Raw genomic sequence first — 66,753 nt, forward strand, 5'->3', positions numbered from 1 at the left:
AGTGAAGCAGTGAAATAGAAAATCCTTCATCTGTCATGGAAATATTAGGTCTGTTCTCCTTTACTAAGAATCTGCCCCAAAGTTAAAATAATTTAAAAAATGGTTTCATATTGGGTCAAGGATTTTTCCCACTTGGACTCTAATCACAACAAATCATGGCTATTCAAATCATAATTAAGGACATAGGATAGCTTATATTTCCTTGACTGCTTTTATTTCCCATCTGTTCAGCACTCCATACTGTATGTTTATTCCAAAGTCTTCTCCATGGTGCAGCACTCACTTTCTGAGCAGTGGCTCGGTGTTTTGTCAAGAATCATTCTGGTTTAGCAGCTTTTTAAAAAGTATTGTTTATAATCTGACTCAGTTCAACCCACACACTGACTCAATTCAACTTGCAGCGGCAAAGTACAAGATGTCTTTTGAGCTGTTGGTATGTCCCAGTTGGAGTTCTGGCATAAAATAGTGTTTAGAATTTATGTGGTTGGCCATGCAGGGCTGCTATCTGCTTCCAAGATGTCCTTTTTATAATATGCAAAGATGTTTTCTCCTCGTTTTACAGGGAATTGAAAATAAAGCTGATACTGTATCTATTTCATAGTATGCAGTCATCACAAGAGCTAAGTCACATAAAATAATTAGGCATGAGTAACTTAAGTAGCCTCAATATTTCATGGTGTAGTATTCTAGTTCATGCCTACCTGCTCCTTCTGCAATAAAAGCTTCATTATTTTGAATGGGATTTATTTCTAAGTATTCAGTCATAGGGGCTGCAACACTGAAACCTAGTCTTCCCACAATTTTCCTCCTGTTCTGAGAAATATTTGACTTCTAATACCACTTGAATTTATTTCTGTGAAAGTATACTTTTTACTCACAGTCCTCATGCATGTTGTGGGAGTTGGTGTGCAAAGGAGGTTCCTATATTAAACTAGTGATAAATTACAACGTCGCATCCCAACGGATGAATCACATCATTTTTCATTGAAAGAAGATCATACAAAGCTGCCTTGATACTGACCTTTCCTGCTAGGATGCACTTAGAATGCCATACAGGTCTTTTGCTCACAGAAATTCTTTGGTCAAAATTTTCCACAGTGTTTCTAATAGAGCCTACATCTGACCGGAATGCTAAATTTCAAGCTGCTATGAGAAGGCTGGGATAGCTGTTCTAGTTTCCTTGTTATTATTTGGGTGCGTGTTCTGAATGTCTATGGATATTATGAAGTGAGACTTGATTTCTGGCCCGCCGCTTAAACAAATGGAGCTTCACATGCACCTGTCGTCACTTGTGCAAGTGGTGCTGTGCATGAAAATGCATGTTCACCCACTGCTTGTGTGGGCCTGTTCTGAATGGGCCGCAGCCCGGTACCAGCCCCCAGTCGGGGGTTGGGGACCCTTGTATTAGAGTGCATACAGGGATTTTAGACTGAGGAAGGCTGGTTCATTTCCAATATCATCATGGCAATTGCATTTAGTAACAATGGTAGCCTCAGTGAATTTATTTTAAGGCTTAGGTCACTAAACGTTATTGTGTGCACTAAAAAAATATAATGTGTTTTAAGCAGAAACATTGCACTAGCATATTTTACACGGTGTCTTATTTTTGCAGTTCTTTGTTAAATATACACAACTGTAACTCCAGGCCTATGAATAATATATGGAAAGATTCTATCCAGAGACTCTAAAACTTTCCTAAACAGAATGATAAGGATTATTCACTGGTCACAACTGCTAAAAAGTTCAATGTGTGGAGCTTACATAACACCAGTAATATATATTTCTACCTCAGCTGTGTATTCCCATAAAGTAGCCCTTCTCCCATTTTGGAGCTATTTGATGAAGTCAAGTTAAGTCCGTTCATCACTAGCCAGCATGGCCTGAACTTCCAAGAGCTGAAATACCAAGCGCCCAAAGGATGTAACTTTGACATCAGTTGCCTAAATATAATGCCAGTAGAGTCTGGAGTCAGCTTGTATAGACTACACTGAGCATAAATCCAAAGGGAGAAACTTCATTGCAGAAAGCACATTCTTTAGAAGGTAAATGAACAGCTGTCCTGACAGAGAAGCAGAATGAGATTTGACATGGAAGATGATTTAAGAGTGGGAGACCTATTAACCTGTGAGCAAGAGTAATTGCATTACTTTGTCCATTGCCCTTGATATCCAAACCCAGAAGTTTTCGGAATAGAAAGAGGCACAGTATTCCTTTCCTATAAAAATGAATTATCTGCAATCAATCAGTCATAATCAGTGCCATTTAATTCAGCAATACTGAAAAACCTATCTGCTTTGGTTTCCCACAGCAATTGGCATTTAGTTAACAATTTTCTTAATAAAGTAAGAAAAAGAAAAGAAAAATAAAGAAATCAAAGAGAAAGCTAATAATGGAAGAAAGGGAAAAAAAGAAAAATGCAAAAGAAAGAAAAAAGATACAAAGAAATGGCTTCTGATCTTCTTTGCAACACTTATAAGTACAATTATACATTTACTTCTTAGTCTATGATTACAACATGACTCTCCTCTTTCGACAATCTATCCTATCTAATCATCAAAACCATAAATCAAAAGTTTGGTTTTTTTCTGTTTTACCAGAAAGTCCATAAGAGGTTTCTAGTTGGCAATAAACATAGATATTAATCTTTCCCTGATCGAAGAAATCAATTTTGAGAATGAAAATTAAAATAAAAAACAATATACAAACATTCACAAAACCTAGGTAGGTGAAAGTACCACCATATTCCATCTTCATGAACCCATTAAAACTACAGGGGAGTGCTATGTGAGAAAATGTATGTGTTAACTTTTGGAGGAATATTTGTGATACGGATCCCTGTCTTTAAATACCATAAACATTGTGACATAAAACATCCTTTCTCCAACTTGGTCCACAATACCCACCTGGCAAGACTATGATGTCTGGGCATTATGGGAATTGAAACCCAACATATCTTAACTTCACCACTTAGAGAAAGAAAAATAAAGTCTCTTTCAAGTAAAGTTCACCTCTTGGTGACTTCATAGACACATCCATGTTATGGATAACAATTTGTCTGAAATGGTATAGGGCAGGGGTAGGCAACCTTGGCTGGCTGGCTCAGGAATTCTGGGAGCTGAAGTCCACGAGTCATAAAAGAGCCAGGGTTGCCTACCCCTGGTATAGGGTGGTATTATTATTATTATTATTATTATTATTACTATTATTATTATTATTATTATTATTATTATTATTATAAAACTTTTATTCATAAAACATGAAACTCAGTCAACTGAACACTCAAATTGACTGGCACTAATGGTTGACACGGGTTGCTGCCAGCATCCTAGGTATCAACCAGGTATCTCCTTAAAATGTAAGATGTTCCGAGTAGCTTTGCTGGAGTTATTGCAGGAAGCTGCAATTTCTTGATGTATTTTGCAAAGTTTTTAGACATAGTTCCCAGTGCCCCGATGACAATGGATATCACTGTTACACGTTTCATCCATAATCGCGCAGTTTCGATGGCCAGGTCGCGATATTTTGTAATTTTTTTCAGTTCTTTTTCTTCGACTCTGGCATCTCCTGGTACAGCAATATCAATCAACTGTACGCTTCAGTTCTCTATGACTGCAATATCTGGCATGTTGTGTTCCAAATGGTGATCTGTCTGTATTTGGAAGTCCCACAAGATCTTCATCCTCTCATTCTCAACAACTTTTTCCACCCTATGTTCCCACAGGCAAGTTGTATTTTCGGACACAGGCAAGTCGTATTTTTTACACAATGCCCAGTGGATTAGTTTAGCAACTCGGTCATGTCTAGCTTTGTAATCAGTTTGGGCGATTTTGCTGCACTCACATATTAAATGTGAAACAGTTTCAACTTTGTTGTTGCAAAGTCAGCAATTTGGATTGTCAGTAGATTTTTGTATCTTTGCTTTCATGGCATTAGTTTGTAGTGCTTGTTCTTGAGCAGCCAGTATTAAGCCTTCTGTTTCTTTCTTGATGGTTCCTATCTTAAGCCATGCACATGTCAAGTTGTTATCACATTTTCCTTCAATGTTTTTCAAATGCTGTCCATGCAAAGCTTTGGTTTTCCATCTATTTAATCTGTCATCCAGCCATTTTTCCTTATATTCTGCCTTTGTTTCTGTTATTTTATAATGCTCGTTGTTTTCACAGTCTGCAGCAATTTTTCTGTACTTTGATTTACATAGTCATTCAAACTTCATCTTTCTTTTTCTACAGTTTGGTGGATTTGCAGTAGCCCTCTGCCCCCTATTCTTCTTGGCAGTTACAACCTGTCGATGTCACTTCGTGGATGTAGAGTGTGGTGCATATTCAAAAGTTTACGTGTTTTTCAGTCTAGGTGTTCCAATTCAGCCAAAGTCCAGTTGATAATTTCAGCTGGGTAGTGTATCACTGGGACTGCCCATGTATTAATGGCTTTAATTATATTTCCAGCATTCAGCTTTGATTTTAGTATTTTGCGGACTCTCCTGATGTATTCCTTTTGTGTTGACTCTTTGACTTTTTCATTCAAGATGTTATCTGCTTCCAATATGCCTAGGTATTTGTAACCATCATCCTTTGCTAGTGCTTTCATAATACTTTGGTTTCCCAGTTCTGTTCCTTCTATTTTTCCCAATTTTCCTCACTGCATGGATAATATAGCACATTTTCCAAGTCCAAAGTCCATTCTGATGTCACTGCTAAACAGTTGAACTGCACTGAGTATTAATTCAAGTTCAGTGTGATTTTTCACATACAGTTTTAAGTCATCCGTGTATAGTAGATGTTTTATCTTGCCATGCTAGCTTGAGATGTGGTATCCCAGTTTTGTGTTTCATAATATTATTGTCAATGGAATTAATGTGATGTTGAACAGTAGTGGTGAAAGTGAGTCCCCTTGGAAGAGTCCCCATCTGATGTTGATTTCACCAGTGTTCTCCCCATTTGCTGTTAGAACTGTTTTTCATTTTTGCATATTTGCTTTCAAAAATGTACAGATGTTTTTCCTGATTCCAAAGTTTTCAAAACATGTATTAATCCAACTGTGGGGTAATGAGTCAAATGCTTTCTTGTAATCAATCCACGCCATATTTACATTTGTTTTTTGTCATTTTGCATTTTTAAGTACCATTTTGTCAATGAGCAACTGATCTTTTGTTCCTCTTGATTTTTTATAATTTCCTTTTTGTTCTGCGGGATACAAATTGTTTTCCATCAGATGATTGAATACTGAATTTGCCAGTATTGTAAAAAGTTTGAACATTGTTGGCAGGCAAGTAATAGGGCGGTAGTTCCTTGGTTCTGTGCTCTTTTCAGGGTCTTTCATTATCAAGTATGTTCGACCAGCTGTTAACGATTCTTCACTTGTGGCATTTTGAAGCATTTCATCAAACTGAGTGGCCATGCGGTGATGGAGGCTGGTGAGGTGTTTATTTTTATTATTATTATTATTATTATTATTATTATTATTATTATTATTATTATTATTATTATTATTATTATTATTATTATTTTCTTGGCAACAACTTGTGCCAAGGATGTTTTTAGTTCTTAGTTTAGCCATGGTGGTCTCCCTTCCAATTTTTGCAACTCATTCTGAAATTAGATGAGATTGACTGGTGGGTATCATAAAGCTTTCTACCCAAATATATTAAAAGAAGAGGCAGAAAGGTGTAGGACACTGGTTGGGGGCAGCCTGGTTCTTGCTTCCTCCTTTTCCTTTTAAGGAGCATTATGTGGGATTAAATATAATAGCTGTCAGCAGGTCTGATATCTGGATAAATAAATAAATGTGCAGAATTGCTTCCTTCTGGCAATTTTTACACCAGGAAAGCACAGAGTTGATTAAATATAAAGGAATAATAAGCCTGCATATATCAACAAGTACTTTTGTCTTCCCAGATAAAAAATAGCTTGCTCAGAAGAGTAAAATTGCAATTTTTCAAAGAGTCCTAAAAATGCTTCAATCAGATGGGAAATCTACAAATGGTTTTTAATATAGATAATTTTAATGAAATGTTTATGCCTTTGTTACCTATTCTGAAATATTGAGACAGAGTGAGCTACACTTCTGAAATCATTAATTGGGCAATTACTTCAGTAGGGCCCGCTTTCTCTTTCCAGAGGATATTTAAACATCCCAAGAAAAAAGCTTTGAGTAGAAAATTATACAGTATTGCTTTTTTTTGTCAGATTGCTGTTTAACATTGTATTTTATTTTGTAGTGGTTCATTTCTATGTTATTATCGATGCCGTGAGCTGTCTAGAATGTCACAAAGTATAGGTGGAATGTAAATATATAAAATTTAAATATATAAATGAAATCAATGTAACAAAAAGATGTTCAAAAATGGGGAAAAATTCACTTGGGAAAGTCATGCTGTTTCCCACAGCTAACATCTAGAGAATTTCCAATGCAATTTCTTGAGTCTGGCATCTCTAGATGAGTTGGCCAGAATTTTCTAAGACTTGACTCTGGCCTGCTTCCGCCCTCTTGCTTTTTTCACTGCCCTTCACAATTACCATTAATACCTTCCTCTTTTGGGTGTATAGAAACCAGCTTCTGTTAAAATACATTTTATTGTCTAAACTTAAGATCTGTGAATATTCAATTGCTTCTCTGCCTCCAGCACTTCTTACTCTGCCCAAAACACGTTTCTTAGCTTCCTGCCAGCACTCAGGACCATCTTTCGGCCTCAATATTTGCCTCTTCCTCCTCCTCTTCCTCATTTTCCTTGGATTTCTTTACTGGCTCCTCAGTTTTATAGTGACTAATTTGAAAATGAGAAAAAACAGGATTAATAATAAAGTAATTTTGCTGAACTTTTCTGTCCCTATATATATAGGCTTGAAAATATTTATATTCCTAACACACAGTTATGGAGATCCATTGCCCTATATATTCAGTTTTGGGCCCATCAACACTAATTGTCAATAAGAACACAAACATCAGTACTTCTATGTAACACCCTTTCTCTTTTTTAAAAGTAAAAAAATATGTTTAATGTAATGGCATACAGCACTCACCTGTAGTCCACGTAGCCTGTTCTGTTGGGATCCAATTTGTGTACCAGATCTGCAACTTGCATTCGTTTCAGGGGAATCTTGGATTGCTTTAGATACAAGAATTTAATTATTGCATAGATCTTGGTTACCATTACAGTGGGCAGTAGCCCTTAGATGACATTGAGTGGACCACACACTGAAGCAAGATCAGATCTGGTTATGATGGGAACCATCATGAAAGACTACAATTGTAGGCTAGACTAAGAAGTTGAAAGTACAATCTGGAAAAAAGCAGTGGCCAACTACTTCATTTTCACTGCTAAAATTATATAGTCATGAGGAGCAGAGTTCCATTTGAGAAATCTCAGAAGGTGGAAACACATAACCAATCTTGGTTGATTTAAGTAAAGTGATGGTTGAAGTAAATGTGGCCTGATCTGAATAATACTCGGAGGGAGATCTAAGTACTATTTAAGAGATGTAAATTAGACTTGGAAATTGTAAAACTTCCCAGAAGAAAGCAAAGGCAACAAACATACGTACCTAATACTTCTTTCTACTCCTATTTTCCCCCACAATAACAACATCTTATATTGCTGGCAGTTTGGTATGGGAGTCTTCTCTTCCAGTAATATTTTTCCTCCAGACTACTTACAACAGAAGGCAGAAAGCCCAACCCTACTCATATTAGATCCTATATTTCCCTATCAGTGTCCATAATTGAATTGGCTGTACCATTTTAGCACTCAATCTCAGTTTTAGCCACTACCCAGTAATATGTTAGCACATCCCTCTTTGAGCGGTAGCTCCGTTTCTATTGGACTTTCTGAAAGTTCCCATAAATCCATCATTCCTGTAATGAAGTTGTTGGAACAGATTCTTCCTTACAGATCTCACTTCTTTCCTCACAACATTTTTTCTTTCCCGTGTAAACCATCAAGGGTTCCTTAGTAAGCTGAGCAGCCATAGAAATCAAATGAATGAATGAATGAATGAATGAATGAATGAATGAATGAATGAATGGATGGATGGATGGATGATTTTCTGTGTCATCAGCATAAGGAAGAAAAGTCTGTATTGACACTAAATATTGTGAAGGCAGTGTGTAAAATCTTAAATATACCATATATATATATATGTAAGAAATTTTTTTCATCTCAAACCTTATTGAAGTTGAAAATGTTTGTTGGTTGAAGGTATTTGGCTTTGACATTTATTGGCAAATATCAATATTTACTGAGTTTCAGATTTATCTTGGCACATTGTAGTGACTGAGGAAGATGTTCTTGACAGAGATATGCAAGTTTTGTTGTCAAGGCGTAAAACATTTGTAAAGCCCAGGATGTCCTGACAACATTTGGATTTGCAAGAATTTGTTATAATGGCTAAACTCAACAAAATTAGTTTTAGCCTTCCAGTGGAGTTGATTTCCTGGTCTAGTCTACCTCATGCAGCTGACACACATTTTTTCTTTGAGATCTATTTGGTCAATTGTGGCTACTCAATTAATGTACTGCTGAGAATCTTGGCACCCATATCGCCCATATCAGAAATGGGCAACACAAGGCAACTAAATCCTATATTTCCTTGAGTACTTTGCGGGGGGGGGGGGTACTCAAAATCTTTAAAATTCATGTCATCAACATCTGGCAAGTGTTGAATAAAAATAATGCATTTTTTTTCTTTCTCTCTGGGAAAGAACACAGCTGTGATAAAACTAAGGCAAGAAGCTTTGCTCAATTATTTCTTATAAATAAATAAATAAATAAAACCTTCCTCATTCCTCTCATGGAGAAAAGGACTAATCATTCCAGCTGTCTCCATAGTTATGTCATCTGCAGCCTCTGGCCCTTGGCCAACCAAAATTTTGGAGATGAGGAAGGGAGTGCAGATTCCAACCACAAAAACAATAAAATAGTTTTATGTCTATTTGTTTATTTAATTGGGTATCCCTGCCTGTATTATTATTAACACAAATAACTCAAGGTGGCAAATATATCCAACACACCTTCCTTCTCCTAGTTTCCCCCATAACAACAACCCTATGAGGTGGATTGGGCTGAGAGAGAGTGACTGGCCCAAAATCACTCAGCTGGCTTTCATGGTTAAAGTAGGACTTGAACTCAAGACCTCTCACTTTCTATCCGGATGCCTTAACCACTAGACCAAAGTATCTCTCTGCTTTGTGATTGTTTATCTGTCTCAGTTTTCAGATGCGGATGAGTTGGGAGTTGTAGTGGTAAAAAGCTGGAACACTCTAATGAACTTAAAATTCCCAGGGATCTTTTGGGATAACTGTAAAAGTCAGAAGAATTTTTCATTTTGAAACATTACCAGCATCATGGCTTTCCGAAACTCTGCCACGGGAATTTTCATATCACCATATTTATCCATACTCCTAAAAAAGTCCCAAGGCTTCAGCTTGTTGGCATCTAAATAGTTCTGGAGACAAAAAAAAAGAAAGAAAGAAGAGAATGAAATTGCAAGTTCAGTATTTTAATCCACTTCCCTCAGGATGGCATCAAATGTCTTTGGGCAAATCTGCCACAACATCTGCTTCTGCAGTTCTAACATGAAGGCTAAGCTTTCTATTGCTGAAACGCAACATGCATCCCCTAGATAGGGCTCTTTGATGAGGTGGTTGTGAATTTTTCTGCTTTTTAACTGTCAATACTTAAACAGTGATTAAACTTTCAATTTCAGAAAACATAACATTGCTTTGCCAAAACTATAATTTCCTCTTTATAACTGAATCACTTTCCTTAAGCCAAACTTATGATCTCCAAGCTTTCTCTTAGTTTTAATGCTTCTCAGCCCTGCCATTCTGAGCCTGCCAGCTGCAGGCTCAAAAAACTCATTACGCTGCTTAAGGAATGGGTCTCCTGAGGGATTACTTCAAATGGATATATCTCTTTTTGGTAGCACATTCATCAAATTTCTACTCTGATTGTGAATACCTTTCTATAGATCACAATGGGCAATAAATAGCCAAGGATTACTGAATTGTAACTTCCACCATCCATTAAAAGAAGCCATTTGGCTAGGATTAATGAGAACTGAAGCTCAACCACAGCTGGAAAGTCATGCTTTGTTTAGCCTTGTTTAGCAACTACAATTTGGACAGCAGCTTGGTCATTTATCAAAGCAATTGCTAAGTGAAACATCACAATTTTACAATCTTACTTTAGCTTCTCTTTGCTTTACATGCTTGGAAAGGCTGTAAGTTCAAAGACTTGTTGCAGTTTCTTTTTTCATCATTATAACTACAGTTGACTGTACAAGGCAAACACTAAATGAGTATCTGTACATCTATGTGCTGTATAGTCAATTACAGTACAAAGTGGGTAACATGATGCTGTGTCATTATGGCTTGGCAGTAGAACAATGGAAAGGTTTTCCTTCTATACTATCTTCCTAGGTGCAAGTGTAATTATTAGTTGATTGGAATAGTTATTTAAAGCTAAAGAAGTTTAACTTTCATAGCGCTAGGACTTTTGGTACATAATGCTTTTTTTCCAGAGAATTCTATCTGGGGGGAGTGGTCCTTGGTGCTCTCTGAGTTGGTTGTTTTCTTGCAGACCCCAAACTAGTCAACATTATTGGTGTACTGATGATGTTACCTAGTTAGGGTAATGAAATGTCTGCAAGAAAACAACCAAACTCAGAGAGCACCAGGGATCTCTCATTTCAATCCTGAGCTACAAATATTCTCCTTTATTGGTAATTCTATCTGGCCAACGCAGTTTCTGAGGGCATATCTGTTTCTATGAGTGTATCTGTGTGTACATATATGTGTCCTGTAGCTTTAAAATATGTTTGTTCAGCAGGCAATTGGGGAGCACATCAGAGGCATTGGGCAGGAGGAGGGCAAATAATGAAAGCAGTGTCACAACATCATGACATGTTTTGCCTTCTTTCATTTGTACAGTACACTGTGACATTCCACATGCTTATGGAAAGGGCAGAGTCTGCCTCATAAGAGAAATGCTGCTTTTAAAAAAATTAAAGATCCAGATCCCGCAGATACTTCTGGGACACATCCTGGTTATTCCATTAGGGGCTGTCTCCAGCTGTTCCATTTAAAAATAATACATTTTTGATTTTAATATAATACATTTTAGTTTGCTGGCTTGGGTAGTATAATTATGATGGGCTTTATTAATGCTGTAATGTCTGCTCTGCTATGGTTCTATAGATGAGGCTGGCAACCAGTCAACAAGGCTATCTAGTCTCTATAGAGAGGCTATCAAAGTAGTAGGAAGATGTTTCTCCAATCTATTAAAAACATAGTCAAATGGATTGCAAAAATTTAGAATAGAGTAGACCCTTTCATTTCAGTACTGATCCTTATGCCACCCAGGAATTAAGACCAGATAAAAGCATCTGGCTTTCACTAATATAGAGGGAGCTTAGGTACTTATGAAAAAAGTGTTCAGAGAAATTGAGATAAAGCTTAATATTCTCAGAAACCTGGCAAATTCTAACATAATTCTGAGGGCATATCTGTTTCTATGAGTGTATCTGTGTGTACATATATGTGTAAGGGAGCTAGTGTGGTATAATGGTTAAGAATCTTAAGCTGGTTAGGAGTGAGGAAATCCAGGTACATGTCTTCCCTTAAGCATGGAAGGCACCTGAGTGACCTTGGGCCAGTCACTCCCTATCAACATGGGAAATTGCAAAACAACTGTCTATCAACTCACACTGCACCTTCCTGATGATTATGATCCATAACCTTGAAGGAAGAGACCTTATCCTGCAGTAGTTGATTCAGGTTGTACTCAACACAAAATATCCACTAATTAATAAAGGGTGAACAGATTTTAAAAACTATGCATTTATTTTTAAAACTTGGTTCCAAATACTGGAGCAATTTGCAGCTAATCCACTGCTGTGTCTTTCATTGATGCAAGGTTTTTGAATGACAAAGCATTAATCCAGATGCATTGCAGGGGGAAAGGGGAATTGGCCATAACATCTTCTAAGCTTTGCATTATTGGAAGACATGAGAGCTCAGCACAGACCCGATATTCTGAGTAGAAACCTAAAATATATCTCAGGTAAGGGACTGACCATTACACTTACCTGAATCAGCTTCATAGCATCTACCGGATGCTCAGTGTTCCTCACAATATGGCCTCCAATTCCTCCATAGGCAACATCCAGTTCAGGTCGTATTTCACAGACATGATCTAACAGCTTAATAAAGCCTTCGTTTACAAGCACATTCTAAAGTAGAGCCAAGAACAGGATAACAGAGTCATTCTAGGTACAGTTGGACAGTTGTGTCACTGTGTTATTCTCCAGTCTGAGTCTGAAGAAAAGTATGCTGGCAACTCTCCCCACCCCCCAAATTCTGCCCAGGAATGAGGACAGCAAATAGTGATATGCTTAGAGCAGGGGTTCCCAACCGGGGGTGCTCGCACCCCCTGGGGATGCGAGATGATACTCCAGGGAGTGCAAAAACTTGGGTTTTCAAAATTATAGTGTATATGCATAATTTGTTGATGTTATTTTGAACTTTTGTAAGGGGTGCGAAAATATATCAGAAGCGTTCTAGGGTGTGGGGTACAGAAAAGGTTGGGAGCCACTGGCTTAGAGTATCAATAGAAAAAAAAGTAGATTCCCCACTTTCATTTTTCCGCACCAAGCATTCATCATCACTTCCTTTAAGATGTGGTCATGGTCATGCTTATATGACCTTGTCATGTGCACAGGGTCATATAAGCACAAGCAGGAGCCTGCTGGTTTGGGATAGCCACTTTTGAAGCTGCCCAAGTGACAGGTTGTACATGTAGAAGCAGAGCTCTGAACACAAGTCTAGTACTACATTTATGTCTTAAAATAGCCTGACTCACCAGCCACAAATAGGGAGAGAGGGCAGGAGGAAAACAAAAGGCACTCTCACCTCAACATGTGTCCTCCTGCCAGGCCTGTGATCCCCTGACTGGCTTCTTTTTGGACACAGGTTTTGGACACAAACAGGCAAAATGGCACTGCCTGCATCCCTTCATAATCAAAGCAATGAACATTAGGGCTACCCAAATCCCTTTGTTGGCATACACTGATGAAAACCTACAGTGCCCTCAGGGCCACAAGAACCAGCAACATAGATAGTAGAGCTTGGATCGCTTTAGATCAGACATGTCAAACACAAGGCCTGGGGGCCGGATCTGGCCCGCAAAGTGGTTTCATGTGGCCTGCGAAGGCATCCTGGAAACAGTGAGGGAAAGGCCCCCACTGCCTTGGCCCTGGCCCAGAGACCCTCCTTCTGCCAGAGACCCTCAGATCTGTCCCACTCCTGCCCAGGCCCTCATAGGCACCCTTGATGCGAACGATGTAGAGCTGGCCATGCCCACCCAGTAGGCCATATGCACTCTAGCCATGCCCACCCAGTAGGCCACGCCCACCCTGGCCATACCCCCCCGGCCCCCTGAGGGCAACCACAATGCTGATGTGGCCCTCAATGAAATTAAGTTTGACACCCCTGCTTTAGATGCTTCAGTGCAGAGTAGAGCTGCCTTCTCCTCAGAGAATACTAATCCTGTTTTCTAAATAGCAATATTTATACACCCAATGCTCTTTCAAAAAAGCACTCTATGCATGCACCTGTGGAGCCTGGGTAAGATCTGACAAGTGTTTCAGAAAGAGGCTGCTTCCTCTGTAGAAGCCAGGGGTCTGGTTAATCCTTCAGTCAAACCCAAAATGGCACCAATGGTCACAGGAGAAGGAGGCTATCCACAACAGAGGCCAATACTGACAGTAGAGATCCTGTTCCTAACTGCATTGTCAGTCAATTATCTATGAATCGTCCTTGATCAAGTAGATGGCATAAACTGTGTTAGAAGAGAGCACATCTTTCTTTAAAAGCTGAGGTCAATGTTGAGCTTAAAGATGAGCTTAGGGAAATTTATTTATTTTATTTATTTAGTTGCATTTATATACCGCCCTTTCCCTGAGGACTCAGGGCGGTTTACAGGGTATTAAAAAGCCAACATACAAAAGTTAAAAACCAGATTAAAAAACATTAAATTGACCCAGTACGCTTAAAAACCCCAATTAAAAATATCTCCTCAGCCTGGGCCCGAGAGCTCAAAGAGCCAGGTCTTCAAGCCCCGGCGGAATGATCGGAGGTCGGGGGCAGTTCTCAGCTCCACCGGCAGCTGGTTCCAGAGGGCAGGCGCTCCTACTGAGAAGGCCCTATCCCTGGGTGTCACCCGCCGGCAATCTCTCACCGGCGGAACCCTGAGCAGACCCTCCCTGTGGGAGCGCACTGGGCGAAGGGCGTTTGATGCCGGCAGCAGGTGTTCCCTCAAATAACCCGGACCCAGGCCATGTAGGGCTTTATAGGTAATAACCAGCACCTTGAATTTCACCCGGAGGGCAACCGGAAGCCAATGCAGCTCGCGGAGTAGAGGTGTTACATGGGAGTATCGGGAAACCCCCATTACAACTCACGCGGCCGCATTCTGCACCAGTTGAAGCCTCTGAGTGGTCTTCAAGGGCAGCCCCATGTAGAGAGTGTTACAGTAGTCCAAATGGGAGGTCACAAGCGCATGAGTAACTGTGCGTAGGGCGTCTCGGTCCAGATAGGGACGCAACTGGCGCACCAGGCGAACCTGTGCAAAAGCCCCCCTGGTCACGGCTCCTATATGGTCTTCAAAATTGAGCCATGAGTCCAGGAGGACGCCCAGGCTGCGAGCCCTATCAACGGTGGTTAACACCTCACCCCCCATCATTAAGGATGGAATAACTTGGTTAACCCGAGATGCCGATATGCACAGCCACTCAGTCTTGGCGGGATTGAGACGAAGCCTGTTTCTCCCCATCCAGACCTGAACCGCCTCCAGGCACCGGGACATCACGGAGAGGGCATCACTGGGTTGGTTCGGGGTGGAAAGAAAAAGTTGGGTATCATCAGCATACTGGTGATACCCCACCCCAAAACCACAAATGATCTCGCCCAGCGGCTTCATATAGATGTTGAACAGGAGAGGCGAGAGAACCGACCCCTGAGGAACTCCACAAATGAGAGACCTTGGGGCGGATCTCTGCCCTCCTGTCAACACCGACTGCGAGCGGCCCTGGAGGTAGGAGGAGAACCACCGTAGAACGGTGCCTCCCACTCCCAGCCCCCTGAGACGCCGCAGCAGGATACCATGGTCGATGGTATCGAACGCCGCTGAGAGATCTAATAGGACCAGGACAGAGGAACAACCCCTATCCCTAGCCCTCCAGAGATCATTCACCAGCGCGACCAATGCCGTCTCCGTGCTGTGTCCGGGCCTGAAGCCCGATTGGTACGGGTCCAGATAATCAGTTTCCTCCAGGAACAGAGGGAGCTGATGCGCCACCACACTCTCAACAACCTTCGCCAGAAAGCGAAGGTTGGAGACTGGACGATAGTTGTTTAAAACAGCCGGGTCCAAAGCAGGCTTCTTGAGAAGGGGTCTCACCACCGCCTCCTTCAAGGCGGCAGGAAAGACACCCTCCTTCAAGGAAGCAGTTATTACTGCATGGAACCAGCCTCGTGTTCCCTCCCGAGCCGCATAAGCTAGCCAGGAGGGGCACGGATCCAACAAACAAGTGGTGGTGCTCAGTCTCCCCATGATCCTGTCCACATCATCAGGGGAAACAGGGTCGAACTCAGTCCAGATAACGTGCTCAAGACCGCCTGATTCCTCCACATCAGACTCTGCCCAGTCAGAGTCCAAGCCGGTCCGGATCCGAGCGATTTTGTCCGCCAGATGATGACTAAACTCCTCGGCTCGTCCCTGCAAGGGATCCTCTCTCACCTCCTGGTTAAGGAGGGAGCGAGTCACCCTAAACAGGGCGGCCGGGCGATTATCTGCAGACGCGATAAGGGCGGCAAAGTAGTTAGACTTCGCCGCCCTTATCGCCGCAAGATAAGACCTTATAAAGGTTCTTAACTGCAATCGGTCGGATTCGGACCGGCTGGATCTCCAACCGCTCTCTAGACCTCGTCTCCGAAATATCAGAAAAACCAAACATATAAAAACAGTTACCAGAATCTGTTCTTGGTACTGACCGGGAAACTTTAAGATGAGCTCTTCTGACAGAAAAAGCATTTTCTGTTTTTCAAACTGTGCACCTGATACTTGGGGTTCTGTAATTTGCAAATCTACATATATGACATCAGTTTTCATAACTGATTCAGCCTCTTTTTCCTGTTTTGCACCAAGTATTCTGCTTTGCCAGTCACAGGGAGCTTTACTGGGTCTTTCATACAATACGCTTGCTAGCATATTCTTTTGAGCAAAATGGCATGCACTTCCAAACAAATATGCCTGAGATCATTACTCTCAAAAGTAAGGTTTTATGTCTCTCTTTTTGAAGTTCACTTGGTATGTATGCAGTGAACTGCTCTTTTAATACACAATCCATTTAAAGATGCACTTCAATTTTCTTCACTTAACTCAGGAAGCTCAAAAGCCATCAAGCTAATAGTCCTCTGGTTATTCATATATATGGGCTGTATTGGAAAAAGGAGCTAAAATTGTTCATGAAAGGCTTTAAGAAGATCAAATGTTAGGACTCTATTAGTATGACGGTGTGATTTGTTTGACAGGCATGATGCATTTTAGGTATGTTCTTAATAGTTGTGTGTGAGAGAGAGGGACAGAGGGAGGGAGAGAGGGAGGGAGGGAGGGAGGGAAGAGAGAGAGAGAACTTTTTGAAAAGGTTTGTTGGCCCTATGGGTTCCCCTAAAAATCTAACAAGAAAGAGGAATCTAATAGATGCTAATGCTGTGAAGAATCCCATCTAATGTTTAGCTTGCACAGAGAATACAATATTCTATCAATATTTTATGCTATAAGATATAATGCTGTAAATCTTTATTTCTCTTAGCAAAGTCCGGAGTATGTGGCAACCTTTCATTTACCAACAATTGGTTTTGTGCACATAGCAATATGTATTTATTAACTTTCCCTCTCCTAATTCATTCTTACTGAGATGTTGATTTCTTCCATTCTGGATTTTGAATTCTTCCTGACTGACATGAGAAGAGCAATAGCGCCTTCTACTGTGAGGAGATTCTGGGACATCTGCGAGGAAAATAAACTATCATTTCGATCCCGAAATAATACACCATAAATTGTTTTGTTCCTGGAACTTTAAAAAAAGCCTGCACCTAGATCTGCAGACATGATTCTATTCTAATTTTGACATAGGTTTGTTGCATGATTTATACAATGCATAAACTTATTGAGCAACATTCTTGATCTGTAAAATGGAAATAACAGTGATCAGTAGCTTTTAAAGAAGCACAATGCATTGCTCAGTCATTGCCTCGGATTGACAATCCAATCAGAGAAAAGGATTTTTAGCAAGGATATCTGGGAGGCCAGAGAAAAAGGAACAGGGTACAGCTGCCTGAAAGAACTGTTGATTTTGTTCAGCACAGTCAAATAACATCATTGTTCATTGTTTGTAACTTTGAACAGATTTCTATGATGCTGCATCAAAAGCAGCAATGGTTTCCTCTGCGCTCATTTCCTTTTTGACAACTTTTTTTTGGCAGTAACCACTTTTTTATAAGAATCTTTATTTATGATAAGATTTTGAAGCACTTTACATTTTTTTCTTAAATGTGCTAAATATATTACTATTTTACCATATGGCAGCAACTGGCCAAATTTAGCTGGGCTAGGAAGCTAACACAGGTCAAGGGGTGGTAGTAGTGCAAGCACTATAATAAGCATACACATTATGCCATAATATATGCTTACTTATGGAGGAATGCAACTGTTTATTACATTTCTACTGCTTATATTGCTGACATAAATCTCAAACAAGGAGTAGACAAATATTACAGATAGTCCTCATTTAGTGACCACAACTGGGATTAGCAACTTGGTCACTAAGTGATACAGTTGCTAATTGGATTGCTCCTGTGCTTACAATTTTACTTCAGCTTTTCTCTTTCCCCCACCCTACTCCTCTGCCCTTTGGAAGGCTCACCTTGACCAGTGCATAATAAGCAAGAAGGGTATTAAAATTTGTATTTACATTCACAGGATAGGAAAAGATTACAAGAGAGTAAGCAGGCACACAATGGGGAATACAAATGGAAAGAAATGCATGTATTCCTTTTGATTTGTATTCTCCATTGTGTACTTGCTTACTCTCTTGTTATCCCTTCTTCTCCAATCTCTCTGCTCTGCAGGGGGAAAAATGGTTAGGCACAGGAGAGATTACTTAAAGAGATCACTTGTTGGAGTGAAAGAAAAAAAGAATAAAAAACAGATGGCATCAATCAATGTGTACTAATTAACTGTAATGGCAAATATGTGACAGGAAGAGACACTGCAATGGTCATAAATCCCCACCATGATCACAAAGTTATTTTGACAGCAACATCATAACTTTGAATGGTTGTTACACAAGGCAGTCAGTAAGCAAGATCTACCTATAGTCAGGGATTTCTTTCTTTGCGTGATCAGTTGCAAACTAATCTCAGACAAAGGCTGTAAGAATAACCACTTTCAGCCCCTAAATTTATAAGCAAAATAGTATGGGAATGCCATGGTCACTCAAACATCTTCCTCTGATAGATCTTTCTTGCAGCTCTATGTTTCTTATCCTCTTTGCTATTTCAACTGATTTGAAGTCAATCTCTGCAGCCCTGAAGTCTAGAAACAGGAAAACATAAGAACAAAACTTGGGAACTTTTCTCAGATTCTAATCTACAGTGAACTGTGTAACTTTTTCAGTGCTGTGTACAGCTCACCCAGGGCCATAAAACTGGCAGCCTGAAAGATTATCTGACGGGTAGGCCAGCTCAGAAAATGGCATCCTACCTTTAAGATTCTAAGGCTCCCATTCATTTCTAATCCTTTGCATAGCTTTATTGCCCCTTCATTGTTGATATGGTTGTTGCTGATATCCAGTTCAGTGAGCACAGAGTTGACTTTGAGAGCTTCTCCAAGGGCAAAGGCTCCTTCATTCCCAAAGCCATTCCAGGAAAGGTTCAGTATCTTCAATGTTCCATTAGCCTCCAGGGAAAAAAAAGAAAGAGTAGAACCAATTTTTTATCTGTGACTCTATGTATATTTTTTTAAAAAATATTTTAATCTTTGAACTATTTTCAGCAGTTCTGGAATCAGAAATGGAATCAGAAACGCTGACCGTGTTTAACATCAATATAATGTGAAGGCCTTACTTTACCAACACTTTTTCTTTCACACAGAGACCAACTAGATAACTTTGGGGATCACAGTTGGCCTAAGACAGACATTTCAAACTCGTGACAACACGTGACGTCGTGCAATGTTTCGGGACGGTTTTGCCATTGCCGACAATGGGGTGGGCTCGGCTTCTGGATGACACGTCCAGCCCGCGGGCCGGCAGTTTGACACCCCTGGCTTAAGATGTGTAGAATCTCCTGCTAGTATTCCACCTGATATTGATAAACTGCATAGTAGCTGCAGTGATTCAAGTTTGAATCTGCCTCTTAAATTTCCCACAATGCTACCAAGTTCTTGATACTTCTGTTTTCAAATATTTAAGACTGTTTGTGAATAAGAGTCTCTGCTTGCTGCTATCTTGCCATAGGCTTTTGTCCTTGTTGCTTTGATATCATACTCAACCTAGCCTTGCTCAAGGCCTTCAACTCAAGACACCTAAAGTAGATAGTCCAGCAGATTCTCACCTTGAGACCAGCACTCAGGGCTGTAGCACCCTTCAGCCGCAGATGATTCCAGCTCAGATTCAGAATCTCCAGTGATTCATTGTTGGCTGAACAAAAGATGCACAGACACTTATATATGCTGTATGGGCATTTTTGCAAGATTTATTTATTATATGGTGCCCATATACATTTAATAAAGCAACTGTGGGTTTTGGATAGTTTCTAGATGTCTACATCTTGTGGAATATGACTACTACTCTGGAGTCCTGGATGATCTTGATATCTGACTCACTAATATTACCATCTGGCACATCTCCCCCCTTAAGTTGGGAAACAAAACTTACCTAGTACCTGTCCAAATAGCTCTCCAGCTTTCTCAGTAAACTCATTGTAACTGAGGTCCAGCTCTATCACTCTGTAATTAGCCTGTGGAAAGATTGGTGCAGAGACCTGTAGACTCAGTTGTTGTCTTCTCTTAAGCACTTGCCTTAAAACAAGGGTCCCTTTGCTCACAAATGTTTGTGATATGTGACATTCTACTTTTCCAAAGCATCAATAATAATGTTTCCAAGGTAGTGTCATATATGTATGTATCTATCTTAAAACATGTACGTGGAACACCATGTTGACCTAATACCATCTCAAATATGCTATTTCCTCTGCATCCCTACTGGTGGAAGGCTAGCATGTAATCTTGAAGTAGCAATTTAGTGTCTTCAGAATAAAACCATTCTGGTTTATTTTTCAAGAGACCTGATTGATAGAATACTACAGTATGCTGAAAACTACACTCGGTGGTAGAATATAGTTCAAACAAACAGTCAATTGCAGTGCATACCTCCTCCTTATTTTTGACTCTGATTAGGGCTTCCCTCAGAGAAGGTAAAGAGAAGTTCAAAGTTATTAAACAATGATTAAAAAAGAAATTTTTATTAAAGAGGTATGCATTTTTCTGTGAATACCTCAAATAGAGACTTGAAGAAAGTACAGCCCTTCTACCCAAGAGACCAAGTCTGATCAGAATTTGAGAGAAAAAAAGATCATTTACATGTTTCTTATTTTAGAGTATTTGTAAGCCTCTTCAATCCTCTGAGTATCATGTTTAAATTAAAATAAATATTAATCAAAATTGTAACAACAAAAAGTAAATCTGAATAATATCCAAACTACATAATCACATAAAACCCAAGCTTGGAATTTACAGTCATTCAGCTAGGACCAAAACCTCAGTAAAATAAAAAAAGATTTAAATCTATTTCCAGCACTTAGCAGGGCAGGGGCTATGTGTATGTCTGGAGGAGCAGTAATCCATAAAGTGATGACTGTTACCAAGAAGGCCTGCCATCTTACCCATGCCCTAGGAACCCCACAAAAGGAGGGAACTTTCCATGGCTGGAAGTGAATTGGACAGGCGGATTCAGTTTTACCAACATTTTGCCTGATGTACCCAAGTACTGCAGTGTTTAGAGCTTTAAAGTTAATAACCAGCACTTTAAATTGTGCACAGAAGTCTGCAATAACCAATGCAGATGATTTTATCCCCTTTAATGTTTACTATGAGGTTTTTACTGCCAGAATGCAATGCTATTACTTCAGAATTAGACCTTCCTGTACTGAATGAGCAACTGAGGGTGTTGCATGCAGAAGCTTGTTGCGCTTGTAGACAAGAGGTACTTCCCAAATATGGCCTTGTGCCATGATTGGGGATGACTGGAGTTGTAATTCGCCACATCTAAAGTTTGAGAAGCTTGCTTTAAAAGCTCCAGCTAGTTTGAGAAATTCTTTTTATTATTTTACTATTTTTATACTTAAATGCTTCGTTCTTTATTCCAGATGCCCAGTTGTCCCCTTTAACGAGTTACTCACAATTAAGGATTCAGAAAAATAAGGTGCTGCCTCGTCTCTAAAATCATTTCCTAAAGACAAAGAAAAAGAGCTGCTAAAAATTGGAGGGCTGTTTTGGGTAAGTCAATTGCTTAGTCAGTTTCTGCCATTTGCAAAGGCTTGTAAAATTCATACACAGTACACAGATCTCATATAATATGCCTATATGATGCGTAGAAAACTCAATTAATTTCATTTTTTTAAAAAATGGAAAAGGGCTTTATTTTGGAAAAGAAGAGCTTTTGACTTAATAATTCAAGAACTGGATATTATCTAAAATTAGGAAGCAATTCGTTCCAACAGGGCTTCAAACTGTTAGCCTGTAAAAATGAGAACTATCAAAGTAGATAGTGGGAATATATCAACAAAGCTTTTAAAAAGCTATATTACTTATAAAGAGATAAAAAATCTTTAACAATAATAAGAAAGCAGGTTATTCAGTAATCCCCTCATGGATTACTGCCTTGTCGTGGCGAAGGGACTTGCGTAATTCAATGAAGCTATAAGCTATGCCGTGCAGGGCCACCCAAGATGGACAGGTCATAGCAGAGAGAGTTCTGACAAAATGTGATCCACTGGAGAAGGAAATGGCAACCCACTCCAGTATCTTTGCCATGAAAACCCTATGGACAGTACCAAAAAGAAAAACGATATGACGCTGGAAGATGAGCCCCTCAGGTCGGAAGGTGTCCAGTATATTACTGGGGAAGAGCAGAGGGCTAGTACTAGTAGCGCCAGAAAGAATGAAGCAAAGCTGAAAGGACGCTCAGCTGTGGATGTATCTGGTGGTGAAAGGAAAGTCCGATGCTGTAAAGATTTTTTTCTCCATAGGAACCTGGAATGTAAGATCCTTGAATCAAGGAAAGCTGGACGTGGTCAAACAAGAGATGACAAGACTGAACATCGACCTCTTAGGAATCAGCAAACTAAAATGGACAGGAATGGGTGAATTTAATTCAGATGACCATCAGGTATACTGCTGCAGGCAAGAAGCCCTCAGAAGAAATGGAGTAGCCTTCATAGTCAATAAAAGAGTAGGAAAAGCAATACTGGGATACAATCCCCAAAATGACAGAATGATCTCAGTTCGAATCCAAGGCAAACCATTCAATATCACAGTAGTCCAAGTCTATGCCCCAACCACCGGTGCTGAAGAGGATGAAATTGACCATTTCTATGAAGCCCTACAGCACCTTATAGAACTAACACCAAAAAATGATGTCCTTATCATCATGGGGGATTGGAATGCTAAAGTAGGAAGCCAAAAGATAACCGGAATAACAGGCAAGTTTGGCCTTGGAGTACAAAATGAAGCAGGGCACAGGCTGATAGAATTTTGTCAAGAGAATACAATGGTCATAGCAAACACTCTTTTCCAACAACCCAAGAGACGGCTCTACACATGGACATCACCAGACAGTCAACACAGAAATCAGATTGACTATGTGCTCTGCAGCCAAAGATGGAGAAGCTCTATACAGTCAGTAAAAACAAGACCAGAAGCTGACTACGGCTCAGACCATGAGCTTCTCATTGCAAAGTTTAGGCTTAAACTGAAGAAAGTAGGGGAAAGCACTAGGCCATTCAGGTATGAATTAAATCATATCCCTGTTGAATATACAGTAGAGGTGACAAATAGATTTAAGGAATTAGATCTGATAGACAGAGTGCCTGAAAAACTATGGACAGAGATTCGCAACATTGTACAAGAGGTAGCAACTGAAACCATACCAAGGAAAAAGAAATGCAAGAAAGCAAAATGGCTGTCTGAGGAAGCTTTGCAAACAGCTGAGGAAAGGAGGGAAGCGAAAGACAAGGGAGAAAAAGAAAGATACACCCAATTGAATGCAGAATTCCAGAGAATAGGTAGGAGAGATAAGAATGCCTTCTTAAATGAACAGTGCAAAGAAATGGAAGAAAACAATAGAACAAGGAGGACCAGAGATGTCTTCAAGAAAATTGGAGAGATGAAGGGAACATTTCATGCAAAAATGGGCATGATAAAGGACCAAAATGGCAAGGATCTAACAGAGGCAGAAGAGATTAAAAAGAGGTGGCAAAATTACACAGAAGAACTATACAAGAACGAGCTTAACATCCCTGATAACCACGATGAGGTGGTCACTGACCTCAAGCCAGACATCCTAGAATGTGAAGTGAAGTGGGCCTTAGAAAAGCTGAGCAACAACAAAGCTAGTGGAGGTGACAGTATTCCAGCTGAGCTATTCAAAATCTTAAAAGACAATGCAGTAAAAGTGCTACACTGAATTTGCCAGCAAATTTGGAAAACTCAACAATGGCCACAGGATTGGAAAAGATCAGTTTACATTACAATTCTAAAGAAAGGCAGTGCCAAAGAATGTTCAAACTATCGCACCATAGCACTTATTTCACATGCTAGTAAAGTTATGCTGAAAATCCTACAAGCTAGACTCCAGCAGTATGTGGATCAAGAACTACCAGAAGTACAGGCAGGATTTGGAAGAGGCAGAGGAACTAGAGATCAAATTGCCAACATCCACTGGATCATAGAGAAAGCTAGGGAGTTCCAGAAAAACATCTACTTCTGCTTCATTGACTATGCTAAAGCATTTGATTGTGTGGATCACAACAAACTGTGGCTAGTTCTTAAAGAGATGGGAGTACCAGACCATCTTATTTGTCTCTTGAGAAACCTATATGTGGGTCAAGAAGCAACAGTGAGAACTGGACACGGAACCACTGATTGGTTCAAAATTGGGAAAGGAGTCCGGCAAGGCTGTATACTGCCTCCCTGCCTATTTAACTTATATGCAGAGCACATCATGAGAAAGGCAGGGCTAGATGAATCAAAAGTTGGAATTAAGATTGCCGGGAGAAATGTCAACAATCTAAGATATGCAGATGATACCACTCTAATGGCAGAAAGTGAAGAGGAACTAAAGAGCCTCTTGTTGCGGGTGAAGAAGGAGAGTGCAAAACTTGGGTTGAAACATAACCTTAAGAAAACCAAGAGTATGGCATCCAGCCGTCTCAATTCCTGGCAAATAGATGGGGAAGAAATGGAGGTAGTGACAGATTTTATTTTCCTGGGCTCCAAGATCACTGCAGATGGGGACTGTAGCCAAGAAATTAAAAGATGCTTGCTCCTGGGGAGGAAAGCCATGGCAAATCTAGACAGCACACTACAAAGCAGAGACATCACCCTGTCAATAAAAGTGCATATAGTCAAGGCTATGGTCTTCCTAGTTGCAATGTGTGGCAGTGAAATTTGGATTATAAGAATGGCTGAGCGCCAAAGAATTGAGGCCTTTGAGCTATGGTGCTGGAGAAGACTCCTGCGAGTCCCTTGGACTGCAAGGCGATCAAACCGGTCAGTCCTAGAGGAGATCAATCCTGACTGCTCGTTAGAAGGCCAGATCCTGAAGTTGAAACTCAAATACTTTGGCCACCTAATGAGAAGGAAGTACTCCCTGGAGAAGAGCCTAATGCTGGGAAAGGTTGAGGGCAAGAGAAGAAGGGGATGACAGAGAATGTGGTGGCTGGATGGGGTCACTGAAGCAGTAGGCGTGGGCTTAAATGGATTCCAGAAGATGGTAGAGGACAGGAAGGCCTGGAGGAACGTTGTCCATGGGCTCGCTATGGGTTGGACACAACTTTGCAGCTAACAACAACAGGTTATCAAATCTTGGAGTTTTAGATATTATAAAATTTCAGGCAAGGCTTTTTTCATCTTCTTGATAATATATGAAGTTACTCATGTTTGGATTTGTGTGCCCAAGATGGGGATTGTAATCCTAAACTACAGATAGGGTTCAACTTGTATACTCAGAAAAGAGGAATAAGTTGGCACTTGTCATGCAACAAACCTATGAAGGATCACAAGCTTCTCACCTGTGATTTACAGACCCGAAAGGTGCAGATCTGGGGCAAATCATTATTCTGTATATAGTCCCATTCTTGCCAGCCACAGTCCTTGGATCTTTCAATAGATCTTTCTAAGAGCAAATGCCACATTCTGTAAATTTGGTACCTGAATTTTGCTCTGTTGCATCATTCCACCTTTCTTGAAGAAACCTACCTGCGAGTCTAACGGACCGGATATTAGAAATATTATTGTAAAACATCCTGCAGATAGCTTCAGCTCCATCTTTGTTGAGGTGATTATGGGAAATATTCTGAAAAGAAGAAGAAAAACTTATAGAGAAGAGTTAAAAAAAATAGGATGATGCACTTAGCAGTATTTGAGCAACTAGTTATTTGTGAATTCCTACAGAATGACACAGTCCATGTTATCCAGAGTGGTATGTCAGTCAGGATTTAAGTAGCAAGATTTTACTCTGATCCAAATGTTTTCATTTTCAAATGTCTCTATGTAGTGTATATTTACACATAGTTTAATGTACCTGCATTTAGCCAAATGCCATGTCATTGCTGTGAAAGCTTTGAGTGAAGACTACCAAAGACAGATTTTTAAAAAGAGGAATCAGCCACAAAAATACACTTTCCCAAGTTTTCCCCATCAACATGAGAACAGAAAGGATTGAAGGCACATCGTAGAGTCAATGAGTAAAATGAGTCAATGAGTCAATGAGTAAAAAAGCCTTTGGGCAGGGTGTATGTGTTTAGCTTTCTTAAAAGCCTTGGTGGAGCAGTGGGCTAATGCCTCCTTAAGTAACACCAGCTGCCTGCAATTAGTGCAGGTTCGCCTCCCACCAGGCTCAAGGTTGACTCAGCCTTCCATCCTTCCGAGGTAGGTAAAATGAGGACCCAGATTGTTGAGGGCAATTAAGCTGACTTTGTAATAATGCCGCTTGGGGTGTGTGTGAAAGCCCTAATAAGCAGGCATATACATAGAATGAAGGCTACTGCTAAGCTTGTAAACCGCCCTGAGTCTTCGGAGAAGGGCGGGATATAAATGGGATTAAAAAAAATGAACACTTGAAGAAGGCTAAACCTTTGTGAAACCTGATTGCCCTAGCCCAACTAAATGGCTTAAAACTCAGAGTTGATCAAATTTCCATGTAGACCTAATAGTTAAATTGATTGTACCCAAAGTAGTCTAGGCCAGGCAATTATATTTACATTTAGTTCATACTATTTAAATATTTTCTCTAATGATGTCTTACACAAATGGCATAACTGCTGCAAGAGATGTAACTTGCAATTTAATAAATAATCAGGGATAACAAAGCCTTCACCCCAATTAGTCCATTACACTGTTTCTTTATGCATCCACAAATACATAGACACTTAAGTTTTGTAAATAATATATTCATTTGCAGATAGACATTCATAGCTAGCAATGGATGCTTTTCTCAGTTAGTAGATTATTGTGGAAGTATTATACAAAATAAAAATAGGCAAGCCAAAACACTGACCGCTTCATCAATTTTTCCTGGATTTCACATTTATTTTATTTTTATTTTAATTCCATTTATATCCCGCCCTTCTCCGAAGACTCAGGGCGGCTTTACAAACTTAGCAGTAGCCTTCATTCTATGTATATGCCTGCTTATTAGGGCTTTCACACACACACCCCCCAAGCGGCATTATTACAAAGTCAGCTTATTGCCCCCAACAATCTGGGTCCTCATTTTACCTACCTCGGAAGGATGGAAGGCTGAGTCAACCTTGAGCCTGGTGGGATGCGAACCTGCACTAATTGCAGGCAGCTGGTGTTACTTAAGGAGGCATTAGCCCACTGCTCCACCAAGGCTCTTTAATCTAAAAGATAATGTACAGTATGTGCTAATGCCTATAGCCATTAACTGTATCTCTATTATTATTGTACTGAAGACCATTTTCTTGGGTCTGCAACTGGAAGCAAGTGGAAGAAACTGGACCAATGTTATCAATACAAAATTTGTCCCCCACCCACCTACCCACCAAGAATGCATCAAACTATTCAGCCGCCATTCATTACCCTTTATTTTCTGCTGAATTCTGAAAAAGCAAAGTGTTGAAACTGAGATACTAAGAAGATATTCTAGTAATGTTGTCAATACAATCACTGGGTTTGTTTATTCAGCCTTCTTCATGTAAGGAGAGCAAATTGTAGACAATTGGGGAGGGGGGGAGGGATTGTAAGAATAATTTAACACTTTTCCCCTTGCTGTCACTAATTTCATAACTTACAAAATACATATGCAAATTTTTATTCAGAAATAAGAATATAATAGTCATAATAGTACTGAACTTGTAGGTTCTACCACAAATATTTTAGAATAAAATAGTTGTTGAGGATTCCATTAGTTCTTACTGTCCCTTTAAACATTCGAGTTTAATAGCAATTTTTGCATGTTCACAAGGACAGTGCTCGGGCTTTGGGGACTGCATGGGACACCAGCATATAGCAGGGTCAAATAAGTAAAGACTGTGAAGCTCATAGCACATCCAGAAAATCATGAAATAGCCTGACATATTAGCCAAGCATAATTTCCTTTGTTGTCCTATGAGGGAAACACAGAATACCATCTCTTGGATGTAGCAGTTCTCTCGCAACATCTGTACTAAGTATGTAGTTCCTTCAGCCAGAATCCAGTTATCCTCTAGCTCCAGGTGAGTGATGGTTGTGTTGGACTACAGAATGAAGAATGCAAAAAGGAAAAAAAATGCTGACATTTAGTAACATTAATTTACAAATAATGTAAATTATGCGCAAAACTAGAAGTGCCCATAACAATTCATGTTGCTATATTCTGGAGCATAAGCAGCTTCTAGATCAAGGCTTTTCAACTTTTTCACCCATTGTACCACTTTTAGGATATGGCAACATCTGAGTACCACCAGTCGCCTAGCTCCAGCCATCTCTCACTCAGGTGCGGTGCTGCCACCGGTTCAGCTCATTCCCCTCCCCCACTACTTTTCTAGGATGGTCGTGTACCACCTGCAAGGTGCCAATGTACCACAGGTGGTACCCGTACCACTGGTTGAAAAGCCCTGTTCTAGATAACCAGAAGAGCAGTGTCATAGATCACACTCAATGTATTCATGGTGAGAATCATTAGCTAATAATGCTGTATATCTTAAACATGAAAACAATTCTTTAACTCTGAGCTTTTTCTTCATTGTGTCTATGTAGCAGACATTAAGGCTAGTATGTCAACTGTTTACATCTCTTGCAGATCGTCCTCTCTTTACCACCAGATGGTGGTTTAATGGCTTCACATAAAGAGGTAATTTTAAACTCAGTTATAGTTAAAATGTTTAAAAGATGGAAGGAAGGAAGGAAGAAGGTTCATGGAAATTGCCAGTTTTACCATGTATTTAAACTAAACTATCAGTATTATAGGGTGACCCTTTAATCCTTCTTCCCCAAACTGGGAAAAGTGTGTTGGAAATGCAATAGCATCAGGTAAAAGTGCTTACAACCAGAGCAATAGCAATGGCTTTGATTCCCTTTGGTCCAAGACCATGATGGTTGAGATTCATAACAGGCTCTTCCATGTTCCGGATGAAGTATGAGACAGGAATCACTCCCACCAGTTTGCATGCCTCTCTATACAGGTCTGCACCCTTTATAGTTGTAAATGAGCGCTCAGCATCTGCAAAGGATACAGTATATAGACGACAATGCATACTCTAGTTCAGAGGTAGGCAACCTTGGCTTTTTTATGACTCGTGGACTTCAACTCCCAGAATTCCTGAGCCAGCTGGCTCAGGAATTCTGGGAGTTGAAGTCCACGAGTCATAAAAGAGCCAAGATTGCCTACCCCTGCTCTAGTTCAATACAGAAAAAACAAATTAACCCCTGTCAAGGGCTTCACAGGACAATTATTAAAGAGAATTGAACTAGTGAGCCTTGACATATCTATGCCTGCAATTACATTAAAAACTCCTTATACACACACCTCCCTCCTCCTATTTTCCCCATAACAATAACCCTGTGAGGTGTGGTGAGGTGACCCAATGTCACTCAGATGGATTTCATGGCTAAGGTAGGATTGGAACTCACAGTCTTTTGCTTTCTAGCCTGGTGCCTTAATTACTAGGCCAAACTGGCTCCCTAATTATGTGTAATGAAGTAATGAAGTGCTATTAGGGTTGCATTGTTTCAAATCAATGTTAGATTTATGAATTCATTTTCATTGGGTTGATCCTACCTAATGGTGTTGACAAGACTACCTTATGACCTATCTACATCTTCTTTTGAGTTGGTGAACTACAATGCAAACAATCTTCTTAAGTAAGCAACAGAAGCCCTTTGTTAAGGTGACTATGTTAAGGTGAGCATTTTGGGGAACTCTCCCGAGTTGAGAAGTAGGGAATATTTGTATGAAAGACAGAAGGGAAATATTCACCTTCAATTGAAAGATCTGTGTCGGAACTGTCTTCTCTTTTCTCTTCTGCTACCTCAGAGGCATCAGCAACTGACAATGTCTCCGCATATGTGCTGTGTTCTGATATCTCACTACCTGCAACCAGATTACTTTCTGTATGAATAGAAGGTTCTTGAGATATTGAATACACAGCATGCTGCCCAGAAAATCCAGTGTTCATCACTGAATCTATTAACAAATTTCAGACACCCTTAAACAGCTGTTCATTTTTCCCCTTTTGAGTTTCTTTACCCAGTTGTACATAACCTTCATGAAAAATCTGTTACAAGTCAATGGATGTTGTCTGTGGTCGGAGTCAGAAGAGGTAACCATAGATAGTCATTTGAAGTTGTCCCCCTCAACACCTGCAGGGCTGGTTCAAAAGGATACCATTGCTAGTTTCAAAGGACACCATGCTAAGGCTAGAAAAAGTTCCGTTTTCTCAATTATTTGCTCCTGTTATCCAAGTTATATTCCTCACTGTTTATTGATCTTTTGCCTAAAATTATGCCATTCCCTTTTCTAGTGTTCCTTTCCTGCCATTACTTGAAAGACCATAGTAGTAATCTCCTGTGACAATTGGAAAACAATTTGTGTGCTGAGTTCTCCTTCAGTGAAGTGAAATGGTTTGAATACCAGTGTGCACAAAGACTGGAAACAAGATTTTAGGTGCCATGATACCGCTTTTCTCACTCCCAATTCGTAATTTATTGTACTATTAAGTAGAAGCAAAAAGCTTCTTTTAAGAAAGTCAAAACCATACAAGGGCCTCAGGTAATATCGTTATTAAATCTGATACTTGTGTTCTGATTTTTCAGTTATCCTTGGAGGGTGGGTATGCAGGAAATTTGTCTCTTCCCTCCACTCATTGGGTTACTAATTGGTAGCTTTGGGCCCTTCTTACGTGTTACTTAATATTCAAAACTGACATGAGATCCATAGCTCTAGATATGTGTAAAAAGAAAGAAAGCTGGCCATAACCATTGACAGAGCTCTAGTTTCCCTGGATAAGTTCTCAATGTTGAACAAGAAACCATCCAACAGCTCTTGTCTTTGCCTATCATGGGACAATAATTTGTGAATAATGAGCATTATTAGTACTATTCAAACCATGGTTAGGATTTCCAATTAGATACATAAAACTTCAACTCTTTCTTGATATCAAATGGTTATCCAGATTTTTGTAGCCAAGATTGGAGAGGCTTTAGATCTTAGATACACTTTTAAGATAGGCAATACTTGTTTTTCAGGCTATTTCTTAAAGCCCCTGGTTTCAGGCCACACAAACGTTTTGTTATAATAGTTCAAGAAGAAGCTAATGTTTTGCACTCACAGACTACATTTATCTAATAGGACCATGTGGATGGTAATGTCACTAGAGAAAACTGGCAGGAAAGGATTAAGGAAATACAGTAAAAAGATTCACAGGAAGTTTATCATACCGTATATGATTTTGCTTATCAGTTACACATTTTTAAAATACTGATTATTATGTAGCTGAATTCCAGCAGTGCAACCTCTAAGGAACTGACATGCATTGAGTAAGCTTCTGATATCCCATTCCTGCAACAGATATAATTCCATTTGTAATAATAGTATTGTTATATTCTTTGGGGCTTGGGGATAGGCTTTTTATTATCAGCTGCTCAATCAAGATGCAATTGTTCACATTTATTTATTATAGTAAATGTAAACTAAGTAATCTACTTAGTTTTTTGCTTCTTGCTGAAAATAACTGCAATGGCAGTTTTCTTCATTTCTGAATTTATAGTTCTGGTTACTAGCCCATTTTACACTCATGCAAAAACATCAATGTCCATCTCCCCTTTTTGGATCTCACGTGTATAGAGTCAACATTGCACAGTTATGACATTTGCTAAAAGTTGAAGGACATTCTTTAGGGAACGTTTATTGTTTTTTTTTAAAAAAATTGAATATCGCATCTACTACAATCTCACCTTCCTCCTCCTCCTCCTCCAAAAAGTGTAAAAAGTCCATGTTACTGCTGAGAGATCAGATAATCTGTTGATTCTTCTTTACTGTATTTTTGTGATACAGTTTCCTTTCCTTCAGGCCCTTCTAAAGCAGAGCCGTTACTGGACCCATCCAACAACTACTATGAATCACAGAAAGGTTCATGTCTTAAAATGTCAGCTGGCAATGGAGCATCCCAAATTGTATTATTTCTGATTATAATGACCACATTTCCATATCACTATGATTACCTGTATGTTATGCATGTTTATTGCCTCAAGTTTAGGTCACTTTAATTTCAAGTCTTCCATGACCTCACCGAGACATTGTGACCTAGGATATATGATATCTCTATAGTCACATAGCTGAGACTTGGGTCAAGTCTTCTTTGCTGAGCTGGATCAAAATGGATCAGAATGAAGGTCAGAGATCTCATTTCAAAAAGTGGTGTGTTGGTAATTTAAGGGGCAGTGATGGGAAACCACATTAGATTTGTATATTAACTTTTTTTTAACAGTCATGAAAAACTCCTGTTTTGTAGTTGTTGCACAACCTGGCTAGAATATTCTTTCAATAAGCACGGCAAAATTACTAGCAGCATTCAGTTCAGATGACCTATTAACATCAAAATATGGGCCTGATGTAAGCTGAATCACTGGGGACAACTGATGCACAGATATTCATACCCTATTTTCTTTGGTTATTTTCTACCCACAATAAATTCCCTGAACTGCCCGTTTGACTTTTTAACAAGTAAAACTTTTATTTGCATTTTTTTTAATTTACATGAGGCTTCAAATATTTCATAACCCTAGACCCGAGGTAACAGTGAACAAGCTTTTATACTAGCCAGAGGTCGCATGAGCCAGTTTGGTGCAGTGGTTAAGGCGCCAGGCTGTATAGCAGACCACGAGTTCTAGTTCTGAAGCACAAAGCCAACTTGGGCCAGTTATCCTTTGTCAGCCCTAAGGAGGAGGCAATAGCAAACCACTTCTGAAAATCTTTCCCAGAAAACTGCAGGGACTTGCAGACAATGGCCAGTAGTCAAATTACTCAAAAACACTAAAAAAAGATATAGTATATATAAGAAAATAGCCCTTTTCCCTTGCTAGACACAGAAGAGAATTAAGCTGTATGCTACTTCCATTATCCCCTTACAATTGTAGTTGTTTAAAAAATGGGTTATGTGAATCCTAAGCCTGGTCATCTAAAGATGAGTTGTTTGTACTCCTGGTAGTTATTTTGAGTAACAGAATATGAGCTGCCCTACTATTCTAACTAGCTGAGGATATTCTGGTGTTTATTAACTGGATATAGCCAGCAGGTAAGAGTTTCTAGTTTTTCATCTAATCTGATATTTGTTTTACATAAAAACATGTAAATCAACTCCACTAGAAGCCAGTGATAGGGAGGAGTAATTATGGAGACAATTCAACTGGAGTAATTCTGGAAGAAGCAAACACAGGGAAAAACTTAGTGAAACCATTCCCTGTAGATCAAGTGTGTTTATGAATGTTGGTATGTAAAAATAAGACCAAAGAAGAACTGGATCAACATAAATGTTAGGTTTTAAAAGGTTAAGACTAGATAGTACTTTTTTTTGTTAACACCAATATTTTAAACTGACAGTTATTCTGACTGGTGGCAGAAGAAAAACAAATTAATATATGTAACAGCAACTACTAGGCAAATAAAAACATCTTTATTTTAAAACAAACGAAATTCAGTGTTCAGGGCGTCCATGCAGTTCAGAGTTTAAGAAATCTTCTCAGGTATTGACATAAACTGCTATCAATATAGTGAGATGATGAAATAATGGGTAATCCCCGATTTGCACTGCTACCCAGCTATCTGGATAGCGCCAAAGAAAGAACCGAAGTCTTCCGCATCAGTGCTTAAAGAGTGGGGTTATCCCTCACCGCGGTTTTTTTTCTGCTAACGTGTAACAAACGTGCCAGCAGCCGATTTACACACCCTTTTTAAAGAAGTATAAATTGCAAGTCGAACTGGTCCTTTGATTCTGTCACCCTATACCAGGGGTAGGCAACCTCGGCTCTTTTATGACTCGTGGACTTCAACTCCCAGAATTCCTGAGCCAGCCAAGCTGGCTCAGGAATTCTGGGAGTTGAAGTCCACGAGTCATAAAAGAGCCGAGGTTGCCTACCCCTGCCCTATACAGTTAAGCAGACTCTCTTCCATTAAAACAGGGATCTTCAAACTTGGCCCTTTTATGACTTGTGGACTTCAACTCCCAGAATTCCTCAGCCAGGCACGCTGGCTGAGGAATTCTGGGAGTTGAAGTCCACAAGTCATAAAAGGGCCAAGTTTGAAGACTCCTGCATTAAACTTTGGGAAGCCCACCCATCTCGTTTTCCCTTCAATCAACTCAACGAGGGGGGAGGGGCGGCATGCGGCGTTGACATTCTCTCTCTCTCCCCCTCCCCCACCGCCGCCGCCTCCGCTGTTTATCGCCCGCGGGACAGTCCTGCCAGGTCGGGTAGCCCCGCGGCTCCCTTTTCAATCCGGATCTCTCCGCTCTTCGGCCAAACTTTGACAACTCCTCCTCTGCCGGCGGCGCTACGGTTACCCAGCAGGGGCCGAATCGGGGACTTAACAAGGCCCGCGTAGAAAGGGGTGCGGTTTTGGGGTTTGGCTCTTTTTTTTGTGTGTGTGTCCCGCGTGCTTCTCGTTGCAAGTCGGTGGAATCGAGGGGAAGGAGGCAGGCGGACGGGCGGGGCTGCGCAAATTTCCACTCGGCTTGGCTCGGGGGAAGGGCCTGGGTCCCAACCAGCCCCCCCCAAAGCCCGGAGAGAAAGCGCAGAGCCGCCGCCGCAGCAGCACCCTCGTCGACCTCCGGGAGATTGGGCGAGGCGGAGCCAGCCTTCCGCGTGGCTGGCTAGCGGCCGGGAGAGAGGGAGGGAAAGGAGGAGCGGGCTGGCGGGATGATCGGGACGGTCCTCTGTTACGTCCTGCTGCCCCTGTCGCGGCTCCTGCAGGCTTTCCAAGGTAACCGCCTCCCCACTTCGGACTCGCCCCCCCTCCCCCGCTCGGGCGAAGCAGGCCGGCCGTCGCTCCCCTCTCGGGGCGGGATGGGACAGAGCGTCCAATCAGGCGAAGGGCATGGCTGCTGGGCTGCCGCCGCCCCGCCGAGGCTTCTCGCTCGCTCGCGTGCCAGGCCCCGGCCTTGGCCGGGCAGCTGGCCCAACGGCGACTGGGCGCCCGGGAGGAGTATGCCGCTTGCGCCGCTTGTCTCCGCCCAGCGCTGGGAGCCGGGCTTTCATTGGGCCTTCCCGCCCCCGCCCCCTCCCCGTCCCGTCTTCCGGCGTGCCGGCGAAGTTTCTTCTCTCGGGAGGATCAAAACCAGCCCGAGTGAGGCGGCCGTGAGGTTGCTCGTAACTCAGATCAAACGCTGAAACGGCTCCTGGGAGTTACAGTGTGTTTTAAAATCTGTAAGAAAAGGCAAATGGTTGGAACAAGAGGAGGATGGGCGTGTGTGTGTGATAATAAATAAATAAATAAATAAATAAATAAATAAAATTAATTAAATTAAATTAAATTAAATTAAATTAATTAAATTAGGAAGGAAGGAAGGAAGGCAGGCAGGCACTTGGGCAGGTGGGATCGGAGGACCGGAAACAAGTTGATAACTTGGCTTGTTTTGCTAATGATTGACTTTTACCTGAGACTTTACTTGCATCGTTTCCTTGCAGTCTTACGAGGTAGATCAGTTTTTATTTTCCCTGCTGTTCCAATTGGAAGGGAGAGGGTGTAAGAGCAGGCGTTGCCAACGTTTTTTATTTCACAAGTATTCAATTCGGTTAGGGTTGCCTTGGACTGCACGTGTCGCGTTTCAATTTCTTTTTGTGGCCCTGTTGTGAGATGTAGAAATGGCCCCTTGGTTTTAAAGTTACTTTCTAATAATCAGGATGGTTTTGAGACTGCGCTATATCAAATTTCAGGCCCTCCGTCCTAAATAACATGCTTAAAACTTTTTGTGTATAACTTCATTCTGTTTCATTTCTTCTAATCTTGTTTACAAAGTAAAATCTTAATTTTACTTAAGTTTGGTCTTTGTTTCTACAGTGCTTATTCACCTGGTCAACTAATTTTTGAAATTAATGTCAGTTAATTTGCTTTTATTTGAATCAGGATAGAAAAGTTAGGTTAGGTTTGTCAGTAAGCACGTCTTGTTTACTGTCCGATTTCAAATTCAGCTAAATCATAAAATGTTGATATTGCTGAACCCAAATATTCAAACTCCTATGTGAGACTTACATAATGCACAGTTGTTATAGATCCTGGTTCCCTATTTTGATTCCAAAAGCAACATCATATTCACCGACACATTTCTTTGTGCTTTCCAGAATTCTTGCCCTACTCAATCTTCATTGTTTTGTGGATTCTGTTTTTTTTTAAAAAAAAAAAACCTGGATGAGAAAGATAACACTACTCTCAGACATAACCTATCTTTTCTAAAATGTCTCTGGACTCCATATACAGGGAGTGCAGAATTATTAGGCAAGTTGTATTTTTGAGGATTAATTTTATTATTGAACAACAACCATGTTCTCAATGAACCCAAAAAACTCATTAATATCAAAGCTGAATATTTTTGGAAGTAGTTTTTAGTTTGTTTTTAGTTATAGCTATTTTAGGGGGATATCTGTGTGTGCAGGTGACTATTACTGTGCATAATTATTAGGCAACTTAACAAAAAACAAATATATACCCATTTCAATTATTTATTTTTACCAGTGAAACCAATATAACATCTCAACATTCACAAATATACATTTCTGACATTCAAAAACATAACAAAAACAAATCAGTGACCAATATAGCCACCTTTCTTTGCAAGGACATTCAAAAGCCTGCCATCCATGGATTCTGTCAGTGTTTTGATCTGTTCACCATCAACATTGCGTGCAGCAGCAACCACAGCCTCCCAGACACTGTTCAGAGAGGTGTACTGTTTTCCCTCCTTGTAAATCTCACATTTGATGATGGACCACAGGTTCTCAATGGGGTTCAGATCAGGTGAACAAGGAGGCCATGTCATTAGATTTCCTTCTTTTATACCCTTTCTTGCCAGCCACGCTGTGGAGTACTTGGACGCGTGTGATGGAGCATTGTCCTGCATGAAAATCATGTTTTTTCTTGAAGGATGCAGACTTCTTCCTGTACCACTGCTTGAAGAAGGTGTCTTCCAGAAACTGGCAGTAGGACTGGGAGTTGAGCTTGACTCCATCCTCAACCCGAAAAGGCCCCACAAGCTCATCTTTGATGATACCAGCCCAAACCAGTACTCCACCTCCACCTTGCTGGCGTCTGAGTCGGACTGGAGCTCTCTGCCCTTTACCAATCCAGCCACGGGCCCATCCATCTGGCCCACTCTCATTTCATCAGTCCATAAAACCTTAGAAAAATCAGTCTTGAGATATTTCTTGGCCCAGTCTTGACGTTTCAGCTTGTGTGTCTTGTTCAGTGGTGGTCGTCTTTCAGCCTTTCTTACCTTGGCCATGTCTCTGAGTATTGCACACCTTGTGCTTTTGGGCACTCCAGTGATGTTGCAGCTCTGAAATATGGCCAAACTGGTGGCAAGTGGCATCTTGGCAGCTGCACGCTTGACTTTTCTCAGTTCATGGGCAGTTATTTTGCGCCTTGGTTTCTCCACACGCTTCTTGCGACCCTGTTGACTATTTTGAATGAAACGCTTGATTGTTCGATGATCACGCTTCAGAAGCTTTGCAATTTTAAGAGTGCTGCATCCCTCTGCAAGATATCTCACTATTTTTGACTTTTCTGAGCCTGTCAAGTCCTTCTTTTGACCCATTTTGCCAAAGGAAAGGAAGTTGCCTAATAATTATGCACACCTGATACAGGGTGTTGATGTCATTAGACCACACCCCTTCTCATTACAGAGATGCACATCACCTAATATGCTTAATTGGTAGTAGGCTTTCGAGCCTATACAGCTTGGAGTAAGACAACATGCATAAAGAGGATGATGTGGTCAAAATACTCATTTGCCTAATAATTCTGCACTCCCTGTAGATCCCAGATACTTCTTTTAAAAACTAATAATAAATATCATCTTGTATGAAATGAAATGATGAGTGAATGCAATCCAGGGCTTTGCTTGCCTTCCTGTAATGGGTATTTGGCCCTTGCCACCAGTCAACCACTTTGTGAATGTACCCACAATGGACTCTCAAAATCTGAATCTTCCTCACTCTCCCAGAGAGATTGGAAATCCCTGATTTAGAAAAGGGTGATTTGTTGGTGTTTATGAATGGGATGCGGTGGCTCAGTGGGTTAGGACGCTGAGCTTGTCGATCAGAAGATCGGCAGTTTGGCGGGTCGAATCCCGAGTGCCGCGTAGCAGAGTGAACGCCTGTTGCTCGTCCCAGCTTCTGCCAACCTAGCAGTTCGAAAGCACGTAAAAATGCAAGTAGAAAAATAGGGACCACTACGGTGGGAAGGTAACAGCGTTCCGTGCGCCTTTGGCATCTAGTCATGCCGGCCACATGACCACGGAGACGTCCTCGGACAAGCGCTGGCTCTTTGGCTTTGAAACGGAGATGAGCACCGGCCCCTAGAGTCGGAAACGACAAGCACGCGTGCGCGGGGGAACCTTTACCTTAACCTTTACCTTTATGAATTGTTAAAGGCATTATTGCAGTTAATTTTACTATGCTTAAGCGAGTTGTTTCTAAAGTGAACATATGTCCATATTTTTGACAGATGCTTTCTTTACCTGTCGAAAGAACGCGCTTCTGCCAAAGAGCACATCTATAGACGGCCTTTCTGGTCCAATTGGTGGGAAGCCAAGCTTGGAGGAGAAGCAAGCCCTGCTGCAGCAGTGGCTGGAGAAGGGGGCTGGGGGAGGTTGCACTAATGAGAGGGCTTCGGAACGGGACAAAGTATCAGCCATTTCGGCTGTGGAGTGGCAAGAAGGCCCAAAGCTACTGATGACGAGCTTAAGCAACTTGATTGTCTCACCACAGTCTAATGACCAAGAGGAGGAAGAGGAACATCAGCAGCCACTGCTGCAAGAGGTCCCGACTGAGGGATCTTCTGGGCTACAGGAATTTGTAGAACCGACCTTGGCAAGCTCACATACACAGGAAAAAGAGGATGTGGAAGTCAATGCTCCATGGGCAGCAGTACGGACAGAGGGTGATCTTCCAGATGAGGATGCTGCTTTGTCCACAGAAGTATGGATTGAAGATCCTGCTGTGCTAGCCTGGAGTCCTGCCCAGGAGAATGATGTGATATCAGCTGAGGCAGTAATGTGGCCTTTTGCAGATGCAGGTCAATTTCAGCCACTCCCCCTAGACATACCTTATCATGGTAAGTACCAATGCATTTCACTGTGTGACTTTGACTTTACTGGATAAGAGCAGAGTTGCTATTACAATGTGACTTGATGTGTTAATATTAGTTACGTTAGATATTGTGGGAATACCTCAGTCTTACCTTGCTTTGAATTCCTTCAAGATATCTGCTGAATCTTCTAAATTCCTTTGATGGTTAGAGATATTACACACTGTGAGCAGTAACAAGGACAAAAATATGTAAAATAACTAGCAAAAACATGCAAATAGTACATACTAATTTAATCCACTGCATTACTTATGTTCAAGAAGAATACCCAGTTACAATCTATAGACAGGAACTTTTCAAATACTTGCTTTCAGACTGGAATGGCAAAAATAACATTTTGGGGGAATACAATCACCATAGTAGTAGAATCCAGTTCAGAGAGGTATCCAGAGGCTAGTTTGGTATTTCTGAATATATTGCCCAAATGCTCACTTCTGAATATTTTTAATTTTGGAATAAAAGCTGGTAGTCTGTCATGCTAAAAATGTTTGTGAAGTATAACGCATTTGTTTGCAGAGTGCTGCAAAGGAAAGGAAAACTCTCTCATTCTCTGGAAGAATCAGAATTACTCAGTTGTACAGTAAAATTTATTTAGGTTAAATACAGAGGTAGCCTTAATGTTACATCTAGTTTTGCTCTTTAGGTCAAATTATAGGTGGTGTTACATCAGAATACTGTAGTGCATTTAACTTTAAAAAAAGCTTTTTAAATGAAATAATTTTAAGAGACTGACACTGTTGTCTTGAAAAATGGAAGTTGATACCTCTCCCCTCTAGTTTTCTGTGGGTCACAGCACATGAGCTACGGCATCATGTGTAGCTTTCCAAATGTATCATAAAAATGCATTATGCAGACTAATTATGGCTAGAACAAACCAAAGAATATAGCCATAAATTAATTCAACGAAAAGTGTTAGCTGTAATTTTATTTATTTATGAATGGATTTTATCAGTGTTCTGCCCCTTCTCCCATCTTCTTAACAACAACTCTGGATGGCCAACAAAATTGTAGTCCTTATCATGCATTCAGGTGATATTCTAACTCAAACCAAGTCGGAGGCACATGAGTTGCTCAGGATGAAAAGTCAAAGGATGCATTTGTATTAAACCAGCTTTTATGACTTAGTAATTTACTGTGAAGCACAGGCTTAGATTCTAGTTAAAGTTAATCCTCTCTCCAGTTGCTTTTTGCTCTCGAGGACAACAGGGTGTCAGCCACAAACAGACATTTCCAGCATAGATCCAAACAGTGTCTTGCACTTTTTGCTTTTGCACAGAGATTTTGTGGAGAGACTGGGAAGATCTGTCTTCCTGCAACCCAGAACTGAACCCAGAGAGTGGGTCTCTGTTTGAATTCAGAGTAATGTCTTACAACATTCTGGCTCAGGACCTGATTGAGCAGTGCCCTCATCTTTACATGCATTGCCATCCGGATACCCTAAACTGGAGCTATCGTCTTGCAAATCTCTTACAGGAGATCCAGCACTGGGATCCTGATGTGAGTATAACTTGGCGGCTTTGTTGTATTTGAGTATACAAGTAGTCCTCAGATTATAACAGCAATTGGAATCAGGACTGCTGTCACAGTGATGCGATCACAAAGCATGATGTCACATGAATCATTACTTAGCAGTAACAATCCCAGCAATGCCAGTTGCTCTTGTAATCCCAAGACACACAGCTCATTAAGCAGGAGGTACAGGAGTCCTAGGTAAGGAGTGCATGGGTGCCACAGGGAGATTGGGTAGGCCATAGGACACATGGTGCAGGCTATGACAAGTGCAAGAAGGCTGGAGGAGATGGATGGTGTAGCCCAGTGGGAGGCAAGATGGCCAGGGGATGGATGGTGTGGCAAGTAGCAAGTGCAGGAAGGCTGGGATGGTGCAGCAGGACACAAATGGAGGAAGGCCAGTGGATGGAGGATGCAGCACAGCAGAAATATAAGAATGCTGGTAGGACTTACTGTACTAGAGTGACTTGCAACATTCCTTGCAGGCTTCCCCATTGACTTTACTTGTGGGAAGCTGGCAGAGATGGTCACAAATGGCATGATCACAGGACACTGCAACTATCATAAGTGCAAGCTGTTTGCCAAATGCCCATATTGTGATGACGTGACCACAGGGACACTATCATGACTGGAACTTGGAGGACCACCTACTCGGCGCTGCCTCAACTTTGAACAGTCAAAGAATGAGTGTCGGGATGTGAGGACTACCTGCATTTACATTGCTACTAAGAGGAAGCAAAGGAAATACAAGGCCCATAATGCCTTGCATTATAATAAAGCTTCAGAACATTCCTCACTCAAAGTCTGTGGTTCACCTGTCTTTAAGCCTATCTTTTCTGAATAATTAGGAATCAATTTTTGAGGGGGAGAGAACTATTTAGCCTTTTAGCTAATACCATTCTGTCAGTCTTATCAATACATAGAAAACACAATTTGATAAACTAATTCTACTATATTGTAAAGCTACAATAACAGAATCATGAAAGTCTGAAAGTAAAATTCTCCCACTGTCATCTTTTTGTTGTTGTTGTTGTTAGTTGCGAAGTCGTGTCCGACCCATCGCGACCCTATGGACAATGTTCCTCCAGGCTTTCCTGTCCTCTACCATCTTCTGGAGTCCATTTAAACTCACGCCTACTGCTTCAGTGACTCCATCCAGCCACCTCATTCTCTGTCGTCCCCTTCTTCTATTGCCCTCAATCTTTCCCAGCATTAGGCTCTTCTCCAGTGAGTCCTTCCTCCTCATTAGGTGGCCAAAGTATTTGAGTTTTAGCTTCAGGATCTGGCCTTCTAAAGAGCAGTCAGGGTTGATCTCCTCTAGGACTGACCGGTTTGATCGCCTTGCAGTCCAAGGGACTCGCAGGAGTCTTCTCCAGCACCAGAGTTCAAAGGCCTCAATTCTTTGGCGCTCAGCCTTTCTTATGGTCCAACTTTCACTGCCATACATTGCAACTGGGAAGACCATAGCCTTGACTATACGCACTTTTGTTGACAGGGTGATGTCTCTGCTTTTTAGTGTGCTGTCTAGATTTGCCATGGCTTTCCTCCCGAGGAGCAAGCGTCTTTTAATTTCTTGACTACAGTCCCCATCTGCAGTGATCTTGGAGCCCAGGAAAATAAAATCTGTCACTACCTCCATTTCTTCCCCATCTATTTGCCAGGAATTGAGAGGGCCGGATGCCATGATCTTGGTTTTCTTAATGTTTAGTTTCAACCCAACTTTTGCACTCTCCATCTTCACTCGCAACAAGAGACTCTTCAGTTCCTCTTCACTTTCTGCCATTAGAGTGGTATCATCTGCATATCTTAGGTTGTTGATATTTCTTCCGGCAATCTTAATTCCAACTTTTGATTCATCTAGCCCTGCCTTTCTCATGATGTGTTCTGCATATAAGTTAAATAGGTAAGGCGACAGTATACAGCCTTGCCGGACTCCTTTCCCAATTTGGAACCAATCAGTGGTTCCGTGTCCAGTTCTCACTGTTGCTTCTTGGCCCGCATATAGGTTTTTCAAGAGACAAATAAGATGTTCTGGTACTCCCATCTCTTTAAGAACTTGCCACAGTTTGTTATGATCCACACAATCAAAGGCTTTAGCATAGTCAATGAAGCAGAAGTAGATGTTTTTCTGGAACTCTCTAGCTTTCTCCATGATCCAGCGTATGTTGGCTATTTGATCTCTAGTTCCTCTGCCTCTTCGAAATCCTGCCTGTACTTCTGGTAGTTCTCGATCGACATACTGCTGGAGTCTAGCTTGTAGGATTTTAAGCATAACTTTACTAGCATGAGAAATGAGTGCAATGGTGCGATAGTTTGAACATTCTTTGGCACTGCCTTTCTTTGGAATTGGAATATAAACTGATCTTTTCCAATCCTGTGGCCACTGTTGAGTTTTCCAAATTTGCTGGCAAATTGAGTGTAGCACTTTTACTGCATTGTCTTTTAAGATTTTGAATAGCTCAGCTGGAATACTGTCACCTCCACTAGCTTTGTTGTTGCTCAGCTTTTCTAAGGCCCACTTCACTTCACATTCTAGGATGTCTGGCTCGAGGTCAGTGACCACCTCATTGTGATTATCAGGGACGTTAAGCTCATTCTTGTATAGTTCTTCTGTGTAATTTTGCCATCTCTTCTTAATCTCTTCTGCCTCTGTTAGGTCCCTGCCATTTTGATCCTTTATCATGCCCATTTTTGCATTGAACGTTCCCTTCATCTCTCCAATTTTCTTGAAAAGATCTCTGGTCCTCCCTATTCTATTGTTTTCTTCTATTTCTTTGCACTGTTCATTTAAGAAGGCATTCTTATCTCTTCTAGCTATTCTCTGGAATTCTGCATTCAATTGGGTGTATCTTTCTTTTTCTCCCTTGCCTTTTGCTTCCCTCCTTTCCTCAGCTATTTGCAAAGCTTCCTCAGACAGCCATTTTGCTTTCTTGCATTTCTTTTTCTTCGGGATGGTTTTGGTTGCTACCTCTTGTACAATGTTGCGAACCTCTGTCCATAGTTCTTCAGGCACTCTGTCTATCAGATCTAATTCCTTAAATCTATTTGTCACCTCTACTGTATATTCAATGGGGATATGATTTAATTCATACCTGACTGGCATGGTGCTTTTCCCTACTTTCTTCAGTTTAAGCCTAAACTTTGCAATGAGAAGCTCATGGTCTGAGCCACAGTCAGCTCCTGGTCTTGTTTTTACTGACTGTATAGAGCTTCTCCATCTTTGGCTGCAGAGCATATAGTCAATCTGATTTCTGTGTTGACCGTCGGGTGATGTCCATGTGTAGAGCCGTCTCTTGGGTTGTTGGAAAAGAGTGTTTGCTATGACCATCGTATTCTCTTGACAAAATTCTATCAGCCTGTGCCCTGCTTCATTTTGTACTCCAAGGCCAAACTTGCCTGTTATTCCGGTTATCTTTTGGCTTCCTACTTTAGCATTCCAATCCCCCATGATGATAAGGACATCATTTTTTGGTGTTAGTTCTATAAGGTGCTGTAGGGCTTCATAGAACCGGTCAATTTCATCCTCTTCAGCACCGGTGGTTGGGGCATAGACTTGGACTACTGTGATATTGAATGGTTTGCCTTGGATTCGAACTGAGATCATTCTGTCATTTTGAGGATTGTATCCCAGTATTGCTTTTCCTACTCTTTTATTGACTATGAAGGCTACTCCATTTCTTCTGAGGGATTCTTGCCCGCAGTAGTATACCTGATGGTCATCTGAATTAAATTCACCCATTCCTGTCCATTTTAGTTCGCTGATACCTAAGATGTCGATGTTCAGTCTTGTCATCTCTTGTTTGACCACGTCCAGCTTGCCTTGATTCATGGATCTTACATTCCAGGTTCCTATGGAGAAAAAATCTTTACAGCATCGGACTTTCCTTTCACCACCAGACATATCCACAGCTGAGCGTCCTTTCGGCTTTGGCCCAGTCGCTTCATTCTTTCTGGCGCTACTAGTACTAGCCCTCTGCTCTTCCCCAGTAGCATATTGGACGCCTTCCGACCTGAGGGGCTCATCTTCCAGCGTCATATCGTTTTGCCTTTTGGTACTGTCCATAGGGTTTTCATGGCAAAGATACTGGAGTGGGTTGCCATTTCCTTCTCCAGTGGATCACGTTTTGTCAGAACTCTCTGCTATGACCTGTCCGTCTTGGGTGGCCCTGCACGGCATAGCTCATAGCTTCATTGAATTACGCAAGCCCCTTCGCCACGACAAGGCAGTAATCCATGAAGGGGACTGTCATCTTTACAGTTCAATAACTTAAGAAGGGTCCCTTCTAAGCCTCTTGCTCCATCCGCTATGCACCTCTGGGCTGGGCTGTGTATTATCTGACTGTTCCTTAGCTAGCGCCTTTTCACCACACCTCCCAAGTTCTTTCCCACCTACCATTACATATTTATAACTGTAATTGGGGCTGTTGAATCTCTTGCTTCTTTTAACACTTTTCACTTTCTGTTTTCACTTAAATATACAATTCCGTACAATCACGAAATTTGCTAGGTAGGTGGCCCTCCTTTAACAATCACTTGTTTAGCTACCATTCAAATTTGTGACAGTGCTGAACGAGTGGTACTTATGACTGGTACCACCTTGAAGTTCTAGCCATCCCTGCTATTGTGTGATTGCCATTTGTGACCTCTTTGCTGGCTTCTGACGTACAGAGTCAATGGGGAAACTTATAATAAGTTGCAAATGGTGACCCCATGATGTCTTTACTTAAAGTCAGTGTGGGATTCGCTTAACAACAGCAACCAGAAAGGCTAGGATTTCCACTACTAAATGGTGTAGTCAAGTGGCCTCATCACTTTCTGGCAACTCCAGTCCCAATTCTCATAGTTAACCAAGGACTATCTGTATTTTTCCTTTTATGGCAAATGTAATTAAGGGAGGATAATAAATTTGGGAGAAGTGAAATGTAGGTAGTGTGAAATAATTTATTTGTTCTGCCTTAGAAAGATATGACATAACTTATTATAGATATTTTCTTCTAGATTCTCTGTCTCCAAGAAGTTCAAGAGAATCATTATTGGGAGCAGTTGGAGCCAACGCTGATGATGATGGGTAAAACTTCCTTCTGATAGTGAGCTTAGCTCAAGAATATGCTTCTTGATGCTCCAACCAGGATCAGTAAAAATGCCTCTTGGTGTTTAACAGCCACGGATGTTTTGGGATGATTGGCTTTACTTTTGATAGTCAACATGGTTTGGGGGAACTTGGAGCTTTATGGATGCTTTTGAAGCTCTAGTGCATATCAGGTTTTGGAAGGGAGGGTGTACTGAGCTTTGTTTTGCTTCTCCTTTTCCATGCATTACCTTCTGAATTGAGTTGAGCCAAGATGAGCAGTGCCTTCTTCATCTCAAAAAGATCAAAGAGGCATATGTAACAAGAAGCTTTTGTCATTTGGCTAGGCTTTACCTGTATCTACAAGCGGCGGACAGGAAGAAAGACAGATGGTTGTGCAATCTGTTACAAGCAGAATAAATTCCAACTGATCAGTGCTAGCCCTGTTGAATACTTCCGGCCTGGTTTGGATATCCTCAGCAGGGACAATGTGGGCCTGGTGTTACTACTACAGCCCTTATTAACAGAAAACCTGGGAGAGAAGGCAATCGGCCCTTTGTGCGTGGCAAACACTCATGTATTGTATAGTCCCCGTCGGGGAGACATCAAACTGGCCCAGATGTCTCTGCTCTTGGCAGAGATTGACAAAACTGCAAAACTGGCTGATGGCAGTTACTGCCCCATCATCTTATGTGGGGACCTGAACTCTGTGCCTGACTCACCACTATATAAATTCATCCGGAATGGCCAGTTGTACTATCATGGAATGCCAGCCTGGAAGGTAAGCAAAAGAAAGATATCAGATAGTCTTGGTTTAGCTCTTAAATAGTTTTATGGTTTCCAGCACCCCCTGAGAATCTTGCTTTTCTCTCCAACACAGCACTTTTTCAGGCTTAGTTCATTTATTTAAATTGACCTGGTTACTATAGAGGCCATCTGTAAAAATGTTGTGGCAGAAAGTGCTATTTTCAAGTAATAGCCAGCCAGATAGTTAAATATTGGGATGCTGCCGTGGCAGAAATTGACTATGCAGCCTCCCTCCCCCATTTCTCAGTCCTCTTATGCCTACCAAGTCACTGCTGGGAAGTGTGGTACAAGTGCAGTTCCTCTCTGCAGGGTAAATGAGAGAAATCTGTTGCTGGAGAGAACTTATGGCCGTGATTTGACATGTGTTCCTCATGGCTGAAAGGTTGCCTTTTACAAAATTATAAGCAATTAAAATAGAACATATACATACTTCTTGCATCCTACTACACTGCTACATGAGCAGAAAGCAGGAAGATTTGAACTCTCAGAATGTCTTGCTCAGCTAGATTTCCAAAGTCTTTATTTAAGAAAACTCTAGTTTGGGGTAGGGTGAGGAGTTCTTTCTCCGTAGTAGACACTAATTTGCTTGTTAGTGCAAATGCATCCCTAGTATTCTTGCATTTATATTGTAGATCAGTGTATCTCAACCTTGGCAACTTTAAGATGTATGGATTTCAACCCTCAGAATTTCCCACTCAGCCTGGAAGTTGAAATCCACACAATTACAGTATGGTTGACAAACACTATTTTAGATTAGGGTTCTGGCTTTCTGATTTTCATGTGGTTGTTCTAGAGTTTTGGAACTTTGGATTATTTTCCTCAAAACACTTGGTGGGTATTTTGTGTTCTGTTCTTTCTTCTTTTTCTCCCTACAAAGGTGTCTGGACAGGAGGAATTCTGTCAGAACCCACACCAACGGAAATTGCTGTTTCCTCTGTGGCCTGGCTGCCTGGGTATAACAGATGACTGCCAGTATATCACTCTTTGTCAAAGCAAGAAGTCAGGTGAATCTCATGGTAAAATTGAAGTCGTAGGTCTTGTGCTTTTCAGTAATGTGTGTTCAGGAAGGGACATCTTCTTTTCAGTGCGAGTCCTCAGAATGACAGGCTTTTCACTCTCTGAGGTTCCTCGTTTTGTTTAAAGAACTTACCTACAGGCGCACTCGCTCAATGGCAGTTGTAAATTCATCGAGTTAAACGGGATCGGTGGTTATGTGGGAGTGAACAATCAATGACTTTCCAGGGTTGTACAGTGGTTCATTTTTGTTTTGTTTGTTTATGAGTTCTTAGTATTTGAAATTGTATCTGCATGGATGCATGGAGACGTGCAGCTTCATTTTAACAACTGTCAGCTGGAAATTAGAATGCAAATAACAAGTTTGAACACACTGTAACCATTCTAATTTTCTTTTCCCTTTTGGGTCTGCTTTTCATCTGCAGACAGACTTAAATACAGTCGTGACTTCCTGCTTCAGTTCCATTACTGTGATGTTGCCTGTGAGCGACCTGCAGACTTGATCCTGTTAGAAGGTGTGACAGATGCTGTGCCAGGTACCCAAGATTCTTCCCTGATTTTACCTCTGTCAGCAACAATATACCTCACTGCAGAAAATGTTCAACGTTTATTTAACAAGATGCTGCAGAAGGGTTTGTAAGTGTGGTTAAAGCAGCCTTTCCCAACATGGTGCTGGAAGTATTGGATTTTTATACTCCATAATTCCTGGGCATTTTTGCCTATACTTGGTGGTATTAGTAGTATGAGAATCCATATTGGGAGAGTCCTGGTAGGGAAGAACATCCTGCATGGTCTTGCTTGATTTTCATAGCAATCAGAAGAGCATCAGTGAATTCTGCAGTCTGTGCGGAGCTTTGGAATAATTCATTGAGGTAATAAACTGACCTTTCATGTTTTATGATTAAACCTGTGGTCATGCCCTATGAAGCTGAAGCTGGAAAGAAATTACTGTATATAAAGGAATCAGAATGCTGTTCACCGATGACATAAGTTTCTGAAAACTGAACACCGCAGGATCAAAACTGAACACCACAGGATCTGAATGGAGAGACTAGCAGAGTTTTAAAATGTGCTGGATCTGGCCAGGGACTATGGGGAGAAAAAAAATCTCCCATTGCATCCACATGGGAAAAAGAGTTTGGCATTGGGCTGGAATGCTGCTTAGTGTGCTGCCTGCCCTATGTGTCTCAGTGCCCATAGACACAACATAAGAAGAGGGCAGAAAAGCACACCCAGAGAGGATGAATAGGCACCTCCCCTGACTAGATCTTTACAGACGCAAACATGCAGGCAACATGTATGCATGCAACTTGATTGATACCTGGGGGCAAAGTGCAAGTTGTGCACACATGCACCTCTCACAGATGCAACATGCTACTTCACTACACAGAAGAAAATGTAGTCACCTTCTGTGGCTGCACCTAATAGTTGGGAAGAATTCCTGAAGCCATCACTGTTTGCCTGCAACACTGTTTGGCTTCAGAACATTGTTAGTTCTGAATCATATCTATTACTTTAAAAATGCTAGTGTTATTTCTTTCTTGGACCTTAATTTTTGTTTTCTGTTTCATGTCTGCACAAATGTTTTTAGAATGCAGCCGTGACAGAGTGAAAGTAGGCAAACCCATTTTTAACTTGACAAGTGTTGGTGCTTGAATTTATTCAGAAAGTTGTGGAAGTTATTCCAGGCTGTTGTGTAAAAAGATGGCAGTTTGCATAGAATATTGAAACTAAACTCTTGCGTCTTGGCCTTTGGTGTATTTTGCTGTAGGACGTTGGGGGCAGCTGGTTTTGTTATGCCTGTTGGAGTCAAATATTGCAAACTGGGTGGTGTGCTTGATCGAGTGTTTTGCTTTTGTTTTGTGCATTGCAGACCGTCCTGCATATTGGCCTAAAGACCTCACTGTAGAGAACAACTCTGATCCAGAACTGGTTTGTTCAAGGTAAATCTGAGTTGGGTATGCTGAGTTGGGATTTTGAGAGTTCAAGCACACCTGGGACTATCAGATGGGGGGAGGCTGCAATAAAAGATTAAAGAATGCTTGTCCAAGTGAGATTAAGGCAGACATTTTGTCAAGAGTCTGTGATTATATAACCAGAGGAAGGCTAAGAAAGTGAAGGATCTCTTGATTACATGACTCAGAATATATTGAAACTACAGGTAGTCCTCGACTTACAACCACAATCGAGCCCAGAATTTATGTTGCTAAGTGAGAAATTTGTTAGGGGAGTTTTGTCCCATTTTACTACTTTTCTTGCCACCTTTGTTAAATGAATCACTGCAGTTATTGGTGACACAGTTGTTAAGTGAATCTGGCTTCCCCATTGACTTTGCTTGTCAGAAGGTCACCAAAGGTGATCATGTGACCCCAGGACACTGCAACTGTCATAAATGTGAGTCAGTTGTCACGCACCAAATGTAAATCATGGGACCATGGGGATGCTGCAGCGGTCGTTAAGTGTGAAAAGTGGCCACAAGTAATATTTTTCAATGATGTTGTAACTTCAGTCACTAAACGAAGTGTTGAAAGTCGGGGATTACCTGTATAATGAGATTTTCTAGAACAAGGTACTGCTTTTTGTTGCTTTTGAATGTGATATTAATAAGGTTCCAGATAATTTTTTAGTTGGAGGGTTGTTATAAATATTCTCAGATTTCCTTTTGACATTTGTTATTTTTTGAACAGTTAGCAACATTTGGCATTATGGCTAATCCTAAAGAAAGTGCCCTTCATTTTCAGAGCACTTTCCATCACAATCTAATCCTGGGGCAAAGTTCACAGAGTTGCTTCGGTGGATAATGCCATATTAGAGTCCTTTCTCAGTATGCTCTCCTGGAACAGTCTGCAACTTTGCATTTGTGGATGGAAATGCTGCAGTATATTATATTTTGTCCTTTGCATGATTTCTTAGACTGTAATTAGCCTGAAAACAACACGAGCATTCAGCAGCAGTTAAAAGAAGCTGCTGGAAATGGGGATGTTGCCTGAACATCACTGACAATTTCTTCTCAAAAAGCTTCAAACGATTTTGTGGGGAGTGCAGAAAGAGAGAAAAGATAGACCTCCTCTTTTTCATAAGCTGTGTCCCAAATAATCATCAGTTCTTGGCATGCAGCTTTTGAATAAATTTCTGAAGCATGGTAATAATGAATGCTATCTTTAAGTTTGCTTTTCTTGCTTCCACTCCTATTGTTAAATGGCATCTGCCCCCCCCCTCTTCTGTTTTGGGGGTGTAATTTCTTTCCTGGTCATAGGTATCCAGGCAGTATTCACCATAGCCTCAACCTGACCTCAGCTTACAACCACTTCCTGCCTGAGAGAGGTTGCCAAGAGATTACAACCATGCCAATGGGAGTGGGAGCCACTGTGGATTATATATTTTACTCAGCCATGCCAATCGAGAATGATCAGGAAGAATGTGAGTAGGCATCTTTCTTCCAGCAAGCATAGGTACTTTCTGATCATCTTTGTTGATTTGTCAGATTTCTACAGTGGACCATTAAATGTATCAGTTTATACAGAGACAAGTTCTGTAATTCCAGCTTTAAAACAATGGTTCTGATTATGTATCTTTTCTGCTTCTTGTGGCTTTTCTTTAATGATTGTCAGAAGTGTATGGTGTTGTGTGTGTGTGTGTGTGTTCAAAATTATATGAACATCTATTTGTGCATTGGAGCTTTCTCTTGTTTTCCTTCTCTCTTGGGTTCTCTTTCCTCAAATCCATAAAGTCTATTTAAAACATGAAGAATTTACAGGTCCAAATGCTGTGAGGTGAAGTGAGAGAACTTCACGAGGAAAAGGAAATTGTCCAGTTCTGTGAACAGAAACTGATTTTCCTACAGAAATGGATATTTGTTCCATGTCAAAGGCTAATCCCTGCCTTTCTTTAGTTTATCCTGGGAAGAAATGTTGATGATTATTTCTGAGCAATGAGTTGCTCATTCTTCCATTCATTTGAGGTCTAACCTGATGAGTAAATTGAAAACAAAGTTTAAATTTAGCAGCACGGAAGCCAAGAAATTGACATATATCTACAGGACGACTGGAAACAGATTCTTATTGTGTAACTTCCCTCATTTGTTTCACTACTCACATTTTTCTGAATGCTTAAAATGAGTTATATGGACATTTGAGAACAGCCACTGACACCTGATCACATCAAATTTAAACAAAAACATAGCAAAGGTTATCAAGGGCCTGGTGTGTATCTGGACTTAGAAATGCATCTGTTGTAAATATTTCTTACATTGCTGTGGCTGTTGTTTGTGTATCGATCTGCATTGCTTTTATCTTCTGATAGCTCGATTCCAACTTTACTTTGTGGGGCCCTGTTCACATTTCTCATTCTGTTTTTTATTTAGATCGCAGGATGTACCAAGATGGAGCCCTAAAGCTGCTTGGCCGCCTCTCCCTTCTCTCTGAAGACATCCTTTGGTCAGCAAATGGCTTGCCAAATCCTTTCTGTTCATCTGATCATCTTTGTCTGCTGGCCAGTTTTGGGCTAGAGATTTCTGACTTCTAATCTTCAGGACTCTTGGCCTGAATGAGAAAATCATGCCACTGAAGTTTGCATCAGCGAACAAAAAGAAAAAAAGGATCTTCCCCACCCTCCCCCCTTCCCTATTTTTGAGATGTCCTTGTTCTTTTCTCCCTTTTTTTCAAGAGGAAATAATGATTTGGTTTACTCTAGAATTCTGTAATCTTAGTCTAAGCTTCACTGCCATTTTATGTCTGGCTACTGTACCATCTTTAAGGGCCTCCTGCCATCCAAGTGGCAGCCTTGTCTATTCGTTCTCTGGTTTGAAAGTATGCTCACACACCATTAGCAGGGCGTGTCGCGGAGCACAACAAAAGTCTGAACGGAGTCTTCATGTGGGCTACACACACACACACACACACACACACACACACACAAATACTTGCTTTGTGCTGCAGGCAGCAAGAAATCTCTATACTGTTATTATTGCACTCAAACCAGTGATGGTTGGTGGAGTGATTTTAACTTTTTGAGAGCTGGTGAGCTGTTGCTTCTGATGATCCTGTTTCCACAGGTAAATGCTTGTTGATTGGCGTGTCCCTCTTGTCTGTTTGGTAATGGAATTAATTCAGCTGGCGTCCCCTGACTACACAGAAATTTTTCCATAAAGATTTTCCTACCAATTTAATTTGTTTCCATGTCAACAAAGCTTCTTGAAAACTCTTTTAAGATTAATTTCATTCACTGCTCTGAGAACATTGCATTTTCTTGTCAGGTTCTTCAAGAGGCTTTTTATACATTGATTCACTACTTTGGGACGTTTTTTGCTGTCTCTGCTGACAACTAGAGTTGCAAATGAGGACTGCCAAAACTGATAGAAAATGACAGATGCTTTTTTTTTTAAAGGAAGTCATGTTGTTGGGAACTAGAAGTGGGCCTGACAGTTGCTGCTCAGGTGATTCAGAGTAAGGTTGGTCTGTACATAACCCCCATTCTCAATATATAGAAAATTTATTACAGCTATGTGCAGGCTGTGTGCAATGTTGTATTGGACAAAATGCCTTGGGAGCTTTCAGTATTTTAATTATTTTCTTCAATTTGAAAGAAAAATAAATATTTTTTTTCTAATTTCAGAAAAGTTGTAAATTTAGTCGGTTGGGTCTGGAAAAAGAGTAAACTGAAGCATCTTTGTGTGAGGCTTCAGTAACGCCCTCTGGTGGATGTTGCAGGTTACGCTTAGAATGTGTTGCTCGACAAAGATGCTAGAAAAAATGAACACTGGGCCTTAGGAGCTGAATACAATATAATAATGCCTAATTTTTAGATTCTTTCTCTTACAGGAGCAGAAAGAAAGAAAATTAGGCTCTGCAGATACATTTCTGAGTAATTATAAAAAGTTTTTCAGTTGCAAAAAGTATTCATTCTATTTCTTACTAAGATTCTTAGCTGGATTTTGTTGATTTGTGTGCTGTTCTGCTGGTTGATTTGAAAAATTTTAGGTTAGAATTCCAGATCTGTAATTATTTGCATGTAGTCTCAAGCTACGGGAGGTAAGGTTGAACCTTATTGCACAACTACTTCAGGTACCATGTTTTTCACCTAGTTATATAATTGGAGGGTCCTGATGTTCTTTACAAGCTCTTGATAAGTATATAGGTATATAAATATAAGTAGCTTATGAGCCACATGCAATTTCAAAATTGCATCAAAATGCATATTATGGTAAGAGAGAAGGAACTTTTCTTAGTTTTAAGGGGGAAAAAAAGTCAGGTAAACTTGCTTTAATAAAAATAACTGCCTGCCAAATTTGGTTGAAAATCCTAACTCCATTCCCTCTGCTCTCTGTGGCATATGCTTTCAAGCCTTAGGTGGAACTTCTTTTTGCAAAATGTTTTTGTACTAATAATGTTTTGTACTAATAGAGAGTCAAAGAGATTTACTCTGCAGTCTTGTACAGGTAGTCCTCGAGTTACGAATGTAATGGAGCCTGCCCATTTCATTCATAACTTGAGGATTCGTAGGATTGTATGGCATACCATGAAGGCCCTCACTCCCTGCTTTCGCCTATGCATTCGCTAACCGGATGCGCAGGTCATTGAGCGCACATGAGGTATCTCAGGGTGGGGAAAGCCATGGGGGGCGTGGCCCTAGGGATGGAACAGACCCCTTGCTTCAGACCACCCAATGCCTCCCCCGACCTGAGGTACCTCATTCTCACCACAATTGCTTCCCCCCCCCCATCCTGCCACGCCAGGTTCACTTACCTTGCAAAGATCTAGCAAGCTGTCTCCTCTCCAGCCTCTCTGCCACACAAGATCACGGCACTGAGAAGCTTCCAGTTTTGGCACCCAAAGTATGCAAGCTGAGTGGACACTTTGAGGCAGAGTGACTTCAGCCGTGAGATTACAGCATTGAGATGCTTTCAGTCTCCGTGTGTCACTCCCAGCCTCTGTTTTTGGCGGCAAAGGCCTTTCCTCAAGGCCTTTGCTGCCGAAAACAAAGGCCAGGAGTGGCACACTTGTGAATCCAGAGCTCCACTTCAGGCCTTCCCTCCATTTGCAAAGCCTTTTGCTGCAGATCTTGTCCAGGCCTCCGTTTGCAGAGAACATAGGTGTACTGTAAGATCATGCAACATCAGTAGTGTGAAATCTCGAGTGATCTTGCGGTACTTTAGGCCTCTATTCTCTGTTAACGCACCAGAGGCCTGAAGCAGTGAAATAGATTAAGAAATGAAGGCTCTCTAGATCTTCACAAGGTGATTATCCATAGGCCTAGTGCCTATTGAGACCCGGTTGGGGGGGGAGGGAATAGGCAGGGTGAATGTTGCAGTGCCTCTGCAGTCGTTCGTAAGGATGAACGACTGCCATGGTGCTGCAACATTCGTAATTTTGGGACTTGTTTGTAAACACTAGGGGGCGCTTATCACGTAACTTTGAACATTCGCTAAGTGAACATTCGTAACTCGGGGATTTCCTGTACTTACTACTTGTGAATAAACCCCATTGTACTCCAGATAACTTCTGAGTAAATGCATACCAGGACTGTATTCTTAAGGATCCAAATAAGAGAGATCTGCAGGAGTGGCGGCTTTCATCAACATGATAAAAGCAGCCACACACTGTAACCCCTGCCCGTTTTGTAGATGCACATATCGCAACATAAATATAAAGAGGAGTTTGTGTTACAATGACATAAAAAACGTTTATTAATTTGTCCTCCCTTGATGCCCCCATCTCCTGCAGACAGGCCTAGGCAAATCTCTTTCTTTGTTGCCAAGAAAATTACTTGGACTGTCCACCTTGTCATTGAAAGCAACTGTTTGTCTTTGGGTGATAAGGACCCACTTTAAAGTAACATTTAGAGGCACATTCATATGTATATATATCACTTTGCTTCTTCTCAAGACAGTTCATTAGGTTTTATTTTTTCCCCTCAAGGTATTTTTTACCAATATTTCTATTCCCACTAACAAATGCTGTTTTTATTTTATCTTGCATGCTCACTGTATGGTAAACAGATAGATTACATAATTGGTTTCATTTGATGGATTATATATTTGAAAAAAAATAAATTTTAATTAGTTCAGAGACTTTTCAGATTGCTTTTTTAGCCCAACTAGCAGCAAAATTTCTCTCCTGTTGAGGCTTTCTGAAAGTAGCCTCTAATCTCTTCTTAAGTAACATTTAGTTTAGGTCATACAGTACATATGAGATCTACTACTGTTCTAAAGCAGCATTACATGCATGATACTAGTTTGTACACAAGACATAAAACAATGAGCAGGAGCCTGTGATGTGACAGGAACCGTGTCACTTTAAATAAATGTGGAAAATTTAGATCATATTTAGGCTTTTGTTTTAATTTCATTAACTTGTTTTAAGACCTAATTTCTTTTAAGATTTTTTTAAAATAAGTGTTAGTCACTTGAAAAAAAGGTCTGGATTGGGGAAAGGTTTTGTGAAAATAGTGTGAAGAACTATGAAAACGTCTTGGATATAATAATGGAAGGGTCATAAGCTGACAAATCTCAATTGTCAATATATTGCAGTATATTGCAGTTCTCAGTATATTTCAGTTGATACAGTAATCCATCAAACATATCTCTTCATGAATTCTGTAGTAATCCTGAGTATAACTGCCATTCTCAGTGCTTAAGATCGCCATTTACAGCATGCTAGAAAGCTAACAGGATGTACACCAGCTCTTTACTGGAATTATTCCGTCTTGGAATATTGTTAAGAGCATTTTTCTGCTTAAAAACAACCCATTGCAGTTTTAACAGTACAGAATAATCATTATAGAATTGATGGTTTCAATATTACAGATACTGTACGTATTCTCCCTGAACAGGCCATTCCTGGAAGTCTGCTGTAACAATGTACCCAAACACTCTACTTTTTACTTAGGGAGAAGAAGTCTTAATTATTAATGACAACATCAATAAACAATTGTTTTATGACACAAGATTTAAAAATATGCAGAAACAAACCTTTAATTCTGAACAAGAATCAGGATAAAGAATACAAAATTGAAAGGTAACAAAAACTAAATCTATGCAGGTTCAGTATCAGTGATATAAGAACACAGAACCAGGAGGTGGGGGTAGTTCACAAAAGATACACAAACATGATCATACAGAAACAAAACTGTACTTTGCCGTCATGACAACAGACCTGAAAACAAAATAAACTGCTAAAATGTGGTAAATACTGATTGTCTTAAAAGCAATGCCCTCATTTCCCTTGGAACCATCTGACAAAGTTAGAGGATCTCTACACTACAAGCAATCAGAATTGTTTGAGGCAGGTGGCTAGCACATCATGCCAAGAGAGTGGTTTGTGGGTAATAAGACATCTGTTGCTGAGATCATGCTTCTTTCAGATTTCCCCAAGGAGCCTAGCTAAGCTCAATTTCTGGCCAATTAACAGGATAGGTCCAGCAGTCTGTGACAAAAGAACTGCACTGCAACTTCCCTGCACACATTTTTAAGATAAAATATCTTTGTGCAGATAGCCCTAAAGCTAACGTGATTTAATGTAAGGCAGGCATGAACTGTGTTCTAGGGACCTCTTCAGCGACTAGAGGTTTCTTACTAAGAAATCAGTAATGGCACACATAATTGCAAATGTTCATTTCTGTTGCATTGACCAGCCTCTGAGAACTGCTGGATTGTTCGTTAAAAGCAGCTCCCCCATTACAAGAATATGCACATATCAACATGTATGCAAAAACTGCTTTCAAGAGGGGGTGGGGGGTGGAAACAGGGCTTTAAGCTGACATAGAATTAGTGAGTGATCACATTAGACTTTATCATATTTATTAATTTGTGATATAAAAGTAACAGCCAGGCTAATTGTAGGCTGAAGAACAAGGACACTAATGCTTTGTACATTATCCAGTGTATAAACATTGACAATGAATATCACAACACAGAGACGTGTAAGTCACAAGATTTGGAAGTGCAGAACTTCAGCTAAGGCTTTCAGCAAATATTGTTATGTGATCATAAAACAGATCTAATACTGACAGGTATTGTGCAAACTAATTTAAATACGATATGCTGGGTCTTGATAGCAGCAGTTATGCATAAATTAAAAATTCCAGTGCACATGAAAACACTATAGTAACATCATTCTGCTGTAGCATTTCCCATAAACTGTTCTATATGTTTTAGTTCTGCCCTGCTGCAGCATACATGACCTCTCCCTTTCCATTCAGCCCTTAGGGAGGTTTTCAATTCTTCTCAAGTCTCAGTCCCACCTCAGGATTGCATTTTTTTTCTTATAACACTGTACAGTTGTTTTCATCACTTCCACAACTGATGATTCCAAATACAGATGTTCCACAAATTATTACCACAATTGTGACTGGTACTTCCACTGCTAACTGTGGTGGCCATTACATGAATTATGCCTGGTTTTATGCCCTTTTTTGCTATGGTCATTAAGTGTGCCACACTTCAATTAAGCAGATCTGGCTTCCCACAATGACTATTCTTGTCAGAAGCTGGCTGGGAAAGTCACAAATGATGATCATGTGATACTGCTACTGTTGTAAATACACACCAGTTGCCAAGCACCAGAAGTTTGAACACGTGATCATGGAGCCCTATGACATCATGGAAGGATTGGTCATGTCACTTTTTTCAGCGACTTTGAAGGTTGCAAAGTGAATGGTCATAAATTAAGGACTACCTGTAAGCACACAAATTCACACAGCTAAATAGAGTGTACCGGTGACAAACCCACAGTTTCATAGGATGAAGCCTTAGTGGGATATGTCAAATATTTGATTCACCCCAGCACCAGTGTTTAAGTTGCATCTTCAGGCTGAAAGTGGTAGAGAGGAATACACCATGTTTCTGCGTACCGTCCAGGATAAGGCTAGGCAACATTTTCCTTGGTAATCACAAAAGTGCTTTTTCAAGAGGCAACTGGACTTATCTTGTTTTTCTTTGAAGATGTTTTGTTTCTCATCCAAGAAGCTGCTTCAACTCTGGCTGGATGGTGGGGCTGAAGAAGCTTCTTAGGTGAGAAGTGAAACATCTTCAAAGAAAAACCAGAAAGTCCAGTTGCCTCTTGAAAAACCACCTTTGGGACAACCATGACCTGGATGACTGAGAATCTCCATAGACGCTTTCCTTAGTAAGCTTCTTTATACGTAAATGCAAACATTCTGTATGGGTTCAGCACCACTCTAATGACTATAACGCAACTGCAATTTGGAATCTTTTAATCTTTACTACTTCTTAGTGCTTTATGGGAAGCCACTTAGCATAGTAAAATGCAAGTACTTATAAACCCCTTCATTATCATACCTTATACTTTAACATGTTTAGCCATACCTATTAAAAGTTACTTTGGTTATAGCTTAGTTCTGCTTACTTGCACGGATGGATCATGAATTGAAGATCTTTAGTCAATCACCGTTGCCAGTTTTGTGAGATATATTTGTTATTTGTCAGGCAAAAGAAGCCCCCCCCCAACACAAGATGTAGAAAAGTGTGCATCTAAACTGAAGTAGAGAACTTTAGTCCCCCAGCTACTGTTGAACTACTTAAAAACATTAACACTATTGTGATACGGCAAAGCCCTTTCATGGTGGCATACAAGATACACACATTTACTGCACAAACATAATCAAATACCACTGGTTACAGATTGAATCACCAGGCCTCAAAAGTGAAAGCCAGCAAAATATTTTTTTTCAGCACTATCTTGAATATATGCAGTTAAAAGTCCTGAGGACTCCCTAATGGAAACTCATTGCAAAGGCCCTGCCCCTATGTGGATGTACTGAGAGTATGATGAGTCGATATGCACGGAGGCAGGCTTTCAAGTAATTTGAGGCCAAGCCATCTAAGGCTTTAATGGTTATATTCAGACCTAAAACTGGTCTCAGAAACATACTGACAAATGCACTGTTAAGCATTCAACTCCCAGGGCAGCTGAATGGCCATAACCTGTTTTCAATATACGAAGGCAGTTCCAGAAACAGATGGCAAGGAGGTGACGGGCAGCAGGGAGAAAGTAGAGCTGCTTAATTCCTTTTTTTGCATCTATCCTCCTGCAAAGGAAAAAAAATAGTCCAACCTTCCAAAAGCAGCACTGTGGGAGACCGAAAAGGAATGCAGATCAAAATATGCAAGAAATTATCAGAAAACACCTAGACGAGTTCAAATCGTCAGGACTATATGGTTTACATCCCAGGATTCTGAAGAAGCTGGAAGATGTGATCCTGGAACCACAGAGCAAAATTTTTCACACTTCCTGGAGCACAGGGGAACTACTCAGACAACTGGAAAAAAAGCTGATGTGGTTCCAATCTTCAAAAAAAAAAAGTGGGGGGGGGGAAGTAGAGCCAGGAAAGTACAGACAATCATCTTGACATCAATACCTGGGAAAATCCTGGAAAAGATAACCAAGCAGCAGATTTGTGAGCATCTAGAATTGAACAAAGCCATTACCAGAAGCCAGCATAGGTTTGTTAAAAAAACAAATCATGCCAGACAAACTTATTGTCGTCTTTGATAAAGTCACTAATTTAGTGGATAAGGGAAATGCTGTAGATATAGCATACTTAGACCTCAGTAAAGCATTTCACACAGTAGACCACAATCTATTTCTTGGTAAGATAGAACAAGGTGGGATAGACAGTACTACCATCAGATGAACTCACAGTTGGCTGATCAACTGCCCTCAGCATGTAGTCTTCAATGCAAGTACATCTACAAGGAGGAAAGCATGCTGTGTGGTACCTCAAGGATCTGTTTGGTTTTAGTGCTCTTCAACATCATAAATGATCTGATTGAAGGTATAGAGGGAGAGCTCATCAAATTTGCAGATGATACCAAGCTGGGATGAATTGCTAACACTTTGGAAGATAGCAATTGTCAGAAAGATCTTGACAGACTGGAATACTGGGCCTTATCCTACAAGATGCCGCTCAGTGGCAAGAAAAGGTCCTGCATCTAAGCAGGAAATATTAAATACACAAGTATAGAATAGACAATACCTGGCTATTCTACATCAGTAACTGTGAAGAGGACTTAGGTGTCCTAGTGGATCAGTACTTAAGTTTGTGCCAGCAGTGTGCTGTAGCTGCCAAAAACGCCAATGCAGTTTTAGGCTGCATCAACAGAGGGATAGCATCAAGATCAGGAGAAGTGAAAGTACTGCTTGATATGCACTAGTGAGGCCACACTTGGAATACTCCGTCCAATTTTAGTCATCATGATACAACAATGATGCTGAGACCCTAGAAAGAGTGCAGACAAGATGAAAAGGGGTCTACAGGATACATCATACAAGAAACTGTTAAGGGAACTGTTAAGGGGTGTCTAGTTTAACCAAGAGAAGAACTAGAGATGGCATGATAACTGTCTTCTGGTACATGAGGGGCTGTCACAGAGAGGTGGAGGTCAACCTAGTCTCCAAAGTCCCAGAGGATAGCCCAAAAAGCAGTGGGTGGAAGCTAGCTAAAAGGAGATCCAACATGCAACTAAAGAGAAACTTCCCGACAGTGAGAACAATTAGCCAATTAAACAGCTTGCCTCCCAGAGTTGTGCGTGCACCATCACTGGAGGTTTTCAAGAAAGGATAGGAGAACCATTTGTATGGCATGATATAAGGTCACCTGCCATAGGCAGAGGTTTGGACTAGAAGACCTCCAAGAGTCCTTCCAGTCCTATGATTCTAAGTATCACTAATACATGAACTGTCAAGCTAAGATTCATTTCTTTCAGAAAGTGTCACTACTAGCATAGCACCTTCAGCTCATACAAATTATCCCCAGGCATAGAAGGCACCTTAAGTCCCCCACTTAGCTAGAGTTCCCAAAGTGCTCATTTTGACCTGTTTGGAAAAGCAGTCTCATCTAACACTAAATATAATGGTCAGCTAACTACTTTACATCCCCAGTGACCTCTAATTTTGCCTTGTCCAGATTAGGTTTCATCTTCTGAACTCTCACCCATCCCAAAGGGCCTTCAGACATCTGTTCAAGCAGTCTAGTGTCTCTCTAGAGGAAAATAATTAGTGAATCTTATAAGCCTCAGCTCAAATACTGAATGACTTCCTTGATGGACTCATCTGTGAAAAGTTGACTTCCACCCCTCCTCTTCAGGTCTGCAGTAATACAAATAAGCAGGCTCTTTTAGAATTTGACAGGAGATAACCCTTTCCTGTTCTCTGACTTAGCATTCACCAGAAGCTCCAAAGACTGTAGGCAAGAACCCAGAATTACTGAGGCTGGGAGACAAACCAGAAGGGAAAGCATTATTTAGTTAGATTTTTCACTGTCATAGCATCCTCAGAAAATAATATCACGTTTTCTCACCTTTAAAACTCGTAATGCTCAAAACAGGATTTTCTGGACGAACCTAGATTTTCTGGACAGTGAACTGGCAGAAGTCAATATTAGATCCTGTTACATCAGGCTCTAACTCCCTAGATAGAGCTTTATCGTGTCAAATGATTCTACCAGTTCTTAACTTCCTAGCCGCTTCATTCTGAGAAGCACCAGAAAGATAAATAATTCCCAACCACTAGCAAGGCTAATTGTGGCTGATAGGCACTAGAAGACCATCAGCTGGAGAATCGAGGCTTCTCAGCCTAAAGCATCTTGAGGTGCTTCTGTGTGCATTGATTGCTCTGATCTGAGCTCACTACCTCTCCTCTTTGTGTCCATGCTGCTGTGGGGCTTGCATAAGGCATTACAGTACAAGTCAAACTAGCAGTTGTTCTAAAAGCTTTGCCTCAAGTTGCAGAGAGGCCAGCTTCCTGTGAAGGAAATTCCCCCCCCTCCCATTACTCAAGGGCCAGCTTCCCATTGGTGGGAATTCCCACTGCTCCTCAAGGTTCTCCTCTCCTTGTAGCCACAGTACATCCATTTTTCCTGGCTGCTCTGGCAGCTGCAGAGCAGCCTCTTGGGTGTTCTGTTCCAGCCTATGACCGGCCCTGTTTGAATGTCAGGGAAAACCCCATTTTATATCAACAGGCTGGGAAAAACCCAACCAAATTTATTTACAAAGAGTTCAAACAAAAGTTAAACGAAAAGTTCAAACAAGACTTAAACCAAAAGGTTAAACAGCACCTCCCACACATTCCCTTTTTATCAGCAGTCCCAAGGCGTGGCTTCTCATTGCCTTCTCCCGAGTTGCCTCATTGCTTGCCTCTGTTCTGTTCTGCTAGATTGCCTCCTGCTCCTAGTGTCCCTGAAAAGAGCCAGCTGTGGATCGTCTTCTTCCAATCCCTCATGCTCACACAGCTGAGTCTGAGGAGGAACAAGACAGGAGGGGCCAGGCTGAGAGTTCTGCAGTGCATCAGAACCTTCCTCTGACACCAAAGGCTCTCCAAACACCTCCTCCTCCTCCTCTTCAGAATCATCCAACTCAACTGCCGGAACCACAGGCTGACGCTGAATCACAACATTGGGGGGGTTTTTTCATCACCATGAAAAGCAGCAAGAATATTTGCAAAACAGCACAAGACTGTTAGGGAGAACATGAGTTTGAAGCCAATGCCCATGTGAATACTTTTTTAAGGGAAGGAGATTGCACATACTTGCTGAGCTCCTTATTTTAGGCATGAATTCTATTTCACTGAGAAATGTTTCCTCCCCTTCATTCCATAATGTCCTTTTTTTTCTGGCTGAGGAATTCTAAGAGTTGAAGTCCACACATTTTAAATCAAGGTTGAGAAACATTGCACTAAGTGTATGAAATTAAGTTATCCATCAAAATTTGTAGTTCTGCTTTGAATCCCTCAAATTTCTCAACTAAATTCTTCTCTCTCAGAGCCAACTCAGGAACACATCCAGTCACAGACTGGTCCAAGAATATAAGTTCAGTTGTGTGTTTTATTTACTTTCATCTTCCTATTACTTACAGCAGAAATATTTTGAGTGCCTCAGAATGGAGCCTTTCTTCAGAGAGAACTAATGATAGCTATCACTTCATACAAGGTCTCAGTTAAGTGTTGAATGTCAAAGATTTAATGCTTTCTTCCATTTCATCTTGGAATTTGGCTCAACTTTTTCGATAAATCAAGCTTAACATTGATCTTAGTCACCACCATATCGAGGCTTTCCCTGCTGTTGCCATTTATTTTTTAGAAGGCTTAACAGCTGCAAAATATATAAATAATGGTGACAAAGTACAAAGTGAATGCATCTCTGATGAAAGCAGTGAGACTTTTCAAAAAGGAGGATGCTTAAGTATTTTGCACAGGCAACTGCTGATAGATTAATATACAATTTTGTTACAATCTCACTATATATTACCTAAAAACCCACAATAAAATATTAAAGAAAAATATTGTCCAATTCCTATGTTTTCTCCCTTACTTTCATAAAATGTAAGGATTCAGACAATTTTCTAAATGCATCTTTTGTTTGTGGCATGCTTGGTCTGGGCAGGGATACTTGTATTATTCAACATACAATAAGGTCACCAAAATGGTCCCATCAGGATTAATGTGATATGTAGAGAGTAAGGAGTATGATTTTGTCAAAGTTAAGCAAGCTCTGTTATCAAAGCAGCAGTGAAACATATCTTAAGTCCATAACCAAAAAAAAAAAATGAAAGTGGCTGAAGCAGACACTTCACTAATTCACAGGAGTACAATAGAGGAGAGGACGTACAGTACAACGAGACTTGTAAGATTCTGTAATTATAGCCAATCTCAATCTCCTGGCCTGGTCTACATGGTGGGGCTAACAGGAAACGTCCACCTAGTCTTAATTACAACAAATATATGGAAGTTGGCCTGCTGTAAGTCAATGGTCTATAATAGGGGTGTCAAACTCTCCGCATCACGTGACGTGCCACGACATATCGGGACTTTTTTCCCTTTGCTGGAGCTGGGGTGGGCGCGGCTTTCGTGTGACACATCTGGCCCGCAGGGCGGCAGTTTGACACCCCTGGTCAGAGTAAAATAGAATATGAAACGATCTGTGTGGGCTACAGGAAATGACAGGAAATATTATCTAGTAAATAGGCATTTTATGCCTGGCCATATCCATATTGTAGCCATGTTATGAATATCTATATCCTGCAATAGTAATCATTCTATGAAATCACACATGGCATGATCTCAAAATTTTATATGTAGTCAACAGAACAGTGTGGGAATGTTTCATGTATGCTTCCTTGTCACTGCCTCTATATTATTTAATGTAGTGTAGATCTCCCCCTGTTTTTGAGCCCTTCCTTTTCCCCTTCTCAGTATATATAAAATGCAATACTATTCGCCAGAAATTGCTCTCTGCTTTTATACGTAGAGACATGCAAGGCACATCAGAATCTTAATTGTTTAATTCATAGCAGATCTATTCTGCTACGAAAACATTATGTTTTAAAAAAAACCCTGAAGGATATGTGACAAAGATGGTAGGGAACGATAACAATAAAATCTATTTTTCTTACAAAGCTATCCTAAACTGGAGAACAGAGTGGGTCAAGTGTTTTAAGGTCTCTCTGGATTTCTCTTTGTACCTCATCACTTATTTCAGTGGTGTGTATGTATTAACTGTATAGTGCAGGGGTCAGCAACCTGAAACAGTGAAAGAGCCACTCGGAACCGGTTCCCTCACAAAAGGAAAAACTGGGAGCTGCAAAACATGTGTGCGCATGCGCGTACATGCGCACATGCGCAGAACAAGGTTTGACTGAAGAGTGGAGCCAAGGCAAGATATGCACCTACCCTGCATATTTGAATTGATTGATTAAACTTTTTTAGTCCCACTTTTTTTTTTTGGACTACACATAGCAGAAGACTGGGAGCCGCAGGGGATGGCTGAAAGAGCCGCATGCGGCTCCGGAGCCGCGGGTTGCAGACTTGTGGTATAGTGTATAAGATGCTTAGGTAATAAACTATGGTTAAGTGAAGACTTAGCATCAGATTCCTTAGTGGTTTCTCAAATTACTGTCATCTAAGAGGCCTATCACATCCCTTTTCATGTAACTTAATTAATACTAAATGTCCAGTTTTTTCTGCTTTCTGGGTGTCCACATATCTTTTTAACAATGGCCACTAGAGACTTTTCTATTCATGCCTCTAAGGCCTACCAACCATTCTGCAGTTTGCCAGTTCAATGTCAAAGGGATATGGACTGAACTGTGGAGCAGGTTCATAATTAAGTTTGTCTTCTGCCAATATTAGGAACCATATTTACTTAATAAAACATCCAAGAGAAAAGGATGCACCACTAAAGTAATGCAAATTTACCCTAAAAATACAGCATTAAGAAAAGGCAATAAAATACCAGTTCCACAGATAAACTCTGTGTTTCTACCCACTTTGCACAAGTCGAGAAGGGAGGAGAAAGATCAGAAAAAGAGAATATAGAAAAAGACATATCCCAGGATCTGATCCCTGTGTTAATTATCTAAATACATTGCTACTACTCGACACATTCTAGGAACCCTCAGTATATAATTTCATACAGCAGGAATGAATTCACATCTTGTCAGGGAGAAAGAGCAAGGGTCATGTTACTATAAATAAGTAAGACACTCTTTTCCAAGAAACGAGAGATATGCTTACCCAGCAGCCTTCTCTCAACAAAATACCCTCCAGATGGTGAGACTGCAATTCCACACACATATGGAGAGCATCAGGTTGGGACTGTTCTGCTGCCACCTGAAAGCTTCTATTCCTCTAACAACAGTCAAATCTAGAGTAGCACCACAAAGTGAGGAAAGTGGAAACCTGGTCTCCAATTAATCTCTAGAATGCATCACAATCAGGTGCCGCCATGACAAGCCAATTAAGCTATTGCCTTCATCTGATGTCCATTCCCCCAAACACAGGCAACTCCTAAACTATCTTTTATTTACAAAACGTATATCTTGAGGATCCAGTTAGCCAGTTTGCAGTGGGAGTTGCATGATGTGTATTTTCATCCTAGGCAATTCGTTATTTGAAACAAAAACACTAGGATCGCACTGATGATTTTAGAGAATATGCAACAATACAGTAAACTTTCCCCACTCCTCAGGTTATTAAAAATATTAAAATTCTCAGAAAGTACAAATTAAAAACGTCTTCCATAGGAGTCAGTATTTTTTTTTTTTGCTTCTAGCCCCTGTCCATCTCCTAGATCTCCTGCTAACTTGGTTCCTTCAAAAGTAGATAGACATACAGCCTACTACGGGGCTTTTTGAAGTCAAAAGCATTCTAC

At 40.8% G+C, this 66,753-nt stretch overlaps 2 protein-coding genes across 2 annotated transcripts; one reads left to right on the forward strand and one right to left on the reverse strand.

The window, feature by feature from the left end:
* Window positions 1–6,669: 6,669 nt before the first annotated feature.
* On the reverse strand, window positions 6,670–30,015 carry LRRC74A (leucine rich repeat containing 74A; the record flags this gene model as incomplete). The annotated part of the gene is made up of 13 exons (XM_083354243.1): window positions 6,670–6,763; window positions 7,020–7,105; window positions 9,333–9,440; window positions 12,084–12,227; window positions 16,970–17,065; window positions 18,821–19,015; window positions 19,672–19,757; window positions 19,995–20,076; window positions 21,517–21,566; window positions 25,595–25,691; window positions 27,988–28,095; window positions 28,885–29,060; window positions 29,817–30,015. The coding sequence occupies 13 exons, from the start codon at window positions 30,013–30,015 to the stop codon at window positions 6,670–6,672; spliced, it is 1,521 nt and encodes a 506-aa protein (XP_083210369.1).
* A 4,654-nt stretch (window positions 30,016–34,669) lies between these two features.
* Window positions 34,670–55,656, forward strand: ANGEL1 (angel homolog 1). The gene is made up of 10 exons (XM_083352865.1): window positions 34,670–34,814; window positions 38,553–39,161; window positions 40,471–40,691; window positions 45,702–45,771; window positions 46,119–46,552; window positions 47,456–47,582; window positions 48,018–48,128; window positions 49,466–49,535; window positions 50,849–51,012; window positions 51,956–55,656. The coding sequence occupies exons 1-10, from the start codon at window positions 34,751–34,753 to the stop codon at window positions 52,114–52,116; spliced, it is 2,031 nt and encodes a 676-aa protein (XP_083208991.1). The 5' UTR covers window positions 34,670–34,750; the 3' UTR covers window positions 52,117–55,656.
* The last annotated feature ends 11,097 nt before the right edge of the window (window positions 55,657–66,753 follow it).

Source organism: Vipera ursinii (assembly GCF_947247035.1).
Source record: "Vipera ursinii genome assembly, chromosome: 1".
NCBI classification, from domain to species: domain Eukaryota; kingdom Metazoa; phylum Chordata; class Lepidosauria; order Squamata; family Viperidae; genus Vipera; species Vipera ursinii.

Coding starts and splice junctions, on each gene's coding strand:
- ANGEL1 (XM_083352865.1), top strand. CDS start 34,751: ATGATCGGGACGGTCCTCTGTTACGTCCTGCTGCCCCTGTCGCGGCTC. Junction 34,815..38,552: donor GCTCCTGCAGGCTTTCCAAG/GTAACCGCCTCC, acceptor TATTTTTGACAG/ATGCTTTCTTTACCTGTCGA. Junction 45,772..46,118: donor GCCAACGCTGATGATGATGG/GTAAAACTTCCT, acceptor TCATTTGGCTAG/GCTTTACCTGTATCTACAAG.